This window comes from Hyperoodon ampullatus (genome assembly GCF_949752795.1).
Source record: "Hyperoodon ampullatus genome assembly, chromosome: 4".
NCBI classification, from domain to species: domain Eukaryota; kingdom Metazoa; phylum Chordata; class Mammalia; order Artiodactyla; family Ziphiidae; genus Hyperoodon; species Hyperoodon ampullatus.
The window spans coordinates 120031772-120083850 of NC_136917.1; the positions used below are offsets into that span (position 1 = coordinate 120031772).

The window sequence follows — 52079 nt, forward strand, 5'->3', positions numbered from 1 at the left end:
CCCTCTTTGGGGCCTCTCATGTACCTGCCAGCTTCCTTTCCTGCTCACCTGGGGGCAGATAAGTGCTTTCTAAAAAATATTCTGGACTATCCACGTGACTTTCCAGCAAATTCTTTATAAAGCTGGGTGAGCTTCACCTCGGATATGGCCAGATCATCAAAATTTGAATTTTATGGAGGTCTACTTAATGAGATTCTTTCTTATGCAAGTGCAATTTATGCACTTGTGAATAACCTTCCTCTTTTTGAGTCTGGTAGACTAGCCTGCAGACAAAAGTGCTAGAGCTGGGTTGGGTTCCCACAATTCATTGATTTACCGAACTTTTCTGGCACCACTTACTCTGGACTGGCCTGGTAGGAGGTACAGAGATAACAACATGAAGACGCCTGGGCACAGGGGCTGCTAGCAGGGAAAACAGAATATGAAAATGAAGTGTTGTGTGTACAAGGCAGAACCGTAAGGACTAGCCTGTAAGAGAATCCTGGGGCCTCAGAAAATGGAGCTGTTCCTGCAGCTGGGGGATTTACACATTCAGCCATGTGTATGGGGGACCTGCCAGGTGCCAGGCACGGTACTCAGATTGGCAACCCCCCATGATCATAAAGTTAAATTTAATGTTTACGTAAGTGCCTTCAAATCTGAAGAAATGGTTTCCTTTGGAAATCCTCTACATTATGCTTTGAGTGCTTTGTCTATCATATGGAATAACTGTAAAATACGTATGGTGATTCAAATCTGGATGTCACCATCAAGAAAAAAAGAACATGTTTTCTTTGAGGACAAAGATGACATAGGTTCATTTTTGTTGAGGAACAAGGTAGGTGGAAATCTACTTATCTCCTTTCTGATAAGTAGAAATACTTTTTCAACAAAGAACTTGCCATTTAAAATTCATTAAAGCTAATTCCTCCTTGAAAACATTATACTAAGTGAAAAAAGACACAAAAGGTCATGTTATATGATTCCATTTATATGAGATATCCAGAGCAAGTAAATCTATAGAGACAGTGGTTGTGAGAGGCTGGAAGGAGGAGAGACTGTGGAGTGACTTCTAATGGATACAAGGTTTCTTTTGGGAGTGATGAAAATGTTTTGGAATTAGTGGTGGTAGCTGCACAATCTTGTGACCATACCAAAACCCACTAAATTGCATGCTTTAAAATGATGAATTTTATGGTATGTAAATTCTATATAAAAAATAAATAAATAAAAAGAAACCTGGTTCCAAATTGTTTAAATTTCTGCATCATATGCCATTGTGAGAATTGTGATTGAAGAAATCTAAATGAGCTTTTAAAAAATACATCTATTTCTGGTATCTACAGAAGCCAAAGGAAGCCATCAAAGTTCCCTGGGTGACCTTTAAAAAAAGAAAAAATTAAAATAGGTACTTGGAAGCCATTTAGCAATCCTAAATGTTTAATAAAGAATACTGGAAAAATAGAGGGTAAGCTCCTACTAAGAACTAAAAGCCTGCTTGACCCATGTAAAGACAAACATGAAAAATCGAGAAAACAAAAAGCACATTCTTAAACAGACTACAACAATTCATCTCATGTTTTTAAATTCAAAAAGTTACTAGAGAAGATTTGGGAGAAGAGATATTAAACTAAATGCTAAGGCTGGGAAATGTTACAGACATGCTGGATTCCAGGCATTTGTGTAAACGCTCTGTGCCTCAGTTTCCCATCTTTAAATGAGAAAATAGCCCCTAATTCATAGGGTTGTGAAAATAAAATAAGTATATAAAATTCTTAAAAGCACTTTTTAAAAATGGTAGCTATATTATTATTGGTTACCAAGGGACTGCTTTTTATTTTACTGCTTGCTTACCCATATTTTCTAAGTGACCTGCAACGAACGCTATTTTCTTAAGAGGATTTATTGTTTAAAACAAACAAAAACTCTGGTCGAATCACTCTCGGAACAGACGAAAAAGTGAAATCAAAGAATTGAGAGGATACAGAGAAGAAACACCAATGCGGCCGACAAGGGTAGGCGGCGCCCGCGGGCCGAAAGCGCGGGGACTCCCCCCCCGCCGGCCGGCGGCGCTCAGGCCGCCATGCTCTTCCGCTCCCGGAGGACGGGCGGCGGAAGTCGTCACTCGCCGAGGGACCTAGCACACGCTGCGTACCCGGCAGCAGATTAACCATGGCGATGGGTGGCGGCGGCGGCGGCAGCAGCAGCGGCGGCGTCCCAGAGCCGGCAGACTCGGTGCTGTTCCGGCGCGGCACAGGCCAGGTGAGGTCGCAGCCGGCGCTGTCCCCGACCAGCCCCCTGCGCTCTTTCCCCGGCCAGTCGGCTCAGTGCGGGGCGGTGGGTCCTCATGTTTCTATGTCTTTCCCCACTTGAGAGCCTCAGCCGCAAGCTCGTTCCTCGCCCAGTTTGGGCTCCCTATGACTTTGAGCCTAGGCCCTACTGCTACTCGATTGTGCCTTGGTCGTCCAGCTCTCTCCGACTGGGAGGTGTGCGGGGGCAGGCCAAGGCGAAGCAGGGAAACCAGTTAGGAGTCTATTGGAATAATCCCGCTGTTAGCAGTGGACAGTCAGTTACTTGGCTTCTGGATATATTTTGAAATCAGAGGCAACAGGTTGTGCACGGGTATACGATAATAGAGGCTTGAGAGAGGAAAGTCAAGGCTAACTCCAAGATTGCTCTGAACAGCTGAAAAGATGAAGTTGCCTTTTACTGAGATGGGGAAGACTGCAAGTAAGGCAGGTGTATAAGGGGGTAAGATTAGAACTCATTCTTGGGTGAAATGTGATTGGAGCGAGTTCGAGAGTCGGAGAGGAGAAATTCAAGGCAACATATGTGAGCAAATATTTCAAGTTTTATTGTGGGTACTGGAAGATAGAGAAATTGACCAATGGATGGAGAGGGAAGTGAGATAAAAAGGATTCTTAATTGTGTTTTTAAGATGGGAGAAATGTTTCAGCATGTTTCTGGGCTGATAGGAAAGATCCAGTAAGGACGGTATAATTGACGTTTCAGGAGAGAAGAGAATTGCGCAAGCAACATTCTAGCGTAGTAAGAAAGAATGGATTTGGTCTTTGTTAGAAATATTGACAGTTCATGTGGTGACAGTTATATGGGTACAGATTTGTGTGGATGGGCAGATGTCGTGGCAGGAGATTATGAAAATTCTGTTTTGGTTGTTGCTGTTCTCTCAGTAAAAGAAGCAAGGTCATCAGCCTACTAGTGAGGAGGGGGCAGGGGGCAGGTGTTGGAGGTTAGAGAAGAGAGAAGGTAGGAAGTAAACCCCTAGGAGAGTGGATGAGTGTTGCGTTAGGGAAATCTAGGCAACACTAAAGGCCTACTTCAGATTTGTGGTTATGAGTTTAAAGGAGACTAGATAGGACTTCCCTGGTGGCGCAGTGGTTAAGAATCCGCTGCCAATGCAGGGAACACGGGTTCGAGCCCTGATCCAGGAAGATTCCCAGACACCGCGGAGCAACTAAGCCTGTGCTCCACAACTGCTGAGCCTGCATGCCTAGAGCCTGTGCTCTGCAACAAGAGAAGCCACCACAATGAGAAGCCCTCGCACCACAACAAAGAGTAGCCCCTGCTCGCCACAACTAGTGAAGGCCCGTGCACAGCAACGAAGACCCAACGCAGACAGAAATAAATAATTAAAAAAAAAAAAAAAAAAGGAGACTAGGCAGCATGATTGTATTTTTCGCTAGCTAAATTCAAATTCAGGTGTGTGAGGGCAGACACAAAGTAAATGAATAGTTGAAATTAATAGGGTTGTAGTTTTACCTAGTATGAAGTGAGAAGGGGGCGGTACAGGGAGTTGTCTTAATGATCGATGGTGGAATTAAAGCTGGCTAAGAAAGGAAGTGAGGACATTACCATGGTGAGAAGCAGTTTAAAAAGTGTGAGGATCACTGTTGTACCAGTCCCAGTGAAGTGGAATGACTGTCATCATCAACCTACTAGAAGGAATAAATTGCAGAGCCTAGAAGGTGGTAGCTGGAGAGTAGGATTCTTGCAGTTGAGTTTTTGGAGAGGTTATAGTTAATGGTTATAATAAAGACCATAGAAGTGAGTAGCTGAGATTGGGTACTATAAAAGGTCATTGGTAGCGAAGCGTTTAAAGGTGTAGCAGGGCTTTCCTGGTGGCGCAGTGGTTAAGAGTCCGCCTGCTGATGCAGGGGACACGGGTTCGTGCCCCCGGTCCGGGAAGATCCCACATGCCGCGGAGCGGCTGGGCCCGTGAGCCATGGCCGCTGAGCCTGTGCGCCCGGAGTCTGTGCTCCGCAACGGGAGAGGTCAAAACAGTGAGAGGCCCGCGTACCTCAAAAAAAAAAAAAAAAAAAAAAAAAAAGATGTAGCAAGGGTAGGGTATTGGAAGGATCACGTATATGGGTTTTTTAAAAAATTATCTCTTATTTTATTTGGTTTATTTTTGAGTAATACTTTTTTATCGTTATTTATTTATTTTTTTGCCTGTGTTGGGTCTTTGCTGTGCACGGGCTTTCTCTAGTTGCGACGAGCGGGGGCTACTCTTCATTGTGATGCGAGGGTTTCTCATTGCGGTGGCTTCTCTTGTCGCGGAGCACGGGCTGTAGGTGCGCGGGCTTCAGTAGTTGTGGGGCACAGCCTCAGTAGTTGTGGCTCATGGGCTCTAGAACTCAGGCTCAGTAGTTGTGGTGCACGGGCTTAGTTGCTCCACGGCATGTAGGATCTTCTCACACCAGGGCTCGAACCCATGTATCCTGCGTTAGCAGGCGGATTCTTCACCACTGCGCCACCAGGGAAGTCCCTGTACGTGGGTTTTTAAATAACCAAAAACATGACAGGATTAGTGTTGGAGGGAGTACTGGGATATAAACCTCAAGGAATGAGGAAGAGTGACCCAGGAAGATACAGATGATTGCAATGAGGAGGGATAGTGGACAGTGGAGTTTGGTGATGGGATTTTCAAACCTGGGAGTTTTAGGGAGGAAGAATAATCTGGAAGTGGAAGTGAGGAACAAGCAAGATTACTTCCCCACCTCTGGTACAGTAATTTGAGGGATAGGGGGAAGAAAACATTTCATTTTGAAATGCCTGCAAGGAAAGAGGTGGGCTTCTCTTGGTGACTGAGAAACAGATATAAAGGCAGTCCTGATGGTCTCTTCTCTTTGCTATTGCTGTGTAACAAATCACCCAAAACTTAGTGGCTTGAAACAATAATCATTTTTTATTCATAGTTTCTGTGGGTCAGGAATTTGTGAAGGCCTTGGTGGGCAGTTCTCCTTCAGACATTTCGTGTAGTTGCATCCACATAGTAATTGGAGCTACAATAGCTGGGGACTGAGCTGCTAGGGATTGACAGGCCATCTCTTTTCTTCATGTTGTCTCGGCTTCTCCATGTGGTCCCAGTGTGTGGGATGGTTTGATTTCTTTACACCCCTTTGTAATCCTTCCCTTTCATCCCTCCTCATCTCCTGTCCCCAGACAACTGCTGATCCATTTTCTGTCACCATCGATTAGTCTGCATTTTCTAGAATTTTACAAATACGGAGTCTTTTTTTATCTGGCTTCTTTTACTCAGCATAGTTATTTTGTGTTTCATCCATTTTCTTGTGTATATCAGTCATTCATTCCTTTTCATTGCTGTAGGATCCTGTTGCACGAATATACTACAATTTGTTTATCCATTCACTTGTTCATGAACATTTGGGTTGCTTTCAGTTTGGGGCTGTTACAAATAGAACCACCATGAGTATTAGTGCAGAAGACTTTGTATGGGCATATGCTTTCATTTCTCTTTGGCAAACACCTAGGTCATGGAGTAGATATATTTTAATTTTTTTTCTTTTTTCTTTTTTTTCCCATGCCTTGTGGGATTTTAGTTCCCTGACCAGAGAGTGAACCCAGGCCCTCGGCAGTGAGAGTGCAGAGTCCTAACCACTGGACCACCAGGGAACTCCCTATTTTAACTCTTCTGTTTTTTTTTAAGTTGAATTTTATTGTTTTTATTTATTTTTATTTATTTATTTATTTTTGGCTGCGTTGGGTCTTTGTTGCTGCGCGCGGGCTTTTTCTAGTTGTGGTGAGTGGGGGCTACTCTTCATTGCGGTGCGCGGGCTTCTCATTGCATTGGCTTCCTTTGTTGCAGAGCACAGGCTCTAGGTGCGTGGGCTTCAGCAGTTGCAGCATGCAAGCTCAGTAGTTGTGGCACACGGGCCCTAGAGTGTGCGGGCTTCAGTAGTTGCGGTGGCCTGTGGGCTCGGTAGCTGTGGCTCGCGGGCTCTAGAGGGCAGGCTCAGTAGTTGTGGCGCAGGCGCACGGGCTTAGTTACTCCAAGGCATGTGGGATCTTATCGGACCAGGGATCGAACCCCCGTCCCCTGCATTGGCAGGCACATTCTTAACCCCTGCACCACCAGGGAAGTCCACTATTTTGATTCTTTAAGAAGCTGCCAAACTTTTCTTCAAAGTGATTGTACCATTTTACGTTTCAACCAGCAATGTATGAAACGTTCCATTTGTTCCACATCCTTGCTAACACTTGGTATGGTCAGTCTTGTTAATTTTAGACATTCTAATGTGTAGTGGTGTATTGTTGTTGTTGTGGTTTTAATTAGCATTTCCCTAATGACTGATGATGTTGATTGTCATTTCATGTGCTTATTTGCCATCCATGTATCTTCTTAGGCAGTGTCTGTTCAAATCTTTTGCCCATTTTTAAATTGAATTATTTTTTGTTGAGATTTGAGAGTTTTTTGTGTATGCTAGATACAAAACCTTTATCAGATAGGTAGTTTGCAAATATTTTCTCCCAGTTTGTGAGTTCATTCATTTTTTCATTCTCTTAACAGTACCTTTTTGAGAATTCCCTGGCAGTCCAGTGGGTAAGACTCCACGCTCTCACTGCCAAGGGCCTGGGTTCAGTCCCTGGTTGGGCAACTGAGATCCCACAAGCCGTGCAGTGCAGCCAAAAAAAAGAAACACAACAACTGAGTCTTGCTGCTTGAAGGACAGCTAGGGTGTATATAAAATCCTTGGCTCATACTTTTTTCCCATAAATTTCTATGGGAAGTCTAATACTAACTAGTTTTCTGTATTTTGTAAATGACTTGATCTTTTTGCTTAGAGGCTCTGAGAATTCCTTTTAGAGACTTTTGTGTATTTATTTGTTTAGCTTTTATTCTTCAGGGACCCCCTTTATACACATATGTTAACTATTCTTTGCCAGTTCCCACTTCACTTATTTTCTTTTTCTTTTTTCATGTCTTTTCCTTGGTACCCATTAGATTTTCAGTCAAATGTATTCTTCTTTGGGTACCTTGCATCAGTATTACTTTTTCTTCCATTTCGTTCTTGATTTTGTTTAACTGCTCATTTGACTGTTTCCCTTTTGCCTTCTTTTCTCATCTGAATTTTTAGAAATTTTGATTCAAGGTGTTTTTTTCCATATTGCGAATGCTAGTTTAAGACAATTTAATTTCAGATGGTTATTGTATTTTCTTCTGTTTGTGATTGTCAATTGAGAAGTTTTATCACCTAAAATGTTTCTTCTCATAATAGCTTTGTATAGATGTCTTTGTTTGCTGTTCATTTTGAAATGTCTTATAACAGTTGTAATGTGATGAGTTTGGGTTCCTATGTATTTGTATCTTACTTTTAAGAGTGCCCACTTCTATTGATACAGTGGAGTACACTTTCCTTTATTAGTAGTACCTTTTCCATTTGCAGAATTGATATATCTTCTGCTTTTAGAAACATCTCTTATTCCAAGGGGCAGCATAACCTTGAACAAGTCAATTACCTCTTTGTGATTACTTTCCTTATCTGCATAATGACTTAATGATTTTTAAGTATTTTTTATCATATAGCAAGATTAACAGTTTTATATCAGAACATATTTCTCTGTATAATGGAGATTAACAAGAAAATGACAAAAATTCACTTTACAACTAAACGAGTTTTATAGCAAACTTCTTCAGAGCTCATTGATTGGCTAATATTGTACAAAATCCAACATACTAACTGATGGTGTTTTATAACCTGTCTTCCCATCACCAACATTATGTATCCAAACTTACCTTCAACTACTCTATAGCGTGAGAATGAATCTAGTTGGACTTGTTGTTTCACTGATCTGTCAAATACAAAAAAAAACCATGAAATTTATCATCTTAACCACTTTTAAGTGTACACTTCAGTAGTGTTAAGTATATTCACACTGTTGTGCAGTAGATCTCCAGGACTTTTTAATCTTGCAAAACTGAAACTCTACCCATTGAACAGTTCTTTATTTCCTGCTCTCTCACAGCCCCTGCTAACTGCCATTCTACTTTGTTTCTGTGAATTTGACTACTTAGGAGCCTCATATGAGTGGAATCATACAGTCGGTGTGTTTATTTTTGCTTACATGCTCTTTTTGGCTCATGGTTGTCCTTGGAGTGCTTTCAATTTTCTTTTCTATCTATCCAGATCCTTTTAGTTTTTATTTCCTAGCCTGTTTCCTCCATGATCATCCACCATACATTCCTTTCCCTTTTTTTTCCTTTTTTTATTGAGGTATAACTGACATATAACATTATATTAATTTTAGTTGTACGACATAATGATTTGCTATTTATACATATTGCAGAATGATCACAGTAAGTCTAGTTAATATCTGCCACCATACATAGTTATAATATTTTTTTCCTTGTGTTGAGAATTTTATGTCTTTGCAACTTTCAAATATGCAATACAGTGTTACTAACTATAGGCACTGTGTTGCACATTACATCCCCATGACTTATTTACCTGATAACTGGAAGCTGGTACGTTTTGACCCCCTTTGCCTGTTTCAGTCCCCTCCCCCATCCCCTCCACCCCCACCTCTGGAAACCACCAGTCTGTTCTTTGTATTTATGAGGTTGGGCTTTTTTTGTTTGTTTGTTCTGTTTTTTGTTCTTAAATTCCACAGATAAGTAAGATCACATGGTATTCGTCTCTCTGTCTTACTTACTTCACTTAGTGTAATGACCTCAAGATCCATTCCATGTTGTCTCAAATGACAAGATTTCTTTTTTATGGCTGAATAATATTCTACTATATATGAACAGTTATCCCCTGCTTTTTAAAAGTTTGCTTTATACCACTTCACTTTTATAAAAGACCTACATTAGTAACTATTTTCACTAACTGAAGGAAATCCAAAGAGGATTTTTGCTTTTATGGAAAAAAAAAAAAGGTGAAAAGCAAAAATAACATTCAGTGTTTTGTTTTGCAGCAAGCCATTATAGAGGCAGCAGGCAACCCAAGCAGTGAGAGTGGCACCACCAAGCTCCTTCCCCAGGAGCTACACTCAACATCTCAGCATCAAGCCACCATAGCTTTGAACTGTGCCTGTGAGCATCTGTACTTTATCCTGATTTATTTTGTTTATCCATTAGCAAGTTGTGTTCTAACATAATTGATTCTTTGCTTTACTCCATTTCCATTTACAAAAGCTTTCATAGGAACACTCTACTTTCATATAGTGGGGAAAACCTGTATACATTTTCTTTTTTAAAGATTTATTGTTTATTATTTATTTAATTTATTTTCAGCTGCGTAGGGTCTTAGTTGTGGCACGCAGGATCTTCATTGAGGCATGCAGCATCTTTCGTTGCTGCACACAGGCTTCTCTCTGGTTGTGACGTGCGGGTTTCTCTTCTCTAGTTGTGCCACATGGGCATAGTTGCCCCGACATGTGGGATCTTAGTTCCCTGACTAGGGATTGAACCTGCATCCCCTGCATTGTAAGGCAGATTCTTTACCACTGGATGGCCAGGGAAGTCCCTGTATACATTTTCTTTATCCATTCACCCATTGTTGGACACTTAGGTTGTTTCCATATCTTGTCTGTTGTAAAATTTTTAATTTTTTGAGGAACCTTCATACTATTTTCCATAGTGGCTGCACCAGTTTACATTCCCACCAACAGTGCACTAGTGTCCCTTTTCTCTACATCCTCATCAACACTTGTTATTGTCTTTTTGATAATAGCCATTCTAACAGGTGTGAGGTGATATATCACTGTCGTTTTAATTTGCATTTCCCTAATGATTGGTGATGTTGAGCATCTTTTCATGTACCTGTTAGCCATCTGTATGTCTTCTTTGGAAAAATGTCTATTCAGATCTTCTGCCCTTTTTTTTTAAATAAATTTATTTTATTTTATTTATTTTTGGCTGTGTTGGGTCTTCTTTGCTGCACGTGGGCTTTCTCTAGGGGCTACTCTTCATTGTGGTGCACGTGCTTCTCATTCTGATGGTTTCTCTTGTTGCAGAGCACGGGCTCTAGGTGCATGGTCTTCAGTATTTGTGGCACGTGGGCTTCAGTAGTTATGGTGTGCGGGCTCAGTAGTTGTGGTGCACAGGCTTAGTTGCTCCACAGCATGTGGGATCTTCCAGACCAGGGACTGAACCGTGTCCCTAGCATCGGCAGGCACATTCTTAACCGCTGCGCCACCAGGGAAGTCCCTTTTGCCTATTTTTAGTTGAATTGTTTGGGGTTTTGCTCTTGAGTTGCATGAGTTCTTTACATATCTTGGATATTAACCCCTTATCAGATAAGTGATTTGCAAATATTTTCTCCCGTTGAGTTGGTTCCCTTTTCATTTTGTTGATTTTTTTTTTTTTTTTTTTTTTTTTTTTTGCTATGCAGAAGCTTTTAAGTTTGGTGTATTCCCACTTGTTAGTTTTTGCTTCTGTTGCTTTTGCTTTGGTGTCAAATCCAAAAAAATCATTGCCAAGACTGATATCGAGGAGCTTACCACCTATGTTTTCTTCTAGGAGCTTTGATTTTAGGCCTTACATTTAAGTTTTTAATCCATTTTTAGTTAATTCTTTATTTATTTATTTATTTATTTTATTGAAATATAATTGTTTTACAATGTTGTGTTAATTTGGACTGTACAACAAAGTGATTCAGTTATACATATATATATACATTCTTTTTCATATTCTTTTCCATTGTGTTTTATCACAGGATATTGAATAGTTTCCTGTCCTTTACAGTAGCGTTTTGAGTTAATTCTTATATGTGGTATAAGACAATGGCCCAGTTTCATTCTTTTGCATGTGGCTGTCCAGGTTTTTTTTTCATCATTTATTGAAGAGACTGTCTTTTCTCCATTATATATTCTTGGCTCTTTTGTCATATATTAATTGACCATATATGTGTGGCTTTATTTCTGGGCACTCTATTCTGTACCACCGATTTGTCTGTCTTTATACCAGTACCATACTGTTTTGATTACTGTGGCTTTGTAATATAGTTTGAAATCAGGCAGCATGGTGCCTCCAGCTTTGTTGTTCTTTCTCAAGATTGCTTTGGCTATTTGGGGTCTTTTGTGGTTCCATACAAATTTTGGGATTTTGCTAGGGGTTGCATTGAATCTGTAGGTTGCTTTAGGTAATATGGACATTTTAACAATATTTCCAATCCATGAGTACAGAAAATCCTTCCATTTATTTCTATTTTCTTCAGTTACTTTAATAATATCTTATAGTTGTCAGTGTACAAGTCTTTCTTTTCCTTGATTAGGTTTATTCCTAGGTATTTTATTCTTTTTGATGCAGTTGTAAATGGGATTGTATTAATTTCTCTTTTTGATAGTTTGTTTTTATGGTATAGAAATTCAACACGTTTTATATATTGATTTTGTATCCTGCAACTTTACTAATTTGTTTATTCTAATAGTGTTTTGGTGGGGTCTTTAAGGCTTTCTATGTATAATGTCACGTTATCTGCAAATAGTGACATTTTTATTTCTTCCTTTACAAATTGGATGCCTTTTATTTATTTCTCTTGCCTAATTGCTCTGGCTAGGATTTCTAATGCTTTGTTGAATAAAAGTGGTAAGAGTGGACATCCTTGTCTTGTGCCTGATGTTAGAGGAAAAGCTTTCAGCTTTTCATCATTTAGGATGATATCAGCTATGAGTTTGTCATGTATAGCCTTTATGATGTTGAGGTATGTTCCCTCTATACTCACTTTGTTGAGAGTTTTTATCATAAATGGATGTTGAATTTTGTCAAATGCTTTTTCTGAATCTATTGAGATGATCATATGATTTTCTTCCTTCTTTTTGTTAATGTGATGTATCGCATAGATTAATTTGTGAATGTTGAACCGTCCTTGCATCCCTGTGATAAATCCCACTTGATCATGGTATAAGATTCTTTTAAATGTGTTGTTGAATTCGGATTGCTAATATTTTGTTGAGGATTTTTACATCTGTGTTAATCAGGGATGTTGGACTGTAGTTTTCTTTTTTTGTGGTGTCCTTGTTTGGTTTTGATATTAGGTAATGTTGGCCTCATGAAATGAGTTTGGAAGTGTTCCTTCCTCTTCTATTTTTTTTGGAAAAGTTTGAGAAGGATTAGTAGTAATTCTTATTTGAATGTTTGAAAGAATTGACCTGTGAAGCTATCTGGTCTTGAACTTTTGTTTGAATTAATAGTCAAAAGCCTCTAACAATCTTCTTACTAGTAATTGGTCTATTGAGATTTTCTGTTTCTTCATGATTCACTCTTGGTAGGGTGTATGTTTCTTTGAATTTTGTCCATTTCTTCTAGGCTGTCAGATTTGTTGGCATATAATTGTTCATAGTACAGTCAGCCTTTCATATCCTAAGGTTCCACATTTGCACATTCAACCAACTTCAGATCAATCATATTTGGGTAAAAAAAAAATTTCCAGAAAGTTCCAAAAAACAAAACTTGAATTTGCTGCATGCCAGCAACTATTTACATAGCATTTACATTATATTAGGTATTACTAACAATAAAGTATGCAGGATTGTATGCAAATACTATGCCATTTTATATAAAGGACTTGAGCAAGCATCAATTTTGGTATCCATGGTGGGTCCTGGAACCAGTACCCTGCGGATATTGAGGGATGACTGTAGTTACTTAAGATCCTTTGTATTTTCTGTGGTATCAGTTGTAATGTCTCCACTTCCGTTTCCGATAGTATTTATTTGAGTCCTATGTTTTTTTCTTTGTGACTCCATCTAGAGGTTTGTCAATTTTCTTTTTAAAGAACCTACTGTTAGTTTCATTGATCTTTTCTATTGTCTTTTAGTTTCTGTTTCATTTCTTTTCACTCTGATCTTTGTTAATTCCTTCCTTTTACCAACTTTGAGTTTCATTGGGTTCCTCTTTTCCTAATACTTAGGTGAAACTTAGGTTGTTTGAGATTTTTTCTTCTTTCTTTCTTTCTTTCTTATTGGCTGCGTTGGGTCTTCATTGTTGCACGCAGGCTTTCTCTAGTTGCGACGAGCAGGGGCTACTCTTTGTTGTGCACAGCCTTCTCATTGCGGTGGCTTCTCTTTGTTGTGTGCAGCCTTCTCATTGCGGTGGCTTCTCTTGTTGTGGAGCATGGGCTCTAGGTGCACGGGCTTCAGTAGTTGTGGCATGTGGGCTCAGTATTTGGTGGCTTGAGGGCTCCAGAGCACAGGCTCAGTAGTTGTGGTGCAAGGGCTTAGTTGCTCCGCGGCATGTGGGATCTTCCCGGACCAGGGCTCGAACCCGTTGGCAGGCGGATTCTTAACCACTGTGCTGTCAGGGAAGTCGTCTTGCTTCTTGATATTGGCATTTATCTATGAACTTGCTGCTTAGAACTGCTTTTGCTAAGTTTGGTACGTTATATTTCTATTTTCATTTGTATCAAGGTATTTTTTTATTTCTCTTCTGATTCCTTCTTTAACCTATTGGTTGTTCAGTAGCATGTTGTTTAATCTCCATGTATTTGTGAATTTTCCAGGTTTTTTCTTATAATTGGTTTCTGCTTTCATACATTGTGGTCAGACAAGATGCTTGATATAATTTCCATTTTCTTAAATTTATTAAGACTTCTGTCCTGACATATGATCTATCCTGGAGAATGTTCTTTCACACTTGAGAAGAATGTGTATTTCTGTTGCTCTGTATTTTTCCATTAAGTTAATCTGATTTGATATATCTTTCAAGGCAGATGGTTCCTTACTGATTTTTTTTTTTTTTGCGGTACGCAGGCCTCTCACTGTTGTGGCCTCTCCCGTTGTGGAGCACAGGCTCCGGACACGGAGGCTCAGCAGCCATGGCTTACGGGCCCAGCCGCTCCGCGGCATGCAGGATCTTCCCAGACCGGGGCATGAACCCGTGTCCCCTGCATCAGCAGGCGGACCCTCAACCACTGCGCCACCAGGGAAGCCCGTTCCTTATTGACTTTTTATCTGAATGATATATCTGTTGCTGGGGTGTTAAAGTTCCCTACCGTTGTTGTATTGTCTGTCTCTCCCTTTAGGTCTGTTAATATTTGCTTTATGTATTTAGGGGCACCTGTGTTGGGTGCATAACTACATCTGAATGTTGTCTTCTTTTCATGGATTGACACCTTTATTATGTAGTGCTCTTCTTTACCTTCTATTACAGTCTTTGTTTTAAAGTCTACTTGTCTTATGAGTATTGCTACCCCAGCCTTCTTTTCATTTCCATTTGCATGGAACATCTTTTTCCATCTCTTCACTTTGAGTCTGTGTGTGTTCTTATATCGGAAGTGAGTCTCCTGAGGCAGCATATAGGTGAGTTTTAGTTTGTTATCCATTCAGCCACTCTGTGTCTTTTAATTGGAGAATTTAAATTTAGTCCATTTACATTTTAAGTAATTATTGATAGGTATATACTTATTGCCATTTTGTTAGATTCCTTCTAGAGGTTTTGTAGTTCTTCTGTTTCCTTCTTTCCTCTCTCTTCGTTTGTGGTTTGATCATTTTCTCTAATGGTATGCTTAGATATTTTTCTCTCCATCTTTTGTGTATTTCCTATAGATTTTTGCCTTGTGATTACCATGAGTCTTACATATAAAAACTTATATTTATTACCATCTACTTTAAGTTGATAATAAGTTAAATTTGAACTCATTCTAAAGCTCTACATTTTTACTCCCCTCCACATTTTGTCTTTGATGTCACATTTTACATTAAGCGCCTTTCTGGGAGATACAGTGAGCTTGAGCCAGGCAGAGAGAGAGAGTGCAGATGTTGCATCCAGTAGCCTCTGAGCATCTTTGTAGATCCCTAGCTATGCACCAAACTAGAAGCCTTCTCCTCAAGACTAATTTCCTTTACAAGCAAATAGTCCTTTTTCACAGAAAGAATGGTGTGTGTTTCAGTCTGCTGTCTGTGCAGTTTCCTGGGGGTGGTAGCCCACCAAGGACTGTCTCTTTGGTTGTTACAGCCCCATGGGACCCAAGAACACAGTAAGCCCCACCCTGGGCTGCAGCTGTAAAAACCAGGACACCAGACATAAAAACTGGGACATCAGATGTGCATAAAAGCTCCTCTCTGGGAGTTACTGGTGCTGTGGAGAGCAGCAGAGGGCAAAGATGGCCCTTGCTGGCTGCAGTGAGGCAGATAGCATAAAGATGGTGCTGCTAACCTCTGTCCTTACTGTCCCAGCAGGTCCCTAGATGTATGTTAAATTAAATGCCTACTCTGCAGGTCAGCACTTTACGATAAGTGAGCCTGTTTGACAGAAAGTCTGGGCGCCTCTCAATCAGCTGCTTCTGCGCTGAGTCGTTGGAGGGGAGGGGTGGTTCCAAGCATGGGAACGCTTTCAGTTCCTGTTCCCTCGTGGGTTTCGCGGACGTGAATCCGCTTGTTTTTTGTTGTTGTTGTTGTTGTTTGGCGGTACGCGGGCCTCTCACTGCTGTGGCCTCTCCCGTTGCGGAGCACAGGCTCCGGACGCGCAGGCTCAGCGGCCATGGCTCACGGGCCCAGCCGCTCCGCGGCATGTGGGATCTTCCCGGACTGGGGCACGAACCCGTGTCCCCTGCATCAGCAGGCAGACTCTCAACCACTGTGCCACCAGGGAAGCCCCCTCCCCTTGTTTTTAAAGTTAGATGTTTGGGGGACTCATTTCTCAGGTGCTGCTCTTAAAACCTAGGGTGCCCAATTTGGAGTTCAGACCCGTTGCTCCTCAGGGAAAAGCTCCAGCTTGTGAGTTCACTCCTGACTGTGGGTCTCCACACCGGGAGAGGGGTTTATGGCAGGAGTGTTTCTCAGCCTCTCCTTCCCACTTCTGAATTTGTGCTTTTTGTTTGTACTTCATGTTTTAATATTTTATCATATTCATTTTATATTATTCTTTTGTGTGACAGTATGTCTTAAATCCCTGGTGGCCGGTTGTTTTCCCGTTCTGCCAAAGTAAACCCTTTATCTGCTCTTAGAAAAGACTGAAACATGGATTACCCTTGAGCAGATCCACTTATGGTTGGTGGATAGGAATTAAATTGTGGAGTGTTTACTTCATGGCACTCTTAGAACATTTACGTATGTCTAGCTTTGGGGGTAATGTCCCATAATCTCTAAGCAGGGAGGCTTCTTGTGGTTTATTTAGGATTTAAAATACCCATTTTTAATGTAATTTCATTATGTCTGAATTAAGATAGCTCTTATTACTTGTTACTAACACACATTTTTGATGAAATCCAACCAAACATGAATTATTTTTATTCTTTACCCTTCCCAGAGTGATGATTCTGACATTTGGGATGATACAGCATTGATAAAAGCTTATGATAAAGCTGTGGCTTCATTTAAGGTATGAAATGCTTATTTATTCTTTTCCTTATTTCCTCATGTGTGTACTCATTCAGGGAAAAAAATGATAGAATACTTACAGTAAAGCGTTAAAGTACCCATTACTCAGTCTAATTTTGAAGATTAAAAGATAACAGGTTAGGGCTTCCCTGGTGGCGCAGTGGTTGAGAGTCCGCCTGCCGATGCAGGGGACACGGGTTCGTGCCCTGGTCAGGGAAGGTCCCACATGCCACAGAGTGGCTGGGCCCGTGAGCCATGGCCGCTGAGACTGCGCGTCCGGAGTCTGTGCTCCGCAACGGGAGAGGACACAACAGTGAGAGGCCTGCGTACCGCAAAAAAAAAAAAAAAAAAAAAAAAGATAACAGGTTAGATAAATTAGTTATCTTCCTTTAGAAGTTGGTAACCAGTCTGTATGTCATCCCTTTAACAGAGGCAATTTAAGCAGAGTTTTAAACATTTATAATATTTAATGTGTTTAGACTGTATCAAACTATCAAAGTCTTCTAATTCAGATTAGTGGAAGGACAATCTGAATTATACTTTTGAAACAATTAACAAGCCTTTATTGAAATGATATTGAGGATAAATAGCCTAGTGCAGTAATGAATACTTGCAGAGTGTTTACAGTGTTCTAGGCACTGTTCCATGTGCTTTACATACATTAAATTAATGTAATCCTCCCCAGATCCTATGAGGTATCAAGTCAAGTGTTCCTGATGGTGATGAATGTCAAGGAATTTACATTTCTTTTGCAGGGCGAAGTCTATTTTTTTGTGGCTCAAACAAGACATTTACACAGTTGTCCAATATCATCATTTTCCCCACTGTCTAAGGTGCTTAGTCTTATTGAGCATCATACATGGGCCATCAGTAAGTAGTCCAGGCACAGAGCACACACTCATACAGAGCACCAAGCATGGAGTCCACTTCCATCCCTAGTCACTCCTGTAGCATGAGGTAAAGGTCAGATCTGTGTGTCATCCTTGAAGCTGAACTCTAAATTTGTCAATAACATGCTTTCCAACATACATTTAGACTAGAAATAACACTAATGCAGAGTTAACCAAGAGAGTTCTATAAAACGCAGATTAAAATGGGGCTCGATGTGGGACAGGGTTGGTGATATTGCGTGGGGAAGTAGACTGAGCAGAGAAAAAGAACTGATTTGGGCAAGAGATAGTTTACGTTTAATTGCGTTGCATTTGAGGTAAATGTGAAGATATGAAATTGGTAATTGGAAATGAACTAAGGAGAAAAGTCAGAGCTGGATAATAGCTTTGGAAGTTTGTTTGCATAGAAAGTATAATTGAAGTAATAGGAATAGATGATCATAAGCTGGTAAAGAAGGATGGCCAGTTCTTGTTGGGAATGCCCAAGTTTTAGACTTGATCAGAGACGTAATAAAAGCATTAGGGCCCAACATTGCTATGTCATCAAAAACGTTGTGACTATCTAAAAGAAAGATGATTGACAGAGTCTAATGTTATGGAAAGGTTGAGAGTGAGGAGACTTGCTTATAAGGGTCCTTAGAGCTGATTATCAGATATATGATACCTTCAAGAGCAGTTTCTTAGCATGTGGGATGGTGAAGAGAGGAAATAGAAGCTATCTGAGACGGTGGGGTCTGGAGACCAGTTTATAGTGACTGAGTTATATTGTGACTTTTTTAATATATCACCCTGTAACATGTACGTTTCTATTCACGTTTTCATAGCACGCTCTAAAGAACGGTGACAGTTCCGAAGTTTCAGAAAAACCAAAAGGCACACCTAAAAGGAAACCTGCTAAGAAGAATAAAAGCCAAAGAAAGAATACCACAACTCCCTTGAAGCAGGTTATTTTAAAACCTTGAGATTTAACTTCAAAGAATTTCTTGTTACGGTCCTTATTAAATAGTATAAAGTACCTTTAAATTATTAGGACAGTGTTTTCTATTGACATATAATCATAAAATTTCTAAAGCACCTATTAAACTTTCTATTGTTTAGGAACATGCATGTTAATATAAAGAATTAGGAGGAAATGATAAATACTAAGTTCAGGACAATGTTTATGTTGGGGGTAGAGGGGAGGAAGGCAGTGCAACTTGGAAGAAGTACCTGAAGGCTTCAACTGAATTGGCAGTGTTTGACTTTTCTGAATCTGAGAGAGGTATCCTTTTTTTTCCTTCAGAAATCCTAAAACTGTTCATACCTGGGGACCAGATATTCTGGGTAGAGTCATTTCTGCTATTTCAAACAGTCCACATAGAAGCTAATTATTTTGGTGTCTCATTAGTTGCTTTAGTTTCATCATTACCAAGGGGGAAGAGAGCTGATGTTTGATAAGCACGTGCTATGTGCTGGGCTAGCGTACTGGACACTTTACATGCTTCCCCTCCTTTCTGTTCTTCACAACAAATATGTGAGGCAGATTATACTACACCCACTTAACAGATGAGGAAAGTAAGACTCAAGGACATTAAGAAACTGGTCCATGATTATATAAATGGCAGGACCATGTCATGTTATATTTATATTAGAATTCAGATTCCTGTGTTTTTGGCCCCAAGTTTTTTCACTATAACATTCTGCCTCCCAGAACAGTTAACCGGAGACTGTCCCCTCCACCCCCAACCCCACTCCACCCACACAAGAGTATAGTTTACCCTCTTTTAAAGAAATGTGCGGGGCTTCCCTGATGGTGCAGTGGTTGGGAGTCCGCCTGCCGATGCAGGGGACGCGGGTTCGTGCCCCGGTCCGGGAGGACCCCACCTGTCGCGGAGCGGCTGGGCCCGTGAGCCATGGCCGCTGGGCCTGCATGTCCGGAGCCTGTGCTCCGCAACAGGAGAGGCTGCAGCAGTGAGAGACCCGCGTATAGCAAAAATAAAAATAAAAATAAAAAAATAAAGAAATGTGCGTGTGTGTGTGTGTGTGTCTATCTTTGGTTTCTTTTATAGTGGAAAGTTGGTGACAAATGTGCTGCCGTTTGGTCAGAAGATGGCTGTGTTTACCCAGCTACCATTGCTTCGATTGACTTTAAGAGAGAAACCTGTGTTGTCATTTACACTGGATATGGAAACAGAGAGGAGCAAAATCTGTCTGATCTACTTTCCACAACCTCTGAAGTAGCTAATAATATAGAACAGGATGCTCAGGAGGTAAGGATAAAAAAATGGAATTCTTGGAAGCAGAAACTAGATGAGAAATTAAGCAGTATAACTGGTTGTCAGTTTGATCCACTGAAGCATTATATTTTTCTTATTGATGCCTTTATAACAAAAGCACATTTATTTCTTTCTCTTAAAAGAATGAAAATGAAAGTCAAATTTCAACAGATGAAAGCGAGAACTCCTCCAGGTCTCCTGTAAATAAACCAAATAACATCAAGTCAAAAGCTGCTCCATGGAACTCTTTTCTCCCTCCACCACCCCATATGCCAGGATCAGGTCTGGGACCAGGAAAGGTAAACTTCTACCCAGAAAAGGTTTCTCAGGAAATAGTTAATATAGTATTGGAACATTCAGCCCCTCCATTAAGTGACTTGTAGCTTTTCTCACGAAACTTTTTTTTTTTGGCTGCGCCCTGCAGCTTGCAGGATCTTAATTCCCGGACCAGGGATTGAACCCGGGCCACCTGGACTGCTAGGGATTTCCCTCATGAAACTTTCGTAGCTTTCCATAGATGTTGTAAATACATACCTGAGAATTCTTTGAAAAGGAAATAAGATAGCAATGCAGAATAGTTTATAGTGAAAGCCTTTCTTTCCTAACAATTTTTATAGAGTATTAGGTATATTAGAGTAATAACTTAGCAAACTTTTAGGGATTGACATATATACTATGTGTAAAATAGATAACTAGTAAGAACCTACCGTATAGCACAGGGAACTCTACTCAATGCTCTGTGGTGACCTAAATGGGAAGGAAATCGAAAAAAGAGGGGATATATGTACATGTATAACTGATTCACTTGGCTGTACAGCAGAAACTAACACAACATTGTAAAGCAACTATACTCCAATAAAAATTAATTAAAAAAATAGTTTAGCAAACTTAAGTTTGAAAGTATAATATTTTATCATCAGCTGGATGTTGTGCTGTAGTTCCCTGTGTCACTTGTATAAGGTATATAAAAATTGGAAGAGAACACAGTATTTACATCTGATACAGGTGAAATCCAAGGAAGCTCCCAGACTGTTCTGTAGAGCAAAATGTAAATACTGTTTTTATTCATGGTTCTTTTGGTTATCAGTAGCAAATCAACTTAAACAAAAAGTATTTTTAGTTTAGGTTATATCATGGAATCAAAGTCTCTGTCCAGTAGTTTTGTATAAAGCATTGATTTCTTCAGGCAGTGATAATAATAAAGATTTTTAAAATCAAGCATGACATTAAAACTTTTCCTTAGGATTCCCTGTTGAGAGCTTCCTTATTGAGGTTTATATTCTATTACATTTTTCAGAATGGTCAGACCTCTTAATTTATATACATAATAAACTGCTTCATTGGTCTCAGGGGGCTGATTTTTCTTGTTAAGTGAGAGACACTAATTTTTATAATATATGCTCTAAATTAGCATATGTAATTGAAAGGACGTCCAATAGTTTATGCAATTTAGTTAATGAAATTGCAGGAGAATACGGTCTTTTATGATGGAAATGTCTTGCTGAGTATACGGTCTCTGATTTATTAGGTAATTTTAAATTTTTCTTACTTTGGCTTTACTGCCTGAATGTCTACATAGAAAGGAAACGAGAAAAATCTAAATTTATGAGTCTATATGACTTCAGCATTTGGTACGTGAAATTCTATTTAACCTTTTTGATATGAATAATATAGATATTATTCTGGGCAATTATTTCGATTCTTTTGACATTGAATTCTTTTTTGCTCTTTACATATGGAAACTGTTAAATTGGTCTTTCTTTGAAATGTTCTTTACAGCCAGGTCTAAAATTCAGTGGCCCACCACCACCACCCTTCCCGTCATGCTGGCTGCCTCCATTTCCTTCTGGACCACCAGTAAGTGCAAAAGAATTCAGATTAAACTTTCCTTTCATACACAGTTTGGGATTTAGCAGAACATAGGTAGTTCGGAAATGTCACAGCCAGGTTCTGATGGGTAAAAATTCAGACTAAACTTCAGGATTTGTTTTTTTGTTTTTGTTTTTTTTTTTTTTTGGCTGCGTTGGGTCTTCGTTGCTGTGTGCGGCTTTCTCTAGTTGTGGTGAGCGGGGACTACTCTTCATTGTGGTGCCCAGGTTTCTCACTGCGGTGGCTTCTCTTGTTGCAGAGCACGGGCTCTAGGCGCGCAGGCTCAGTAGTTGTGGCTCGCGGGCTCTAGAGCGCAGGAGCAGTAGTTGGGGCGCACAGACTTAGTTGCTCTGCGGCATGTGGGATCTTCCCCGACCAGGGCTTGAACCCGTGTCCCCTGCATTGGCAGGCTGATTCTTAACCACTGCGCCACCAGAGAAGTCCCAGGGTTTTTGTTTTTAATGACCTTCTGCTACCCAGACTCAGTCCTCTTATAGCCTATATTATTCATGCTTCCTTCCCGGCAGCAGTTATCTCATTCTAAGGGAGATAGCGCCTATCCAAAAGGATTTAATTACACCATACCTTAGGATTAATGTTTTACCCTTCCAAGCATGGTCTGATCACGTAGACTGTCCAGATACCTAATGGCAGACTTTTAGATATCAACAATAAGCAAAATACAAAGACACTTTTTGGCAGACTGCACTGGAGTGGGGGCAGTGCAGATGTTCTAGCCAGAACTTTTACTTGAAACGCTGTGTGGGTGTTTTTTGAGGAAAACCATAGAAGTATTTATCCTTGGTCTTTTACCTATAGCTTCATAATGGAACAGAAAAATAGGTCTAATGAAAGCAAAATGTTTAAATATTTTATGTGACCTGTTACCTTTTGATTCTTATTCAATTTAATTTTATTGGTCTCTTGTTGTTGTTACTGGTTGGCTTTCTCCAAATCCCAGATTTTAAAAAAAATTTTAACTAGGAGATGACATGGAATGTAGGGAAAGATACAACTAACATCCAGCATTCTGTACGTAAAATAGGTTTCCAGACCTTATGTTTTTGTCTACTTATTTTAAAGTGTATCTTTCTCCATTTCCAGATAATTCCCCCACCACCTCCTATATGTCCAGATTCTCTGGATGATGCTGATGCTTTGGGAAGTATGTTAATCTCTTGGTACATGAGTGGTTATCATACTGGTTACTATATGGTAAGTGATCACTCAGCATCTTTCCTGACAGTCACTTTGTGGTTTTGTGACTTTGTTTTGTTTGTGACTAAAAAGTGGTTTCTTATGTTAGGTAAATCCTAAGAGTCGAAAACTATAGGCAGGTTCAGTTCCAGACCACTGCAATGAAGTGAGTGTCACAATTAAGCAAGTCATGAATTTTTTGGTTTCCTAGTACATATAAACGTTATGTTTACACTATACTGTGTTCTAGTACGTATGTAATAGCATTATGTCTTAAAAGCAGTGTACATACCTTAATTTTAAAATATTTTATTGCTGAGAAAAGCTAGCTACTATCTGACAACACAGGGTTGCCCCAGCCTTCAATTTGTGCAGAATACAGTATCTGCAAAGTACAATAAAGCAAGGTATGTCTGTACCTTACAGTTTTAAACAATACAGCTATCTGAGGCTAAAATTACTCTTGTATTGTCCCCACTAAGTATTGTTGTAGTGCATTTAAAAATCTTTCATATTATTAGGTTATTTTTATTACAGTTGGCCCTCTGTATCCATGGGTTCTGCATCCAAGCATTCAACCAACTGTGAATGTTCGAAGAAAAAAAATTCCAGAAAGTTCCAAAAAAGCAAAACTTGAATTTACTGCATGCTGACAACTATTTACATAACATTAGATATTATAAGTAACCTAGAGATGATTTAAAGTATAGGAGAGGATGTGCGTAGGTGACATGCAAGTACTGTGCCATTTTATATAAGGGACTGGAGCATCCGCAGATTTTGGTGTTCAGTGGCAGGGCGGGATGGGGGTGTATCCTGGAACTCATCCCCCCACCGCCATGGCTATCAAGGGACAAATGTGTACATTTTCTAATTTAATGAAACTTTTTCTAAATTATTTTCCAATCTCATTAGTCTTTCTGTTTTGATTTGAAATAAAATGGGTTGTAGGAGATGGAAAAAGGACGGATAATACCCCCCACTCCCCCACCCCACCCCCACCAAAAAAAGGAAAAGAAAGACAAAAAAATAGGTTATTTTTGTGCACAGTGAAAATCTGGTGTGATAAATGCCAAACTGGACCTTAGGGACTGAGGCTCCAAACTTCTCGTTTTATGCATCTATCTGTTGCAGACATGTTCTGTTGTAATTTAGCAGGAAATTTTAAAGTTTTTAAAAAATGAAACGAATATGGCACGCTAAGATTATGATGTGATACTTGAAATTTTAGTTAACTAATATATAGAAGAAATTAAACAACTGACTTGAAGATGTAATTTTATAAGTATATCATCTGTACATTCCTCCACCAATATTCTTACTTTAAAGCTACTCTTCAGCTGTTGTATAACCCTGATATATTTGTACGGTATGATGAAGTTGCCCTTTTAATGACCGTAACGATAAGGGAAACTAAATTAATAGTTCGTAATGTGTTTTGAGACCAGTCATCTGATAACTTTCTAAGCTTCCCCCTTCTGCACTTCAAATTTCTCTGCATGTTTTCTGTAAATTATGAAATATAGTCGTTTCTCGGTATCTGCAGGCGATTGGCTCTAGGATCCCTGCAGGTACCAAAATTCAGGGATGCTCATGTCCCTTCTAGAAAATGGCATACTACATGCATATAACCTACACCCATCCTCCTGTGTACTTTGAATCATCTTTAGATTACTTATAATACCTAATACAATGTAAATGATATATAAGTAGTTGCTGGTATGTAGCAAATTAAAGTTTTGCTTTTTGGAACTTTCTGGAATTCCTTTTTTCTAATATTTTTTATCTGCAGTTGGTTGAATCTGCAGATGTGGAATCTGTGGATACAGAAGGCCAACTGTATTTTGAAAAATAATTATAAATAAAGTATTGGCATAAGTTATGTTTATTTTCAAATTTTTTAGACAGGAAAGATAGAGGGGCAAAATTCATCCATAGTTCTAGTACCCAGATGCACCATATTTTGCCTTGTTTTCAGGTTCATATTATGCAAAGGTTCATGGCTTTGTTTGGTTGTTGTTGTTAGTGTAAACTTTTTATTGAAATATGCAAGCAGAAGAGTACACATATTAGAAGTCCACAGATAGATGAATTTTCACAAAGTGATCATATTTGTGTAATCAGCGCTAATATCAAGAAAAAGACCACAATCCTAAAGTTTCCTTTTATCCCCTTCTAGTCATTACCAATCCCTTTCCTAAGGGTAACCCTTTTCCTGACTTATAATGTCATCAAATTTTTTAATTTTGTGAATAGAATCACACATATACTCCTTTATGGCTGGCTTATTTTGCTCAGCACTTTGTGAGATTAATCTACATTGTTGTGTGTGGTTGTAGCTGTATTTCATTCCATTGTATACATACACCATAATCTGTTTATTCATTCTAACTATTGACAGACATTTGGTTTTGTTTCCAATTTGGGGCTATTAAATACTTTTAATAATTAAGCTTTATTAAGGTACAATTTACATGGTATACAGGTTACCCATTTAAAGTGCACAGGTCAGTGGTTTTAGTTTTTATTATAGTCACAATTATGTAGCCATCACTATAATCAATTTTATTTTATTTCATTTCATTTCATTTCGTTTCATTTCATTTTATTTGTTTTTGGTCACACTGCACAGCATGTGGGATCTTAGTTCCCTGACCAGGGATTGAACCTGCACCCCCTGCATTGGAAGTGCAGAGTCTTAACCACTGGACCGCCAGGGAAGTCCCTACAATTAATTTTAGAATAATTTCATTATCTACCCCCCAACCCCAAGAAAATCAAATACCCTCATTTTCCCCAACCTCCCAGCAGTAGGCAATGATTAAACTACTTTCTATCTTCTTTTGGATTTGCCTATTCTGGACATTTTGAATAAATAGAAACCTACTGTATGGGTTCTTTTGTGTGTATCCTTTTTCACTCAGCCTAATGTTTTCTAGATCCATCTGTGTTGTAGCATGTATCAGTACTTCATTTTTTATTGCCGAATAATGGTCTGTTGTGTATACCACATTTTATCCATTTGGGTTGTTTCCACTTTTTGGCTGTAATGAATAATGCTGCTATGTACATTCGTGTACAAGTTTTTGTGAGGATGTACGTTTTCATTTCTCTTGGGTATATACCTAGGAGTGGAATTGCTGGATCACATGGTATGTGAAGGTTCAGCTTTGGTAGGTAACCAAACCAGAATACAAGTGTGTTGTTGTTGTTTTAATAATTTCAGACTTACAGAAAAGTTGCAAAAATAGTACAAGAATTTCCATGTGTAGGTTCCCCAAATGTCAACTTTTTACCCCTTTAGGTTTCTCATTCATTTCATTTTTCCTTCTCTCTCCTCTCTCTTTCTCTGTATCTATCTATATTTTTCCCCCCGAAGCTATTCAGAATCAGTTGCAGATACGATGCCCCTAGCATTTAAATACACTATGTATTTCCTGAAAGCAAGAACATTCTTTTGTATAATCACCATATAGTTATCAAATCAGGAACTTAAATTGATTAATACTGATACTATGATCTTATCTACTGGCCTTATTCCGATTTTGCCAGTTGTCTTATGAGTGTCCTTTACAACAAAAGAAAGTTGTTTTTTTAATCTAGAATTCAGTCCAGGGCCACGTGTTACCTTTTGTTGTCAAATCTCTTTAGTCTTACATGACTGACTTTTTAAATATAGTTTTGTCCTCATACCATTTACATTGTTTTGTATCCTTTAAATATATATATTTGTTAATTACAAGTGATAAACATAAAACCTTGTAAAATTTTCAAAAATTAAAGATGAGACAAAAATCCTGTTGGTGACCAAAGCCATGCCCATAAATTGGGAGACTGAGATTGACATATGCACACTACTATATATAAAATAGATAACTAATAAGAACCTACTATATAGCACAGGGAATTCTTATTCAATACTCTGTAATGACCTATATGGGAATAGAATCTAAATAAGAGTGGATATATGTATATGTATAACTGATTCACTTTGCTCTAGAGCAGAAACTTAACATTGTAAATCAACTGTACTCCAATAAAAATTAATTTAAAAAAAAAACAAAAGCCAGGCCCAGTTTCTACCCTTCTCCAGAGGTCACCACTGATATTAGTTTGCCGTATAACCTATCAAAATCTCTTTCTCTGTGTTCAGGTATATATGAGTGCTCATGAGAAATGTATTGTTTTTATGTTCATCTTTCTATATATAAAGACATTCTGTAAGAGTTTAGTTCAGGATTTCCCTGGCAGTCCAGTGGTTAGGACTCTATGCTTCCACTGCAGGGGGCACAGGTTTGATCCTTGGTTGGGGAACTAACATCCCGCATGCCATGTTGTGCAGCCAAAAAAATGAAGTTGGCTTTTCTTACTCGTCATTCTGTTGGTGACCAATTTCACTAAATTTACTGACCATTTACTTCAACTATATTCTTTCTGACTTCCCTGGTGATCACATCATTTCTCTCCTCCGCTTCATAGACAGACTTCTTCAAAAAATTATCTCTAGGGGCTTCCCTGGTGGCACAGTGGTTGAGAGTCCACCTGCCGATGCAGGGGACACGGGTTCGTGCCCCGGTCCGGGAAGATCCCACATGCCACAGAGCGGCTGGGCCTGTGAGCCGTGGCCGCTGAGCCTGCGCGTCCGGAGCCTGTGCTCCGCAACGGGAGAGGCCACAACAGTGAGAGGCCCGCGTACCACAAAAAAAAAAAAAAAAAAATTATCTCTAGTTTTCCTCTTTACTTCCTTATCTCACATTCTCTTCAGGCCTGTCAAGTAGACTTCTGTCTTTCCTACTGTATTGAGATTTTTTTGTTTTTAAAGATTTTTTTAAAATTAATTAATTAATTTATTTTTGGCTGTGTTGGGTCTTCGTTGATGCGTGTGGGCTTTCTCTAGTTGCAGTGAGCGGGGGGCTACTCTTAGTTGTGGTGCGCGGACTTCCCATTGCGGTGGCTTCTCTTGTTGCGGAGCACAGGCTCTAGGCACGCAGGCTTCAGTAGTTGTGGCGTGCGGGCTTAGTTGCTCCACAACATGTGGGATCTTCCCAGACCAGGGCTCGAACCCATGTCCCCTGCACTGGCAGGTGGATTCTTAACCACTGTGCCGCCAGGGAAGCCCTGTATTGAGATTTTACCTCCAGATTGCTGACTCAGTGGTCAGTTCTCTGCTTTATGTCTCTAACCTGTCAGCAGCATTTTAATATATTTGACTACACTTTTGAAAGACTTTTTTCTCCTGCCTTCAGTAACACGTTTTAATCTACTAGTCTGATACCTTCTTCCTCAGCTGCTCCTTTTAGACTCCTTTAACAGCTTTTCCTCCTCTACCCAATATCTGTGTGGGATTCCTTATGCCCAACCAATAGCCCCCTTCTCTTCTCTAACTATAAACTCTCACTAGGTGACCTCATCCGCTCTAGGACTTAAAATGGCATGTCTGTACTGGAAGTTCTCAGATGTCTAGCTCTGAATTTGAGACTTGTTTATCCAACTGCCTATTTTCCCTCACCACATGGATGTCTGTTAGGTACATCTCAAACCAAATATAGCTAAAACTGAACTGTTAGTGTTATTTCATACACCTCAATTCCCACAGCCTTTCCATCTCAGTAAGCAGTAACACTGATGCACTAGCAACACCAGTTTCTCAAGCCACAAATGTGGAGTTAGCATTGATTGATTCCTCACTTTCCTTCACTTTTTATAACCAATTTGTAAGAAAGTTCTGTTGACTATTTCCATACAGATCCTGAATCAATGCACTTTGATTTCTCTCCACTAATACCCATTCAAGATACTATCATCTCTTTTTTTAACCGAGATATATTGTCCAAATGTTCGTTCAGGTCCCCATTTCTTTTAATTGCATGGATGTACCACATTGTGCTTATCCATTCATCAGTTGATGAACATTTGGGTTGTCTCATCTTTTTGGCTACAATGAATAATTCTGTTATCAACATTTGTGTATAAAATTTTGTATGGACGTATGTTTTCAGTTTTCTTGGGTATATATTTAGGCATAGAATTGCTGGCTCAAAAGTTCGCTGTAGCGGAACCATGGTCAGGGAGCTAAGATCCCATGTGGCTCTCGGCCAAAAAACCAAAACATAAAACAGAAGCAATATTGTAACAAATTCAATAAAGACTTTAAAAAAATGGTACACATCAAAAAAAAAAGTCTTTAAAGAATAAATAAGTAAATAAATAAAGTGACTGCACCATTTTATTATAACCACCAGTGATGTGTGAGGGTTCCTATTTCTCCACATCATCACCAACACTTACTATTGTCTCCTTGTTTGATTATAGCCATCCTAGTGGGTATGAAGTGATATGTTATTATGGTTTTGATTTGCACTTCCCTAATGACTAAATGATGTTGAGCATCTTTTCATGTGCTTGTTGGCCATTTATGTATCTTTTTTGGAGAACTGTCTGTTCACATCCTTTGCCTATTTTTTAAATAGGTTGTTTGTCTTTTTGTTGATGAGTTGTAATAGCTCTTTATATATCCTGGATAAGACATCATTATCTCTTACCTTACTGCAGCAGATCCCAAGTATTCTTTTTTTTTTTTTTTCCAAGTATTCTTTTTGCTTACGAAATTTCATGTCCCATCCTGCCAAATCCATTCTGAATACAGCAACTAGAGTGATATTTTATTTTATTTTTTTCAAATATTTATTTATTTATTTGCATGGGGTCTTAGTTGCACCATGCGAGATCTTTAGTTGCGCCATGCAGACTTCTTATTTGTGGCATGTGGACTCTTAATTGCAGCATGCATGCAGGATCTAATTCCCCGACCAGGGATTGAACCCGGGCATTGGGTGCATAGAGTCTTAGCCACTGGACCACCAGGGAAGTTCCTCCACACTCTTCTTACTCAGTACACTCCTGCAACACTGGCCTCTTTTCTTGCTCATGTCCAGATTTATACCTTCTTCTGGGCCTTCGTTATTCTTTAGTCTGGAAAGCTGTTACCCTGTATTTCACTTGTCTGGCTTGTTACTCAGATCTCAACTGAAATTTCATCTTCCTGGTTAAACTAGAAGTGATCCGCCCTCATTCTCTATTATATCACCCCACTTAGATTCTCTGTGTGGCATTTATCGTTCTTGGTATGATTTTCTTTACCTGTTTATCTGTCTCCTTCCAGTAGAGTGTTGAGCTCCACAGGAGCAGGGATCTTGTCTGTCTTATAACCTTGGATCTTTAGCATCTGGAATAGTGCCTGGTTCATAGTAAGCCTGGTTCAGAATAAGTTCATCATTTGCTAAATGTTGAACATTAGCAAGTTTTTCCTCTGGTAATTAGATAACCATTCTTATATATAAAGCTTCTTGCAGATTGTTTCCTTATGACATCTGGAAGTATCATTATTGGGTCAAAAAGTATAAACATTTTATTTTAGTTTAGTTTTTAAACATTTTAGTAGCTTTTGATACTGTTGACTGCCTTTCCACAATTCTTTCCATGTGTATTGCCACTGGCGCAACTTGAAAATGTTTGTTTTACCACAGCCTTAAATAGTTATATACCTTATTGCTTTCTTCTTTGATAACTCTAGCAGCAGTTAAAAAATATGAATGTTCTAACGTGTCAGAGTATATTTGATTTGAAGGATGACCTGGATGAAAATTAAAGTTGGTTAACTGTACTCATAAACATTCATATTTCACATACTTGATTGTACTGTTATTAAAACCTGGCAGATTTTCAACAGACTATGAACTCTGGTCCTAACCAACAAAATGCAGATGTTTCTGGTTTTTTTGTGAGTTCAAGCAGCAGTTCCTAGGAAAGCAGCCTTGTCCAGTATATTTGCCACAAATTTAGGGCTAAGCTATGATTAACTTGTTCCAGAGAAATGATCTTTACTTTTTGCAGTATTATTTGTATATCTGCATAAATTAACATATAAACCGATGTTCATATTCAGAAGTGTAAGCAAATTGCCATTTCCTAGATCTTGCATTTTTGTCTCTTGGAAATTTTTACCATTAAAAAGAAGAAGCTACTGTTCATTGTCATGTTTTCCAATAGCTTATGTGTGTTTTAGAGAGCGTTGCCTTCAGGTAGCGATTCTTAACCATTGCTCCACAGAAGCATACATGATTGACAACTTTTCTATTACCAACCTGTTCCCATAAGAGCTTTTCTATTACCAACCTGTTCCCATAAGAGCAGCCAGACAGGATTTGGGTCTAGCTCTTAACCTATACATTTTTCTTTTTCTAGAAATCCTAGCAGAATGCAGATGAATGAGAGTAATGTTATTGAAATAACATAGCACAGGCTCTAACTGTGGTACTTATTAGTAACAAATCCCCTTTAATATATCTTGTGGCCTCAAAGATACAGAGAAATAGTGAAGTCGAAAGCTAGTATATATGTAGGGAAAGATAGAAGGCATTGAGGCCAGAAGAGAGAAGAGAGGAGTAGGACATTCGTGCTAAATATGACCAGGAAAAACAGTAAATATTTGAGTCTTGATTTTTTTTAAGTTATAAAATATTTTTGTCTAGTGAGTACTGGTTTTTTTTTTTTTTTTTTTTTTTTTTTTTTGTGGTACGCGGGCCTCTCACTGTTGTGGCCTCTCCCGTTGCGGAGCACAGGCTCCGGACGCATAGGCTCAGCGGCCATGGCTCACGGGCCCAGCCGCTCCGCGGCATGTGGGATCCTCCCAGACCGGGGCACGAACCCGTGTCCTCTGCATCGGCAGGCGGACTCTCAACCACTGCGCCACCAGGGAAGCCCTGAGTACTGGTTTTTAATGGTTTTATTTTAATAAATGAGTATGACACATTATATATTTTATTTGACAGAAAATAAGATATATGTTGACTCAGGAACATCTTCAGACTTAGTGAAAGAAGAAAACTTTCTTAATTGCAGCCTAATAATTGTTTACTTTGGAGTCACTTTTAAAGTACATTTGAAGGCTGTAAACTTATTTTCTGATGACATTTTGTTGAAGAGAATTAATGAAATGTCTTATGTGAAACAAAATGTTCACGTCTGTATAAAATGTGTGTTCTTTTTTTTTTTAAACATCTTTATTGGAGTATAATTGCTTTACAATGTTGTGTTAGTTTCTGCTGTATAACAAAGTGAATCAGCTATATGTATAATATATTCCCATATCCCCTCCGTCTTGCGTCTCCCTCCCACCCTCCCTATCCCTTAGGTTGTCACAAAGCACCAAGCTGATCTCCCTGTGCGATGTAGCTGCTTCCCACTAGCTAGCTATTTTACACTTGGTAGTGTATATATGTCAATGCTACTCTCTCACTTTGTCCCAGCTTACCCTTCCCCCTCCCCGTGTCTTCAAGTCTATTCTCTGTGTGTGCGTCTTTATTCCTGTCCTGCCCTTAAGTTCATCAGAACCATTTTTTCTTTTTCTTTTTTTTTTAGATTCCTCATATATGTGTTAGCATATGGTATTTGTTTTTCTCTTTCTGACTTACTTCACTTTGTATGACAGACTCTGAGTCCATCCACCTCACGACAAATAACTCAATTTCGTTTCCTTTTATGGCTGAGTAATATTACACTGTATATATGTGCCACATTCATCTGTCGATGAACACTTAGGTTGCTTCCATGTCCTGGCTATTGTAAATAGAGCTGCAGTGAACATTGTGGTACATGACTCTTTTTGAATTATGGTTTTCTCAGAGTATATGCCCAGTAGTGGGATTGCTGGGTTGTATGGTAGTTCTATTTTTAGTTCTTTAAGGAAACTCCATACTGTTCTCCATAGTGGCTGTATCAATTTACATTCCCACCAACACTGCAAGAGGGTTCCCTTTCTCCACACCCTCTCCAGCATTTATTGTTTGTAGATTTTTTGATGATGGACATTCTGACCTGTGTGAGGTGATACCTCATTGTAGTTTTGATTTGCATTTCTCTAATGATTAGTGATGTTGAGCATCCTTTCATGTGTTTATTGGCAATCTATATATCGTCTTTGGAGAAATGTCTATTTAGATCTTCTGCCCATTTTTGGATTGGGTTGTTTGTTTTTTTGATATTGAGCTGCATGAGCTGCTTGTATATTTTGGAGATTAATCCGTTGTCAGTTGCTTCGTTTGCAAATACTTTCTCCCGTGTTCTATGCTTCTAAATTCCTTTATTTTCCTTACAGGGTTTCAAACAAAGTCAAAAAGAAAGAACGTGCTCACATTTCAATTAAGGAGTAAGTCTACCATCATTATAAAAGAGAATGTTACTTTTTAAATAAATTTTGTAGTTTGTAGAAAATATATGTTTAAAAATTGAAATATTGAAAAGTAGAAAAGTTAATGTAAAACAATATTAAAGACATGTTGATGCAAAAACTATTTCATAAAAGATTGATCTAAATCCCCTCTAGAATTCTTATGATGTCAAAGTATCATCTCAGCAAATACTTGTTGGTTGGTTGTATTGAAAGGAAAACATACCTTTATAATAAAGAGATCCTTAGAATCAGAGATGAAACTTTGCGTCACTGTAATCAGACAGTCAGACTTGCTTTTTCATTTGAGATGCAGTATGAAATACACTGTATTACCTATGAAGTGTTATGGTCAAAAAAGTTTAACTGGAATTTAAACAGACCTTTAGGATCTACTTTCCCATTTATCAGAAATACTGGGGATAGAGCAACAAGTTAAATGACACCACAAAAGAAATGATCAGACAGGTCCAGAACGTGGAATGTTGTAGAAGATAACTGGCCTCCTTTCTTCAAAAAGTCAGTGTCATGAAAGAAAAAATGACATGGAGTGGGTAACTATTCCAGATTAAAAGTGACTTGAGATATAACAGCCAAATACAGTGTGGCATCCTTCATTACTCATTAGACCCTGGTTTTGAAAAGCTATTTATAAGAGACTTGGGGGTTGAGGAAATTTGAATATAAATTGGATTTTAAATGATATTAGATAACTATTGCTAATTTTATGAGCTGTGATAAGGGTGTTGTAGTTTCTGGAAGAATGTCTTTAAATTTGCATACTAAAGTATTTAGAAGTGAAGTGTTACAGTGTTTGTAATACATTTCTAAATGATTTAGTAAAATCTATATATGTGTGTGCATGAAGCATATATGGCTGTTATTGAATCTAAGTGGTGTTCATATGTATGTTCATTATACTATTTTTTTCTATTTTCTGTGTGTTTGAAAAGTACATAAGAAAAGTGTTCAGTATTTTTAACTAAATTTAGTATGAAAAGTACATAAGAAAAGTGTTCAGTATTTTAAACTAAATTAGTAAAATCTATGTGTCTATTATTGTATTCCCTTTTTACATATTATTTTACACTTTTGGTCCATATATTGGTCCAAATACTGATGTTTGTCATCAGTATTTTGTGCATGTGTGTGTATCTATATCCCCACTTAATATCACATTTTTAATGTTTTTACATCTTCTTTCTATCAGCTTGTTTGCCTGTATGTTATGCCACTGTTCCTTTAGTTCAATAGCTTTTGGCATTCTCAATAACATTAGTAAATATCTTCTTACATGTAGTACTCGATTCTATTCTGTCATAGCGTTAGGGTAACTTTCTGTGTTGCGACTATTTAATAAAAGGTTGTGGACATTATGATTCTTAGTGGATGTTTCCATGTTGCCTTGAAAAGCAAATTTCGAAAAACATCTTTTCAAAATCTATGCATTCCTGGGAGGGATATTTTTTAAATTATATAAATCCTCGCATTTAAAAGTATAGTTACCTGTATTTCATTCTTTGATTAAAAGTCAGTTTTATTCAATTGAAGTTCTTCAGCTAGGTTATTCAGTTCATCTAAAGAGATGAATAGAAAAACTAGGCAGGGGATGAATTGGGCTGAAGTATTCCAGGCAGAGAATGCAAAAGCTAGAAGCATTAGGGCAGTGTGTTTCAAGGCCTAAGGCTAGCCCAAATGTCATACCATTGTTATCCATTCTCCATCCATATAAGTTCCTCTCTTTCAGTCTGTTCTCTGCTTATTCTATTACATAGCTTTTCACAGTTTATTATCTTTTTTTTTTTGTGGCACACGGGCCTCTCACTGTTGTGGCTTCTCCCATTGCGGAGCACAGGCTCCGGATGCGCGGGCTCAGCGGCCATGGCTCACGGGCCTAGCCGCTCCACGGCATGTGGGATCTTCCCGGACCGGGGCATGAACCCGTGTCCCCTGCATCGGCAGGCAGACTCTCAACCACTGCGCCACCAGGGAAGCCCTCACGGTTTATTATCTTTATTGTTTATATATCTGTCTTTCCTCTGTCATTAGAGGCAAAGCACTACATCTCATTCTTCATCATGTCTACAGTATCTGGCACGGTTTTTTGAAGTCTAGAATGGGCTTAGAGCAGAGATTGGAGGGAATGTCAAAGAAGAGAGAAAATGAAGTCAAAACAGCTTGTTTTCTGGCTTTCACTGTAGTAATTGCCCTTATGGTTATGAAGAATCCTAGATGGAAAATCCCATGGTCTGTACCTATATTCAGAAGATACGAAGTAGAAGGTGATATTTGAAGAGTATTTTTGCCATATTTGAAGAGTACCTTCATTAAGGGATCAGCCACAGATTACTTTATCTGAGTCATGTTGTAAGTTTAGCTTGTCTGTATGGTTGCCATTAACAGAAATAAACTACAGGGTTAATGGTTATGAACTTAAGTTATGTGTTGTTTGAAGCTCTTGGTGAATGGAAAACAATGAATTCAATTCAGAAATAAAATTCTGAAAGTTTAACTAAAGCAACTCCTGCTTCTGCAGAAATCCATGTTTATATACAGCAATCAGTAGAAGACATTCAGTATTCAGGTATTTCACAAAATACTTGGTGTTTTATCATTTTTGTGTATGAATTGTGGCCTTTCAAGAGGATTCAAGAACATTTTTACATCACTCTCATTTTTTTTTCCAAATACTTTTTTCGAGGTTAATTTATATACAATAAAATGCACAGATTGGGACTTCCCTGGTGGTACAGTGGTTAAGAATCCGCCTGCCAATGCAGAGGACATGGGTTCAAGCCCTGGTCGGGGAAGATCCCACATGCTGCGGAGCAGCTAAGCCCGTGCGCCACAACTACTGAGCCTGCGCTCTAGAGCCCACGCGCCACAACTCCTGAAGCCCGCGCGCCTAGAGCCCGTGCTCTGCAACAAGAGAAGACACTGCAATGAGAAGCCCGCGCACTGTGATAAAGAGTAGCCCCGCTCACCTCAACTAGAGAAAAGCCTGCATGCAGCAATGAAGACCAAATGCAGCCAAAAATTAAATAAATAAATAAACTTTTAAAAAATGCACAGATTTAAAGTGAAGAGTTTGATCAGTTTTGAGAAGGTATACCATTGTTACTACATCAAGATAAAAGAACATTTCCCTCAGTCCAGAAGTTCCTTTGTACCCCTTTCTAGTCATTCACCACACTTACCTATCCTGGCAATCACCATTCTGACCTCTGTGAATAAAGATTAGTTTTACTTAGTTTAGAACTGCAATCATACAGTATGTTCTCTTTTGCACAGGATTGTTTTAAATTATTATTACTCGTGGGTTCAGCTATTGTCCTGAGATTATATAATGCAACATATTTTGAAGACACCAAGTAATACAGTTGGAGAAGCTTTTGGAGAAACTAATTTCTTTTCTTTCTTTCTTTCTTTTTTTTTTTTTTAAATTTTTTTAATGGAAGTATAGTTGGATTTACAGTGTTTTAGGTGTACAGCAAAGTGATTTCAGTTATACATATACATGTATGTATACCCATTCTTTTTCAGATTCTTTTCCATTATATGTTATTATAAGATATCGAATATAGTTCCCAGTGCTATACAGTAGGTCCTTGTTGTTTATTTTATATGTAATAGTGTGTATCTGTTAATCCCAAATTCCAAACTTATCCCTGTTCCCCCTTTCCTTTTTGGTAACCATGTTTGTTTTCTATGTGAGTCTATTTCTATTTTGTAAATAAGTTCATTTGTATCATTTTTTTAGATTCCACATGTAAGTGATATCATATGATGTTTGTCTTTCTCTGTCTGACTTACTTCACTCAGTATGATAATCTCTAGGTCCACCCATGTTGCTGCAAATGGCATTACTTCATTCTTTTTAATGCCTGAGTAATATTCCATTGTATATGTATATACCACATCTTTATCCATTCATCTTTCAGTAGACATTTAGGTTGCCTCCATGTTATGGCTATTGTAAATAGTGCCACTATGAACATTGGGGTGCATGTATCTTTTCAAATTAGAATTTTCTCTACATATATGCCCAGGACTGGGATTACTGGATCATATGGTAGCTCTATTTTTAGTTTTTTAAGGAACCTCCATACTGTAGGAGAAAGTAATTTTCTGAGCTTTGAAGTTCTGATCCTTTCATTACTAGTTATTGTGACACATAAATTGACCTTTTATATTTTAAAATGGCATATAATTTAGAGTTGAGCTGCATTCCACTTTAAATAAAACTTGGTTTCTAGGCAGAAGAAGAAAGATGTGAAGCAGTGTACCTGAATATTAATGAGTCTTTGTGTTTAGATAAATACTTCTGGTTAAGAGTAAATAAAATCTTATATATATATATATATATATATATATATATAAGATAGCATAGCTACCTTGTTTGATACCACTCAGTTGTTAGGGGAGCAGGGATTTGATTTGAAATTTGTTTGCGTACAAACTTCATGTTTTTTCCAGCTAAGCTGCTGATCTGGAACATTGTACGTTGTTTGGTAAAATCTGGACCCTGTAGTTTCCCTACTCTTGCCATTACCTGTAGGTAGAATTTTGACTTCTAGGATATTGTTCATTTTACTTTTACTGTAAAATTTGTAATAAAAATTTAAATAAAATTTATTTTAAAAAATCTTACTTTATAGAACTTGGTTTCAGTAGACTCTTAGCTCTGTGTTAGTTGGGTTTTTATTGTAAAGGAAACTAGAAACTGTCACATCATATTTTTCTTCCCTTTACAAGTAATAATAGCTATATTTTTTGAATGATTACTGTGTGTTGCTAGGCATTGTTATTTCATTGAATCTTTTTTTAAAAAATAAATTTATTTATTTATTTATGGCTGTGTTGGGTCTTTGTTGCTGCTCACGGACTTTCTCTAGTTGCAGAGAGCAGGGGCCACTCTTCATTGCAGTGCGCGGGCTTCTCATTGCAGTGGCTTCTCTTGTTGCAGAGCACGGGCTCGAGGTGTGCAGGCTTCAGTAGTTGTGACACATGGACTCAGTCGCCCCGTGGCATGTGGGATCTTCCCGGGTCAGGGATCGAACCCATGTCCCCTGAATTGACAGGCGGATTCTTAACCACTGCGCCACCAGGGAAGTCCCTCATTGAATCTTAATAGCACTCTCAAGTTAGTTACTATTATTCCCAAATGACTTGCTTTGGACCACATAGTAAGTGGTAGAACTCTGTATGACTTCAGAACTCTCTCCAGCTCTTAGCCCCCCAGCAACTGCTTCTGCCAGGCTCTGTGGTGTCTTGTCCTACACGTGCATAATTTAGGATTTGGGCAAGGACCTAACTGGGAATCCTACACAGATTTCTGGGGCTCCTTTAAGTCCCTCCTCTCTAGACCTTACCTCCTCAAATTCCATCTGCCTTATTCCAGAGCCTAGACTCCAATCCCTGTTTCCTCCACCCACTCAGGAAGAACAGTACTCTCTACTCAGGCTCCACTTTTCATGCTGCAGTTTGGAAATTGTGTCCAGCCAAAGGGGGTGAATGCAAAGCTCACCTGTTACCCTTTCTCAAGAATCTCACCCTGTGCTCTCTGTTGCCCAATGCCTGGAAACAGTTGCGTCATAAATTGTGCCCAGTTTTATAACCTATCACAGGAAAACAAGTACACTACCAGCTATTCCTCCTATTTTTAAACAAACATTTTATCGTTTTTTTGAATACTTGGTTGGATGGCACAATTCATTGCATCACTTTTTCATTTTGGAACAATTAATTTTCAGTTGGATGATTTCTGAAAGATTAATCTGTTGTGATGGTTAAAACAAAATGTGCTAAACAATGATATTACACTCTATCTCTCAAGTACATAAGGTTCATATGTCAAATTTGGGGTTATTGGGATGTGTGTGTATGTGTGTGTATATATATGTATATATACTTCTCTATGACAGTAGTAGGTCTATTTTGGGCTTTTTTTGTTTAACTATAGTTCCATAGAATTATTTTTGTGAATTGTTGATTAGTTTCATGTATTGGGCCTCATAATCTAATTAGTGCTGTAGATCATCATGTGTTGTCATATTGCTTCCCCAAAAGAATAAATAGTTACTAAAGCCCTCATCCTTTACACTTATCATAATTAGAATATCGACTTGTTATAGTTTATTTAAATTATTTCTTTCTCCATTGTTATTCATGTTATAAAATAAAAGTTCTAAAATAGTTTGAATCAGTTTTTTGTTTGTTTGTTTATTTGTTTTGCGGTACACGGGCCTCTCACTGTTGTGGCCTCTCCCGTTGCGGGGCACAGGCTCCGGACTTGCAGGCTCAGCAGCCATGGCTCATGGGCCCAGCCGCTCCGCGGCATGTGGGATCTTCCCGGACCAGGGCACGAACCCGTGTCCCCTGCATCGGCAGGTGTACTCTCAACCACTGCGCCACCAGGGAAGCCCTGAATCCGTTTTTGAACATTATTCAGTTTATTCTTTTAATTCTTTTTGTGTGTGTGTTTTTCTTAAACTACATTGTTGTTTGTTATGTATAGCAATCTGATAGGAAAATATATTTAAATGAAAAAAGGAAGATGCAGAACTGTGTGTATTATGCTTCCTGCCATTTGTGTAAATATACATTTACATATATGCATGTATGTGCATTGATTATCATCTCATGGCAGTAGTCTAGTTACTACTGAAGAGGGACTAGAAGACGCAGGGATGTGAGGGAAACTTCACAGTATACCTTTTTGTATTTTTTCTACTTTTGTGCTGTGTACATTTACTGACAGTAAAAAAATAAATATGTAATTAAGTTAAACTTGGTAAGATATTGATATATCATCTTACTCCTTTAAATTTTTTTCTTAATATTTTTTTATTGAAGTATAGTTGATTTACAATGTTGTGTTAATTTCTGCTGTACAGCAAAGTGATTCAGTTATATATACAGTCTTTTTTTTTAATTCTTTTCCATTATAGTCTATCATAGGATACTGAATATAGTTCCCTGTGCTATACAGTAGGACCTTGTTGTCTATCTATTCTATATATAAAAGCTTACATCTGCTAACCCCAACCTCCCACTCCCTCCCCCAATCCCCTCCCCCTTGGCAACCACCAGTCTGTTTCTATGTCCGTGATTCTGTTTCTGTTTCATAGATAGGTTCATTTGTGTCATACAGTAAGTCCCCTACATACGAACCTTCAAGTTGCAAACTTTCAAAGATGTGAATGTGCCCCTCTATGCCAGCTGCTGTACTGTACTACTGTGCTTTTCAAGGTACTATACTGTAAGATTAAAAATGTTTTATTTTGGGGGACTTCCCTGGTGGTGCAGTGGTTAAGCATCTGCCTGCCAATGCAGGGGACATGGGTTCGAGCCCTGGTCCAGGAAGATCTCACATGCCGCGGAGCAACTAAGCCCATGCGCCACAACTACTGAGCCTATGCTCTAGAGCCTGCGAGCCACAACTGCTAAGCCTGCACACCACAACTGTTGAGCCCACGTGCCACAACTACTGAAGCCCGTGTGCCTAGAGCCTGTGCTCTGCAACAAGAGAAGCCATCGCAATGAGAAGCCCGCACACCACAATGAAGAGTAGCCCCCGCTCACTGCAACTAGAGAAAGCCCGCGTGCAGCAACGAAGACCCAACACAGCCATACATACATACATACATACATAAAAATATTTTTTTAAGTTTTATTTTTTGTTCTTGATTGTTTTTTATGTATAATTTGTGTGAAAAGTATTATAAACCTATTACAGTACAGTACTATATAGCCGATTGTGTTAGTTGGGTACCTAGGCTAACTTTGTTGGACTTACAAATTGGACTTACAAACGCGCTCTTGGAACAGAACTCATTCATTATGCAGGGGGCTTACTGTATTTTAGATCCCACATATAAGTGATATCATATGGTATTTGTCTTTCTCTGTCTGACTTACTTCACTCAGTATGATACTCTCTAGCTCCTTACATGTTGCTGCAAATGGCATGATTTCATTCTTTTTAATGGCTGAGTAATATTCCATTGCATATGTGTACCACATCATCTTTATCCATTCATCTGTCGATGGACATTTAGGTTGTTTCCATGTTTTGGCTATTGTGAATGGTGCTGCTGTGAGCATAGGGGTACATGTATCTTTTTGAATTATGAACTTCACAGTATACCCTTTTGTATTTTTGTGCTGTGTACATTTACTGACGATAAAAAATAAATAATATGTAATGAAGGTACACTTGGTAAGCTATATCTATCATCTAACTGCTTTAAACTTTTTTATTTTTCCATTTTTATAGGTAATTCCTATAGTGTTTTATAACAGGTAAGTACTCTTTCCTCAGTATTTCTTGGAGAACACTTCATATCAGTATGTAAAACTGTCTTGTTTTAAACATATGCAAGATATTCTTATATACAGATGTGTACCATACTTATTTGATTGAGCTCTTACAGGTGGAAGTATAGGTTGCTTCCAGTTGTTTGCTATTTAATACTATAGTCAGTGTTCTTTTACATAATTCTTTTTGTAGATGTCTGAATACATCCTTAAGATTATCTAAATAGATTGAATTAGAATCAAGAATTAGATTCTAGAATTAGAACTCCTGGATTGAAGAAGATACACATTTATAATTTTAAAAGATTTTTGCCAAATTGCTCTCAGTAGAGATTATATTAATTTCCATTTCCACCGACATTGAATGAGAGTCTCTGTTTCCCACAGTCTAGCCAATAATTTATCAGACCTTTGGATCTTTGTCAGTCTAATAGTTGGAAATGATTGTCTCATTGTATTTATAATTTATTTATCTTATTATTGTGAAGTTCAGCACCTTTTCTTGTGTTTAAGAGAACTGTGTATCTTTTCTTTTCTGAAAACTTTAAAAACATCACCCTTGCCTACTTTTCAACTGGGATGTGTGTTTTTCCTTTTTGATTTGCAAGAATTCTTTGTGCTCTGAGTTACAAATACTTTTCTCCTAGCTTGTCATTTCTTTTGACCTTGCTTATGGTTGTAGTGGTTGTCATTTTGACAGAAATATTTGCTTTCTGTGTAGTCATAGTGTTTAATTTTCATATAGTCAGAATCATCCCGCCTTTTCAGGCTTTTCTTCTAATGCTTCTACTGTTTAATTTTTTTCCTATATCTATATGGTAATTTTTCCATTATCATTTTAGATATTTGTGCTTCCTTTCTCTTTTCAACTTTTGCTTATAACATTTTATCTACAGATGATCCTCATTATTCATAGATTCTATATTTGCAAATTTGCTAGCTTGCTAAAATTTATCTGTAATCCCGAAGTCATTATTTATGGAGCTTTCACCATCATCCGTGGACACGTGCAGAGGGTGAGACATTTGAGTCACCTGACAGACATTTTCAGCTGAGATAAAGCTGAAAATGCGGTGCTCTGTTTTCTTGTTTCAGCTTTCATACTGTAAACAAAGGTCATTTTCACAATCTATTTAGTTCTACATTTTTTACATTTTTCTGTCTTTTGCGCCTTTTGACTTCACTCTTTAAAATAGCCCCCAAGTATTGCACTGTAGTGATATCTAACGTTCCCAAGTGCAAGAAGGCTGTGATGTGCCTTACAGGGAGAATACATGTGTTAGATGTGTTCAGGCATGAGTTGTACTGCTGTTGGCCATGAGTTCAGTGTTGTTGAATCACCAATATATATGAAATAGTGTGTCTTGCAACAGAAACACGCATAAGGTTATGTACTGATGAGCTGGTAATGTGACCAGAGGCTTGCAGGAACCTAGCCCTGTGTTTCTCCTAGGAGTAATGGCTCCGTATTCACAAATTCATTGTTTGTAGTGACATTTAAAAACATAACTGCCATGAATAATGAGAATTGACTCTTATGTAATTTCAAGTCATTTTACAGTTTACAGAATAAAGAGATAGTGAAAACAACTTTGTTAGCAATTTCAATGAGAATTTAAATACAGCAAACCCCAATTTTTTTTTAACATCTTTATTGGAGAATAATTGCTTTACAGTGGTGTGTTAGTTTCTGCTTTATAACAAAGTGAATCAGTTATACATATACATATGTTCCCATATCTCTTCCCTCTTGCGTCTCCCTCCCTCCCACCCTCCCTATCCCACCCCTCTAGGTGGTCACAAACCACCTAGCTGATCTCCCTGTGCTATGCGGCTGCTTCCCACTAGCTATCTATTTTACATTTGGTAGTGTATATATGTCCATGCCACTCTCTCACTTTGTCACAGCTTACCCTTCCCCCTCCCCATATCCTCAAGTCCATTCTCTAGTAAGTCTCTAAGAAAAAAAAAAATGTCATGAAGAACCTAGGGGTAAGATGGGAATAAAGAAACCCCAATTTTTATTATGTATTTTCCTAGTGTTGAATGTTTATATATATCTCCAAATTAGATAATGTTCTTTGAATGCAATTAACTGTTCATTGGCTGTTATGCATGAACCTGAAATATATTTATCTTATAAATACTGACTCTAATAAATTTCTTTTTTTTTGAATTTTTGAATTTTATTTTTTATACAGCAGGTTCTTATTAGTCATCCATTTTATACACATCAGTGTATACACGTCCCAATCGCCCAATTCATCACACCCCTACCCCCACCCCCCGTGGCTTTCCCCCTGTGGTGTCCATACGTTTGTTCTCTACATCTGTGTCTCTATTTCTGCCCTGCAAACTGGTTCATCTGTACCACTTTTCTAGGTTCCACATATATGCATTAATATACGATATTTGTTTTTCTCTTTCTGACTTACTTCATTCTGTATGACAGTCTCTACATTTTTAGACATTTAGACATTTAGGCATTTAGACAGACTCTAAATTTTAAATGCACCTCTGCTATGTTCTAGCTTATCATTACCTTGATTCTTCATGCACTTGGTTCGTCAAAACAGTACTTTTGAAAGCTTCTATTTGTTGGAAAAAGACAGATGATAGCTATCCTCTGTGTTGCCTAATAGCAAAACATTTCATTTTTTTATAGATACCAGTTAGAATGATCTTATTGTTTTTCATTTCTACATATTTATTACCTTCCAATTACTTTGTATACACATCTGTCTTCCATATCCGTCCACAAACTGTAAGTAAATTTTAGTGTACAATCATTATGAAAGATGAAAGAATATTGTCACATGTCCTTTTAGCAAAATGGGATGGTTCAGGTTTTTAATCATAAAATATTATATAATGAAGTCCTTCCTGTTGAAGGACTAACTAAATGATACTACCATATTTTCTTTTTTGCCATGAGAAATATATCAGTTCCTTAATTTACAAAACAGAAACAGACTCACAGACTTAGAGAACGAACTTACGGTTACCGGTGGTGGGGAGGAGGAGGAAACAGATAGTTAGGGAGCTTGGGATTGACATGTACACACTGCTATATTTAAAATAGATAACCAACAAGGACTTACTGTATAGCACAGGGAACTCTGCTCAGTATTATGTAACAACCTAGATGGGAAAAGAATTTGAAAAAGAATAGATACATGTATATGTATAACTGAGTCACTTTGCTGTACACCTGAAACTATCACAACATTATTAATCAACTATACTCCAATATAAAATTAAAAGTTAAAAAAAAAAGAAGTATATCACTTCTTGAGTTTGGGAAAATTCACCTAAGTAGAATATGTCATCTGAAGACTCATCATCTGAGACTTTACTTATATGAACAATTTCACCATTATTAGTCCAGAATAAAGACCAAAATTTTTTTCTTAAAGGGTTAGATAGTAAATATGTAAGGCCATAGTTTTCCAGCCGCTGGGCTAGATGTTACTCTCTATCCCTTTACATTCATCTTCTAATTGCTTTAATAATTTTGACATGACTTTCTCTGTCAGTTTTGTTCTCTCTGCTATTATGGACAGAAAATGAAAAAGTCTGAATTCTCAACTGTGTTCAGGGAAAGCTTTAAAAAAAAAAGAGAGACGACAAGAATTGTATCTCCATACTTCCATTAAAACTTCTTGAAAGATAATCCAGTACTTTGGACAACAGAATAAGAAAACTGAAGGATGGTGTAATAGTGATGCTTTATTTCGCTGCTAATGATTTATTTCATCATCATTTTAGGTGATTCCATCCTTTCATGTCCTTATTTTAGTCTTTTTTTTCTTATGCATAGCTAGAGGTCGCCGGTGAATGTATTATCTATTGCTACGTAACAAATTACCCTAAAATTTAGCACCTTAAAACAGCAAATATTTATTTATTTATCTTTAGTTTCTGTGGGTCAGGAATGCGGGGCAGCTGAGGTGGGTGGTTCTCCTAAGGCTGCAAATCAGGTTGTCAGCCTCAAGGCAATAGTCATCTCAGAGTTCTACTGGGGCTGGAGGATCTGCTTCAAGCTCACCCAGATGGTTGTTAAGAGGCTCTCTTGCTACCTGGGGTTCTCCATAGGCAGCCTGAGAGTCCTCACGAACTGATAGTTGGCTTCTCCAGAGTGGGTGATCCAGTACAGAATGAGCAACACCACACGTACTTTTATTTATAACTTAGTCTCTGAATCACACACCATCACTTCCACCTTTTTCTATCCTTTTGACGTAAGTGCAGCCCACAGCCAACTGGAGGGGATTAGACAAGGGCAGGAATCATTGGGGACCATCCTGAAGACTGGCTACCACAATGAGTTAAAATAAAATATATCCTGGGGGCTTCCCTGGTGGCACAGTGGTTGAGAGTCCGCCTGCCGATGCCGGGGACGCGGGTTCGTGCCCCGGTCTGGGAGGGTCCCGCGTGCCGCGGAGCGGTTGGGCCCGTGAGCCGTGGCTGCTGGGCCTGTGCGTCCGGAGCCTGTGCTCCGCAACGGGAGAGGCCACGACAGTGAGAGGCCTGCATACTGCAAAAAAATATATATATATATCCTGGGATGAAGAATAACAAAATGTTTCAAGATAAGGGATAGTAAAATCACTAAGATTCTATATTGTAGATTTATAAAAGAGTCCAGTAGAGTTACAGCATACTTGCAAGATAGGAGTTTTGTTTATTTTTTTAAATAAATAAATTTTCTCTGTTCTTTGGCAGACCTCTAAGAGTGAGTCATGAATGTAAGGACAAATAGTTAGAACTGATCAAATAAGAAACTCAAAAATTGGGAATTCCCTGGCAGTTCAGTGGTTAGGACTTGGCGATTTCACTTCTGTGGCCCAGGTTCAATCCCTGGTTGGGGAACTAAGATCCAAAAAAAAAAAACACTCAAAAATTAAAATTGGGTTCATTGGGCCCAGATGATATACTCGGGATTAATTTCCACTTTCTGCTTTCCTTAGAAGTTTTAAAAATTTTTCTTCCTATCTGTTGTTTATTAAAATGGATATTTCAGGACCATAAATTTTTCTCTGACAACTTAGTTGTATTCTGTAGAATTCTTATTTTCTAGATATTCCAAATTTCAAAATTTTGTTTTTAACTCTAGAAATGTTTTAATTTCAGGTTAATTTCAGTTAATTAATTTTTAGGTTAATTTAAATTTCAGTTAGGTTTAATTTCTAGTTTTATTGTAGTTATAGAATGTTGTTTGTATTGTTCTAATTACTATTTTTTAACACATAATTTTGATCATTGTTTTTATTTATTTATTTATTTATTTTCGGTACACGGGCCTCTCACTGTTGTGGCCTCTCCCGTTGTGGAGCACAGGCTCCGGACGCGCAGGCCCAGCAGCCATGGCTCACGGGCCCAGCCGCTCCGCAGCACGTGGGATCCTCCCGGACCGGGGCACGAACCCGTGTCCCCTGCATCGGCAGGCAGACTCTCAACCACTGCGCCACCAGGGGAGCCCGATCATTGTTTTTAATATGTTTTAAATTCTGTTAGGACAGATCAAATACCAGTGCTCCTTAAGAATTTTTTTAAAAAATACTCTTGCCCACTTACTCCTTCAAATGAATTTCACAATTAATTTGTCTAAATATCTAACTATCCCATAAAGATTGAAATTAGTATTGTTTTTTACACTAGCATATTTTTATTCTAATTTTATTTACCATGATGCGTGTGTTGCTTTATGTTTTCTTCTTTATGATTTTATAAGAAAATAGATTTTTAAATTTCATAATTGTATGTAGACTTTTTATCTTTCAGATTCAGGTGCAGCTCTCTCCCAAGGAGGATGGTATATTGATGTGCCCTAGTCGATGTGAACAGAAGTTTCATCATTTTCTTCATGAACACTTGGATGGGTGCATGTCATCTTCATTTCCCCTTGTTGCATGTGACTCATGCTTAAATAACCAGTTAGCTATTTTGAGGGAATAATCAGTTTGAATAACTGAACAATGGAAATATGAGTGATTAAAAGAAATTCAAGGTCACACACAGTGCAGAAAGTCAATCTGTCAAAATCACAGCTGAACCCATTTGTATATTGTAACTTTCTTAGTAAGTATGTTAAGATTTTTATCAATGCCTTTAAAAATAAATAACTTTTTTTTTTTAAACCTTGACTATCTGAATATTTTTCTTTGGAATATATATGGTAGGTTGGAGTCTTTCTAAGATGTAGAGAAAACTACTCAGGCTTATTTGGGTAAAGGGTAGTATTGTAAAGATACAAACAATTGTAAAACAATGTTGCTGATGATCCAAGGTTAAGGAACAAAGCCTAGCTGAAGCTGAATGTCAGAGGACTGGACCTGGCCAGTCAGGAACCAAGGCTGTGTTCTGTTGCTTGGATGTCATATTGTCATTCTCCTCCTCCACCTTTTCTTATCTGTCTGCCTCTCTTCTAGCCTCCTCCACACCCTCCTCATGCGCACTGCCTAACATGATTGCCCAGGCCATTCTCTCTTCATCACCTTGCGGTTCCATCTACCATCCATTTGACTATATGTGTCTCTCAGTTCAGATTCTCTGGAGAGGTAGAACATAGTACTGTTTTAGTTTAGTCTAAAGGATTGGTGTTCATATGCCTGAGATTCTCCCTAGTCCATTTAGCTGTGGGAGAAGATGCTAATATGTAAGTTATATTTCTTTCAGAGGTTTTGCTTGGGAAAACTTCATGTGCCTAGCGTATTAGTAGCTGCCCAGTCTTTTTTGAATAAATAAGTGAATATTCAAGTGCCTGGTAAGTAAGCTTTGCAGAATGGAATGTTCTATGGCTTAAGCTTTTTTGTACAGGGTAAGTAGAATTTTATCATTTTTCATGACAATTAGCTAATATTTTATATTAATTGCCTAAAATATGCCAGGTTAAATTTAGCTATGAAGGTAGCTTATTTGCTTTCTAAGATTTTTGAATGTTACCTCCCTTAATATTGTACCTAATACAGTTGGAGAGTAGTTGTAGGTTCAGGAAAGTCATTCATTTCAGCAAATATTTATTCAACTTTGTGTCAGGCACTGTTCTAGGTGCTTGGGAACAAAACAGATGAAAGTTCCTGCTTAGAGTGGTGGGAACTAGCTAGCAAACAAGTGAAATTTATAAGGTGGCATGTAGTGATTCATGTCGCAGAGAAAAGGGAAACAGGAAAGGGAGCTGGCAGAGTGGGATTGGAAGCAGGGATGCTTTTTAAAAAAAGAACAGGGAACTCTAATTGAGGTGACATTTGAGCAGAGATCTGCAGAAAATGAGAGCCATTCACATAAGTGAAGAACCTCCCAAGCAAAGAAAATGGCAGGTGCAAAGGTCCTGAGACAAGAGTGTGTTTAGCATGTTCAGGGAACAGCAAAGAAACCAGCTCGGCTGGAGTGGAAGTGAGCGAGGAGGAGAGATAAAGGTCATATGTAGGCCATTGCAAGGTCTTCAGCGTTTCTTGGGAATCCATTGGAAGGTTTTGAACCAAAGGTGTTGCATGATCGGATGCATAAAAAGAGGCTTCTGGGGGGAATTCCCTGGGGGTCCAGTGGTTAGGACTCTGGGCTTCCACTGCAGGGAGCACGGGTTTGATCCCTAGTCGGGGAACTAAGATCCCACATGCCGAGCAGCGTGGCCCCCCAAAATAATAATTTAAACAAAAAAGAGGCTTCTGACTGCTTTGTTGAAAATAAACCATAAGTTTCAAGGGAGAGAGAGCAGGCCGAGTAGGGCTTGGATCTGAGTGTATTTTCCAAGTGGAGCTCAGGATTTGCCAGTAGATTCCATGTGGAGTATGAAAGAAAGGAGTCAAGAATGACCCCCAAGGTTTTTGGCCTGAGCAAGTGGGAGAATAAAGTAATGAGATGGGGACTTCCCTGGTGGCGCAGTGATTAAGAATCCACCTGCCAGTGCAGGGGACACGGGTTTGAGCCCTGGTCTGGGAAGATCCCACATGCCGTGGAGCCACTAAGCCTGTGAGCCACAACTACTGAGCCTGTGCTCCGCAACAACAGAAGCCACCACAATGAGAAGCCCACACACTGCAATGAAGACCCAACACAGCCAAAAATAAATAAGTTTATATAAAGTAATGAGATGGAGAAGTCTGCATAAAGAGTACTTTTGTAGAAAGGAAGGAGAAGGAGTTGGGTTTGGGCTGTGTAGTCTGAGGAGTTGGATATGAGTAAACTGTTCAAAGGAGAGACCTGGGATAAAGATGAAATTTTAGAAGTTAGCATAGACCTAGAATTTAAAGCCGTTCATCAGGATGAGATAGCCGAGGAAGTGCATATAAATAGAGATGTTAGAGGAGAACTCTGGGGTACTCCCAATGTTTAGAGATCTGATGCGAGAAGCAATAAAAGAGACTGAGATGGAGCTCTCAATTAATTAGGAGGAAACCCAGAGTGATGCCCTGGAAGCCAAATGGAGAAAGTGTTTCGAGGAGTGATGGGCCATATCAGAGCTACCAATAGGTCAGATGCTACTAGCAAGTCACACAGGATGAGGACTAAGAAGTATTTGTTGAATTTAGCAGTGACTCTCATAAGGGCTGTTTTGGTGCAATGGAGGAGGTGGTAGAGAATGGAAAAGAACAGATGAAGACAGCACATGCAAACAACTCTTTCAAGAATCTTTGTATTTCTGAATTTTTGTTATATTTGGGTATTAGTAAAATTATATTTGACATAACTTTAGAATTTTTTGTGAATCCTGTGTTGGTTGTATATATGTGTATGTGTGTAAATTTTTTAATGTAAGATTTACTATGGGTCATGGTGAAAAAAGGGTTTAAAAAATATGGGATTAGAACAAGAAGGTGAAGAGAATGTTTAGAAAAGAGGTAAAGGATATGGGAGATGTTACTCATGTGAGCACAGGGGAAGGATTTAGGGAGTTGGAGAAGGTTGGGATATGTGATCAGAAAGGGAGAAGTTTTGAAACATAAGGATGAGTGTCAGGGCAATGAGGGATGACCTAGGAGTCCTGTGGAAATTGATGTATACTGGAATAAAGGGCATAGTGATCTTATGATCCAGAAATAATCCATTCTCTATAAAGGGCCAGGGTAAATTAGTTTAGCTTTGTGGGCCTCTAAAAATGTAAAAAAAAACACTCTTAGCGTATAGGCTGTGGTCATACTTTGCTGCTCCCTGCTTTTTTTGGGGGGGGGCATGCCACATGGCTTATGGGATCTTAGTTCCCAGACCAGGGATTGAACCCAGGCCCTCAGCAGTGAAAGCGCAGAGTCCTAACCTCTGGACCACCAGGGAATTCCCACTGCCCCCTGCTTTATACTAGAAGCCCTTGGCAGAAGCTCTGGACAAATAATTTGCATGGAGTCCTGTTATATTTTAAAGTATTTTTAATAGTAAATGTATATGGTACAGAATTCAGATGATTATATGCAGGATAAAGTAAACCTCCCTACCGTGTCCACTAGCTATCCTGCTCCCCTCCCTGGAATCTATCATCATTTACAGTTTCTTATTTAAGAAGTTTTCTATGAAGGTATGAACATGCATGTACATATATGCTCTGTCAATCTTAAATTTAACTAGATTCTTTTTCCTTGAGGTTTGAACTATGAAATGTAATAAGTAATACTTGTACCACTTATGACGTTATTGCTTTCATATCCAAATCCAGCCTTCACTGCCTACTCTGCAGTAATGAATCTGGACCCTGTAACTACCCCTCCCTTGTCAGCAGGTACAGTGTAAAGCTTTGTCAGTAGAGGGTGCTGGTGAGACACAGGAGGGGCAAGGGACTACTTTCTTGGGTCCTTTGTGCCTCTCTAGCAGACACCTGCAGCACATGGTTTCTGCAGCCTTGTGCGGTGCCTGCCTTCAGCAGTGCCCAGTGGCCAGCAGCACTCAGCAGCCCCATGTGGATGGCTTTCCCTGGCACCCCCAAAACACTTTCTAAGCAAAGTGCTCCAAGCTTATACCTTCTGGGGCTGCACCTCTTTAATTAAGCCAACCTCTCTGCTGTCCATGGCTGTGCCTTCTCTGTCGAAGTCTAGATCTCAGCCCTGGGGTACTTTCTTTGGGTGCTCTCTCTCAGCCTAGCATGAAGAGCCATAAGCTATTACCTACACCTGCTTAGAGTTCTCAATTTCATAATCAATCCTCATTACTCCAGTTTCCTGTTACAGTGAATAACTCTTTATAGTAAACTTTCCCCAAATTACTGTGTGGTTTCTATCTCCTGATTGGACTCTGATACAAAACTTAAAACCTTTCTATTAGAAAAGCGTTAGATATAAAATCAGACAAGAAGATAATCCATCTCACCTCTAGTAATCTCACCCTCCAGAGCAACTATTAATGTTGTAATGCTAAACTAGTTTTATGCTTTATTTTAAATATAAAAATAAAAACAGCTACTTGTAAAACAGCAGTACAAAAAGGACGAAAGTAAAAAAGAATGCCTTCCTGTCCCCTTTCTACCCACTTAAAATAGTTACCACTATTAACATTTTCTTGTGTATTCCAGAAATTCTTAATGCATCTAGAAACATGAGAGTATAGTTTTTAAACAAATGGAATCATACCATATATACCGTCCCTGTGTTTCATGGTAAAAATAAAAATTAAGGTAAAAGAATGGTTGTTTTCCAACTTATACTAGCATTATGAATTTGGATTGGCCTTCTAACCATTCAGAAAACTCTGTTGATTAACTGGTAGGAATGAAATTTTGGACACAGGCACAGATGTAGACATTCACATCAAATGTAATACCTTGAACATTATGAAGTC

At 38.6% G+C, this 52079-nt stretch overlaps 1 protein-coding gene across 1 annotated transcript; it reads left to right on the forward strand.

Moving 5' to 3' along the window:
• Positions 1–2151: 2151 nt before the first annotated feature.
• On the forward strand, positions 2152–47424 carry LOC307051546 (survival motor neuron protein-like; the record flags this gene model as incomplete). Its single annotated transcript, XM_079701959.1, is given in 9 exon segments — positions 2152–2241; positions 16490–16561; positions 18275–18394; positions 19499–19699; positions 19849–20004; positions 21485–21562; positions 22679–22789; positions 47103–47165; positions 47167–47424. Coding segments are annotated over 9 exon segments (972 nt in total). The 3' UTR covers positions 47248–47424.
• Between the last annotated feature and the right edge of the window lie 4655 nt (positions 47425–52079).